At 41.2% G+C, this 70,840-nt stretch overlaps 6 protein-coding genes across 9 annotated transcripts; 4 read left to right on the top strand and 2 right to left on the bottom strand.

The window, feature by feature from the left end:
* Window positions 1–2,499: 2,499 nt before the first annotated feature.
* Window positions 2,500–6,752, top strand: LOC120032735 (prokineticin receptor 1-like). Its single transcript, XM_038978924.1, has 2 exons — window positions 2,500–2,954; window positions 6,062–6,752. Exons 1-2 carry the CDS (start codon window positions 2,500–2,502, stop codon window positions 6,750–6,752), a joined length of 1,146 nt encoding a protein of 381 aa, XP_038834852.1.
* A 5,169-nt stretch (window positions 6,753–11,921) lies between these two features.
* Window positions 11,922–25,806, bottom strand: LOC120032639 (aprataxin and PNK-like factor). 3 transcript variants are annotated; one of them, XM_038978818.1, is made up of 9 exons: window positions 25,749–25,806; window positions 25,391–25,483; window positions 23,564–23,635; window positions 20,735–20,939; window positions 20,259–20,415; window positions 15,306–15,602; window positions 14,428–14,559; window positions 13,941–13,990; window positions 11,922–12,765 (listed from the first exon to the last, which is right to left on the bottom strand). In XM_038978818.1, exons 6-9 carry the CDS (start codon window positions 15,518–15,520, stop codon window positions 12,581–12,583), a joined length of 582 nt encoding a protein of 193 aa, XP_038834746.1. In that variant the 5' UTR covers window positions 15,521–15,602; window positions 20,259–20,415; window positions 20,735–20,939; window positions 23,564–23,635; window positions 25,391–25,483; window positions 25,749–25,806; the 3' UTR covers window positions 11,922–12,580. The 3 variants fall into 3 exon arrangements, with proteins under 3 accessions (XP_038834746.1, XP_038834745.1, XP_038834747.1); XM_038978817.1 differs by having other exon boundaries at window positions 25,646–25,791; XM_038978819.1 differs by lacking the exon at window positions 23,564–23,635 and having other exon boundaries at window positions 25,646–25,791.
* Window positions 25,807–26,036: 230 nt separating this feature from the next.
* LOC120032839 (F-box only protein 48-like) lies at window positions 26,037–27,606 on the top strand. 2 transcript variants are annotated; one of them, XM_038979047.1, is made up of 3 exons: window positions 26,037–26,111; window positions 26,579–26,918; window positions 27,133–27,606. In XM_038979047.1, exons 2-3 carry the CDS (start codon window positions 26,619–26,621, stop codon window positions 27,292–27,294), a joined length of 462 nt encoding a protein of 153 aa, XP_038834975.1. In that variant the 5' UTR covers window positions 26,037–26,111; window positions 26,579–26,618; the 3' UTR covers window positions 27,295–27,606. The 2 variants fall into 2 exon arrangements, with proteins under 2 accessions (XP_038834975.1, XP_038834976.1); XM_038979048.1 differs by having other exon boundaries at window positions 26,038–26,111; window positions 26,584–26,918.
* Window positions 27,607–30,487: 2,881 nt separating this feature from the next.
* On the top strand, window positions 30,488–31,840 carry LOC120032517 (CB1 cannabinoid receptor-interacting protein 1-like). The gene is made up of 3 exons (XM_038978649.1): window positions 30,488–30,669; window positions 31,211–31,355; window positions 31,676–31,840. The coding sequence occupies exons 1-3, from the start codon at window positions 30,488–30,490 to the stop codon at window positions 31,838–31,840; spliced, it is 492 nt and encodes a 163-aa protein (XP_038834577.1).
* A 1,371-nt stretch (window positions 31,841–33,211) lies between these two features.
* Window positions 33,212–48,272, top strand: LOC120032996 (calcineurin subunit B type 1). The gene is made up of 6 exons (XM_038979280.1): window positions 33,212–33,429; window positions 39,929–39,968; window positions 44,616–44,792; window positions 45,181–45,240; window positions 45,521–45,705; window positions 45,990–48,272. The coding sequence occupies exons 1-6, from the start codon at window positions 33,427–33,429 to the stop codon at window positions 46,035–46,037; spliced, it is 513 nt and encodes a 170-aa protein (XP_038835208.1). The 5' UTR covers window positions 33,212–33,426; the 3' UTR covers window positions 46,038–48,272.
* A 6,231-nt stretch (window positions 48,273–54,503) lies between these two features.
* Window positions 54,504–58,317, bottom strand: LOC120032652 (ewing's tumor-associated antigen 1-like). Its single transcript, XM_038978843.1, has 4 exons — window positions 58,020–58,317; window positions 57,304–57,628; window positions 56,976–57,085; window positions 54,504–56,872 (listed from the first exon to the last, which is right to left on the bottom strand). Exons 3-4 carry the CDS (start codon window positions 57,008–57,010, stop codon window positions 55,147–55,149), a joined length of 1,761 nt encoding a protein of 586 aa, XP_038834771.1. The 5' UTR covers window positions 57,011–57,085; window positions 57,304–57,628; window positions 58,020–58,317; the 3' UTR covers window positions 54,504–55,146.
* Window positions 58,318–70,840: the final 12,523 nt, after the last annotated feature.

Raw genomic sequence — 70,840 nt, 5'->3', positions numbered from 1 at the left:
TAGCAAATACGTGTGTCTCAGGGTTCGATTTTTAAGATAAAATGTTCATTTCGTTTTTTTTTTATTGTACAGCCATTAAGTACAGACTAAAATAAACTCAACCTTTATTTTTCAGCTTTCAAAATGTTTCTAAAATGTCATTTTCTAAAGCATTTCATGTCTGGATTTCAACTGTTTTGCACTGTTTTTGTCCTGTCTCACACACATACTTTTGACATTCTTCGATGTATTACACGTGCAAAAGTCTTGACAATGACAAAATATTTAATGCACCAGTTAAAAAGAAAAAGTATAATAAATGGAAACTATATACATATTAGATGTGCATAAGCCATTTGATACTTTTTTTTATACAGAACACAGTCCTTTCTAAGTATTGTGTTATTACCACCAAGACAAGCAAATTACATGATAATAACCTTTTTTCAAAAGTTTGTGTACTTGGTTACCATGGATATGAATAGTGACAGTGGAGCACATGGACGTCATGGAGGGGAATTCCAATTTTGATGCCAGGAAATTATTGAAAAATAAAGGTAAATATGACTTGAGATAATATTTTTATTGTATGTCATTACCAAATTGGCTATAATTACATCAAATTATGTTAGATTTTAGAAATTATATTTTAATTATGTGTATTTGGGGTACATTGTATGCTAGCTGTTCAACTGGAGTTAGCATGCTAGAATCCCTGCTATTTATGACCAAATACTGTGAAAATGTCATTCCCACCGCACCTCATTACCAGCACATAAAGAACTGTAATGGTAAGGACAGAATGTGGTGGTAATGACAAAATGTATTAGCTCATAGTTTTACTTACCATAAGACCTGAAAAGACACAAATTACATATATGATCATGGTTAAGTTGAAATTGAACACTTATTTGCTAAATAAGACCATTGCATGTTGTATTATGTTAGGATGATTGAGTGATTTTGTTGTCTAATTATGTGACTTACTATGGTTATTACTGATTTAAATTATTTGTTTAAATTTGTTCTATAAGATGCCCCCTAAATCAACCAAAGAGAGGACAAGGACACACTATATATACACAAGTATGTGGACATCCCTTGAAATTAGTGGATCGAATTAGTGGATTCGGCTATTTCTGCCACACCCGTTTATTGAAAGGTGTATAAAATCGGGCATAGAGCCATGCAATCTCTATAAACGAACATTGGCAGTAGAATGAACCAAACTGAAGAACTCAGTGACTTTCAACGTGGCACCGTCATAGGATGCCACCTTTCCAACAAGTCAGTTGGTCAAATTTCTGCCCTGCTAGACCTGCCCCGGTCAACTGTAAGTGTTGTTATTGTGAAGTGAAAAAGTCTAAGGGTGCAACTCAATAATTGGACGGTGTTGCTAATGTTTTGTACACTCAGTGCACGGTGGTTGGAGAGTGGAGTGCGCGTTGGTGCGCGCACTGACTGAATAGCATGTCATTGCCACTAGAGGGGGAAAGGAGGGTTACAATCTACAACAACGGAGATGATACCCAACCGCCGATTCCAATTTGAGCCCATTCTCCTTGCAGGAATGGAAAGAGCGCATCCGCGCGGCCTCGATGTTATTTTTACATAGAATACGCGGTGCTTTAATATGAAAAGGAAAGTCACTTCTCGCTGAAGTTTTGGTAAGTGTGATAGAATATTTCTCTGGTCTCAACTATTTTAGCACGTTCACAGTTTTGTTGACTCTCAAAGTTTGAACATATCAATTGAACGGATCAAATAGGCTACTTTATTTAAATAACAAAACGTATTTGAATTAATTTAGTCTGCAAATATGTTTTTCGTATTCAGATCGATTATGATTAAATAAATATGGAAAAGCAACTGGTAACCTAATTTGGATACCTTGGATTTGGGATCACTCTAAAACATTTTGATTCCGTCTGACACGAGGAACACAGCATAGGCCTACCTCGTGCTTTAAAACTCAAGCAAATTAAGGAACAAACGATTGTGTGGTCTTTAAAATGTCAGTGCATCCACATTTGGTTACCTCAACATCTGAGAAATGTTATGTTGCACATCATCGTGTTCTCCCTCCCAACGGATTTATTACATCACTGATGTTAAAATACGGTGCCACTTAAAACGTTGTGCCACTATGTCATTGTAAGATCCCTATGCTAAACCTTCTACACACATTCAAAGGGGGGCAGTGAATGGGAAGCGGTATTAAAATCCAGGCATCATTTTCTTACTACTTTTTTACTGCAAAGTTAGAAAAAGTCATTATGTGTAAATTATGGATGTAGTTATAATTTTAGCATATAGGGCATATCTCCTGGGAAACATACATTACCCTAAAGGTTTAGTTGGTGTTTATGATTGAATTGTTATAATTTTACTGGCATTTTTCCCTTGTGTAGGCAGGCTAGAATGCAAACCAATTGAATTTCACATTTGTTTTTATTAAACCAAAATAACATCGTTGTGATTTGCCTTGCAGTTAACCTTGGTTGAATATGTTAATCCAACATGGGTGAATGTCACAATAACAGCAGCTTCTCCATGACGCAAGACCTGCCGGAGAATTGTCCTGACTCTTTCAATGCCAGCTACGAACTGGACTATGGAGTTCCACGGGAGGAGATACCCGATACAACGCAGGGCTGTGCGTTTTTTGTGGCCACCATTGTCATAGCCATGGTCCTGGTCTGTATCATATTAATCTGTGGCATTGGCAACTGTCTGTTCATTGCCTCTCTGGCGCGCTACAAAAAACTCCGTAACCTCACCAATCTCCTCATTGCTAACTTGGCCGTGTCGGATATTCTGGTGGCTGTAGTGTGCTGTCCGTTTCTGTTGGATTACTATGTGGTGAAGCAGCTGTCATGGGACCATGGGCTTGTCCTGTGCGCCTCAATCAACTATTTACGCACGGTGTCCCTGTATGTGTCCACCAACGCGCTGCTGGCAATCGCAGTGGACAGGTGGGTGAGGCGTTTGTAGGTTCATCCCTCGCAGTCACAGAACATAGCAAACAGTTTATCCATATTCACACAACAGAAAATTAATCCCACTATTACCATTCTGTCAACTAAATCTTCATCTGATATATTTTTTGGGGTCAATTTCAAGTCCATATCTCCTCGTGAACTTTTTATATTTCTCATAAAACCTATAATGTACAGCTATAAACATCTCAGGTGACACATATGTACCTACTTTCCTAGCAACATGTAATAATACAGTATATATGCACTTTGAGCATAAGGAAATATATAAATGCAATCAATTATTATTATTAATAACAACATATCCTATATTGTACTTATGGGCACTTTCCAAGCAATGCAGAGAGATGGAAAACAGAGAAATACTAGAAAAGTAAAACATGTAATAATAAATACACAATGAGTAACGATAACCTGGCTATATGGGTACCAGTACCGAGTCGATGTGCAGGGGTACGAGGTAATTGAGGTAGATAAAGTGCATTCGGGAAGTATTCAGACCCCTTGACTTTTTCCACATTTTGTTACGTTACAGCCTTATTCTAAAATGTATTAAAAAAATGTTTTCCCTCATCAATCTACACACAATACCCCATAATGAAAAAGCGAAAATAGTTTTTTTTACATTTTTGCAAAGGTATAAAACATTTATGAAATATCACATTTACATGAGTATTCAGAACCTTTACTCAGTACCTTGTTGAAGCACATGTGGCAGGGATTACAGCCTCGAGTCTTCTTGGGTATAACTCTACAAGCTTGGCAAACCTGTATTTGGGGAGTTTCTCACATTATTTTCTGCAGATCCTCTCAAGCTCTGTCAAGTTGGATGGGGAGCGTCGCTGCATAGCTATTTTCAGGTCTCCAGAGATGTTTGATCGTGTTCAAGACCAGGCTCTGGCTGGGCCACTCAAGGACAATCAAAGACTTGTCTCGAAGCCACTCCTGCATTATCTTGGCTGTGTGCTTAGGGTCATTGTCCTGTTGGAAGGTGAACCTTCGCCCCAGTCTGAGGTCCTGAGTGCTCTGGAGTAGGTTTCCATCAAGGATCTCTCTGTACTTTGCTCCGTTCCTCTTTCCCTCGATCATGACTAGTCTCCCAGTCCCTGCCGCTGAAAAACATCCCCACAGCATGATGCTGCCACCCCTGTGCTTCACCGTAAGGATGGTGCCAGGTTTCCTCCAGATGTGAAGCTTGGCATTCAGGCCAAAGAGTTCATTCTTGGTTTCATCAGACCAGAGAATCTTTTTCTCATGGTCTGAGAGTCTTTAGGCCTGATTGGTGGATTGCTGCAGAGATGGTTGTCCTTCTGGAAGGTTCTCCTATCTCCACAGAGGAACTCTGGAGCTCTGTCAGAGTGACCATCGGGTTCTTGGTCACCTCCCTGACCAAGGCCCTTCTCCCCGATTGCTCAGTTTGACTGGGCAGCCAGCTCTAGAAAGAGTCTTGGTGGTTCCAAACTTCTTCCATTTAAGAATGATGGAGGCCACTGTGTTCTTGAGGACCTTCAATGCTGCAGACATTTTTTGGTACCCTTCCCTAGATCTGTGCCTCGACACAATCCTGTCTCGGACATCATGGCTTGGTTTTTGCTCTGACATGCACTGTCAACTGTGGGACCTTACTGTATATGGACGTGTGTGCCTTTCCAAATCATGACATGTGCGTGCCTTTCCAAATTTGAATTTACCACAGGTGGACTCCAATCAAGTTGTAGAAACATCTCAAGGATGATCAATGGAAACAGGATGCACCTGAGCTCAATTTCAAGTCTCATAGCAAAGGGTCTGAATACTTATGTAAATAGGTTAGTTCTGTTTTTATCTTTAATAAATTAGCAAACATTTCTAAAAACTTGTTTTCGCTTTGTCATTATGGGGTATTGTGTGTAGATTGATGAGGGAAACAATTGATTTAATCCATTTTAGAATAACAAAATGTGGAAAAGGGGAAGGGGTCTGAATCCTTTCCTCATGCACTGTATGTACATATAACTAGGAATAAAGTGACAGATAATAAACGGTAGAATCAGCGTATGTGATGAGTCAAAAAGGTTAGTGCAAAAAAAGGTCAATGCAGATAACCAAATAGCTAGCAGGCCTAACTATTTAACTATTTAGCAGTCTTCTGGCTTGGGGGAAGAAGCTGTTCTGGGTCCTGTTACTGCTCACGATACATGCCAGCAAACATAGACTGAAAACCTTTGAACATGAGTGTGACAGTTAATCTGCTTTCATCACATCAATTTACCTATTTTCATTTCACTCTAAACAAGACCAAAAGCCAGTTGAAACAAAGTTTTCAAAGTGCCATCATTCTGTTAATTTCCCTCCAAAATAATGAAGTCAAATTAATCATGACCAAAAAAAGGTTCCACAAACTTAACCTAGATAAGAAAATCACCTTACTGTCATCACAGAATGCACATTTAATGCATGAATAGGAATATACATCGTTATCCAGAGTAACTAAGATATGATATAGCAAAGTATTTGTTTTATAACAATGACAGATAGCCATGTTCTGTGGTAACATAACATTCCCAGTGAAGTAAGAGCAATTGAGCAACACCAATGGGTTGCCCACCGAAAATCCATCACCTTCTTTAAGTTAGTCCTATCACACTGCCCTTTTAGGATCATATGGGAGGAAGTTACTTGGACAAGGCTACGTGCTCCCATAAATCATTGCTGACATGCCCAACTATGTAAAAATAGCTATTTATGAAGATGGATAATCTCCCATCATCTCAAAATGCTAAAGCACTTCCAAATTCCCCATTATTGCTATGTGCAGAGTTTGCTAGGAAGCCAAGAGACGGTAAGCTCCATAATATAACTTCAGGTTCTAGATATTAATAATTTACCCTAGTTTACAGTCCAAACAATTAAATTCTTCTACATTGTGACAGATTTTCCAAGATCGTCCGAGAACATCCAAGATCATTCAATATCCTCAGAGAGATCACTTGGTCTTTCCAACTCCCTGGCATATAAAGCTTGACATAAAACACCTTGACACTCATAACTCAAACCATCCAACTGGTTTCTTTGCATTGCCTGTCTTTTCCTTGTGTTCCTAGGTACATGGCCATCGTCCACCCTATGAAGCCTCGCATGAAGTACCAGACGGCCTACAGCCTGATCCTGGGCGTCTGGATCGTACCCATCGTCATCTCCGTCCCCTCTGCCTACTTTGCGTCCGAGACCACATACCCGCGCATCTCCAGTCAGAGCCACAAGACCTTCTGCGCCCAGATCTGGCCTGTGGACCACCAGCTCTACTACCGCTCCTACTTCCTCTTCATCTTCGCCCTGCAGTTCGCCGGGCCCGTGGCCATCATGGCCGTGTGCTACGCCAGGATCTTGCGGGAGCTGTGGTTCAAGAGCGTGCCCGGCTTCCAGACAGAGCAGATCCGGAAGCGGCTGCACAAACGGCGGAGGATGGTGGTGGTGCTGATTTTGGTGCTGGCTGCCTACGTGCTCTGCTGGGCACCGTACTACGGCTTCACACTGGTACGGGACTTCCACCCCATCCTGATCTCCAGGGACAGGAACTCCCTGGTGGCCTTTTACATTATCGAGTGCGTCGCCATGAGCAACGGGGTCATCAACACGCTGTGTTTCGTGAGCGTCCGCAACAACGCCAAGTGCATGCGGACAGTGACCAGGCTGCGCTGGAAGTCTGTCAAATGTGCAGCGGGAAAGACGGTGGATGAGCACACCTCGTCTTTGCGCGTGACAGAGGATGTTGACTGCACACGGCTGAGATAGAGACGATCATCTCAGGATTGGGCCTCTATCGAAAGGTAGAACCAGCAGTAGACTAAGTGGATTCTGGGAGGTTGCACACTTTTCCTGTTTTTTAAGATCCAAAAGAGTGAGATATAAGATTGAGTCAAGGGAACGGTTTGGCGTTGGACAAGAGGTCCAGACTGCTTGACACAGAGTAGTGCTGCATGATAATGGCAAAAAAAATCGGATAAAACAGTGATTTTTCTGACCAAATATTGCGATTTGACTTGCGATATACAGTAGATCAAAACACTTGGTGAATTATATAAATCAAATAAAATGATTTATATTAAGAAGCAAAGTGGAAAGCAGCATTGTTCTTATGCTTTGACTGCATTTGACCTAACAGAACAGCATGCAACCTTAGAGTGAATCTAACAGCGAGGAGGAAGAACTGCACTGTTCGAGTAACAGGGGTTAGGGCTTTGTATGTGGGAAGAATTTTGATGTGAATTGTATTAATTGTGCAGCCCCAACACAGAGTGACAATGCCCTGCCAAGTTCATACGGGCACAACGCCTCACATTGTCACTGCTACCATACCACGGAAGCCATTTTGAAAAAACTTGAACGTTTAATGGAATTAGAACTTCTTCACAATGTGGAATTACTCACGAGGAGGGTATTCGACTTTGAAGGGATTTTGCCTGTATTTATTCAAGAGGCTTGATTTGATGTAATCCTGGAGGTTACTAAACAAACAGGTTATTTCAAGTCTATGTCTTACAATAAATAACTGATCCGTTTGTAGTGTTTTATAATATACATTTGTATTTGAAATATACATCGTTTTTAAATAATAAGAAGAGTGCTCTCTATTCTTCTTTTAAAATAAATATAATCCAACCGAAACTAGCAGATTTATCGAATCAAAGAATCTAAGATAAATCTACTGTGACGTGGGACGAGCTAGACAATTAAGAGTTAGGATAGATCAAGATGGATCAATTAATTTAGAGATGCTTTCTTGTATGTGTAACAGTATAACTTTAGTACGTCCCCTCGCCCCGACACGGGCGCGAACCAGGGACCCTCTGCACACATCAACAACTGACACCCACGAAGCGTCGTTACCCATCGCTCCACAAAAGCCGCGGCTCTTGCAGAGCAAGGGGCAACACTACATCTAGGTTTCAGAGCAAGTGACGTAACTGATTGAAACGCTACTAGCGCGTACCCACTAACTAGCTAGCCATTTCACATCCGTTACACTCACCCCCCTTTCAACCTCCTCCTTTTCCGCAGCAACCAGTGATCCGGGTCAACAGCATCAATGTAACAGTATAACTTTAAACCGTCCCCTCGCCCCGACACGGGCGCGAACCAGGGACCCTCTGCACACATCAACAACGGTCGCCCACGAAGCATCGTTACCCATCGCTCCACAAAGGCCACGGCTCTTGCAGAGCAAGGGGCAACACTACATCTAGGTTTCAGAGCAAGTGACGTAACTGATTGAAACGCTACTAGCGCGTACCCGCTAACTAGCTAGCCATTTCACATCCGTTACATATGACACTTTTTTTTACCATACATACTCTCAAAACACAAGACTGAATAACATTCCATTCACAAATCCAGACACATTACTTTACTTTGACATTTTCTAACATGCCATTCCCCACCAGCACCTCCACGACAGTGCTCTTAGTGCAGGTAATCATGAGACCAAGTGGAGAATACAGTGTAGTGGAGCACCATTACCAAATAACATAATCCCATAATTAAAGTACCAAGCCAGCTACCAAATTGGCACAATACCAATTAAGCATTTCACTGTAAAGTCTACACTCGTTGTATTCGGCGCATGTGACAAACACAATTTGATATGACATTGGCTACCGGAGGGGTCACACTGTAAAGCCTAGCATGTGATAGGAGTGAGATTGGGGGGAAATAACCACTCCAAGTTGGTGCTGGTCCCAGATCAGCTTCAAAAGCATGGGAGGATATTTTGGTGACATCGTCGCTGCTTCTCTCGCTATCAATGAAGTTCACCTCAGTTTCAATCTGTAATGTCAAATAAATGGCTGAAAGAAATTCCCTAATGATAATCTGTTCAAGTAGAGGGAGAAATAAAAAGTTGATTTGAAATCTTGAAACCAGCAGGTTCATATTGGCGTTGAAATTCCTCAGGCTACTTTTCAGTTCTCACTGCTACCTTTTGGGATATCAAGGGTGACGATAACTATAAACCATTAGGTTTAATCAAAACTATATTTTAGGAGTAAATAAATTATGGAAAGCATGTCACTTTTGTTGCCTACCAGTTTTTCTTACTCTTTTACAAATTTGCTGTTAACGTTTCCATATGATAGCGCCATACATGGGGGCTCTTACATTTGTAATAGCATCATTTTTTGTTTGTTGCCTTGCTTGTTATGCTACGAGACCAACAGGAGGCTCTTCTCCAGTTAGCTTGTACTTGTTATGAGACATGCGCTTGGCATTTGCAGTAATTCAAGTCAGAACCCTTACCACTTCTAGGCTCGAATTAGTCATAGAAATCCAACAACCTGCCTCCGCATTATGTATGTTTTTCCAGCAGGTTCCAGAAAATGTGAAAGGAGAACATGCCATGAAGGATACTTTCAGTATTTTCACCGTATGAACATTTAAGAATATATTTTTACAATGTATGGAGCTGCGTTTACCTGTTTTTGCGATGCTGTCCACAAAAGAGGGTGAATTGTGAGGGAGATGTTAAACCCGCTACCCGGATGAAAAACACGAGGCCGTCAGGCTGTGTTTTTGTTTATGAACGCATGTGGATTGGATCACAAAATGAGTGGTCAAACTGGACGACAAAATAAATAATTTGCTCACAAAAAAACCAACATGTATAATTAAACACTATTACACTCTGGGTTCTCATGATCCCAGAGGTGATCATGTAATTGGAACCATGAATAAGGAAGTGAATGTGTCCGGTTCAGAATGCTTTACAGTGACCAAGTGAGGGATCATCATTCAGCATACAACAAAGATGTTCAAACTCATGTACAACTGCATTCTCATCTTGTGTATTATTTACAAATCTTTCTACATTGAGACAGACAATGAATATTGTTCTATAAAAGCATATTTACTGTAGAAAAACATGACACTGGCATCGAGCATACAAATCATGACAAACTACTGTAAATTAAACACATTTCTACTGGTATTATACAGTATTTATAATGCCTTCAGAGAGTATTCACATCACTGGACTTCTTCCACATTTTGTTGTGTTACAGCCTGAATTTAAAATGGATTAAAGAACTACATTTTGTTGTGTTACAGCCTGAATTTAAAATGGATTAAAGAACTACATTTTGTTGTGTTACAGCCTGAATTTAAAATGGATTAAAGAACTACATTTTGTTGTGTTACAGCCTGAATTTAAAATGGATTAAAGAACTACATTTTGTTGTGTTACAGCCTGAATTTAAAATGGATTAAAGAACTACATTTTGTTGTGTTACAGCCTGAATTTAAAATGGAATAAAGAACTACATTTTGTTGTGTTACAGCCTGAATTTAAAATGGTTTAAAGAACTACATTTTGTTGTGTTACAGCCTGAATTTAAAATGGATTAAAGAACTACATTTTGTTGTGTTACAGCCTGAATTTAAAATGGATTAAAGAACTACATTTTGTTGTGTTACAGCCTGAATTTAAAATGGATTAAAGAACTACATTTTGTTGTGTTACAGCCTGAATTTAAAATGGTTTAAAGAACTACATTTTGTTGTGTTACAGCCTGAATTTAAAATGGATTAAAGAACTACATTTTGTTGTGTTACAGCCTGAATTTAAAATGGATTAAAGAACTACATTTTGTTGTGTTACAGCCTGAATTTAAAATGGAATAAAGAACTACATTTTGTTGTGTTACAGCCTGAATTTAAAATGGTTTAAAGAACTACATTTTGTTGTGTTACAGCCTGAATTTAAAATGGATTAAAGAACTACATTTTGTTGTGTTACAGCCTGAATTTAAAATGGATTAAAGAACTACATTTTGTTGTGTTACAGCCTGAATTTAAAATGGATTAAAGAACTACATTTTGTTGTGTTACAGCCTGAATTTAAAATGGTTTAAAGAACTACATGTTGTTGTGTTACAGCCTGAATTTAAAATGGATTAAAGAACTACATTTTGTTGTGTTACAGCCTGAATTTAAAATGGATTAAAGAACTACATTTTGTTGTGTTACAGCCTGAATTTAAAATGGATTAAAAGAACTACATTTTGTTGTGTTACAGCCTGAATTTAAAATGGATTAAAAGAACTACATTTTGTGTCACTGATCTACACACAATACCCCAGAATGTCAAAGTGGGTTTTTAAGAATGTTTTACAAATGAAAACAAAAATGGCTGGAATGGCTTCAGTCAATAAGTATTCAACCCCTTTGTGATGACAAGCGTAAATATGTCCAGGAGGAAATATTTGCTTAACAAATCACATAAAGTTGCATGGACTCACTGTCTGCAATAATAGTGGTATAGTGGTTAACATGATTTTTGAATGACTAGCCCGTCTCACATACAGTGGGGAGAACAAGTATTTGATACACTGCTGATTTTGCAGGTTTTCCTACTTACAAAGCATGTAGAGGTCTGTAATTCTTATCATAGGTACACTTCAACTGTGAGAGACGGAATCTAAAACAAAAATCCAGAAAATCACATTGTATGATTTTTAAGTAATTAATTTGCATTTTATTGCATGACATAAGTATTTGATACATCAGAAAAGCAGAACTTAATATTTGGTACAGAAACCTTTCTTTGCAATTACAGAGATCATACGTTTCCTGTAGTTCTTGACCAGGTTTGCACACACTGCAGCAGGGATTTTGGCCCACTCCTCCATACAGACCTTCTCCAGATCCTTCAGGTTTCGGGGCTGTCGCTGGGCAATACGGACTTTCAGCTCCCTCCAAAGATTTTCTATTGGGTTCAGGTCTGGAGACTGGCTAGGCCACTCCAGGACCTTGAGATGCTTCTTACGGAGCCACTCCTTAGTTGCCCTGGCTGTGTGTTTCGGGTCGTTGTCATGCTGGAAGACCCAGCCACGACCCATCTTCAATTCTCTTACTGAGGGAAGGAGGTTGAGGAAAACCTGGTTCAGTCTGCTTTCCAACAGACAATGACCAACAACCAACTTGACAGAGCTTGAATCATTTTTTTAAGAATAATGGGCAAATATTGCACAATACTGGTGTGCAAAGCTCTTAGAGACTTACCCTTAATAAATACTACATTTAGCATTTTTCTTTGAAATTACAAAACATTTTGTGTAGATAGTTGACCAAAAAATGACAATTTAATTGCACTTTATAACTACAAAATGTGAAAAAATCAAGGGGTGTGAAAACTTTCTGAAGGCACCGATCAATGATTTTTAAAGGATAAAAAAAAAAAAATGTAACTGCTTGTCCATACTAATCAAACAAACCAATAATCAAGAATACCTACACCTCAAAAATGCTAGTGATGAATTACTATCCAAGAAAGTATTACACATAAATTAAAATACTTTAAAAAAGGTAAAGTCAGCAATATGACATCATCATACACAAACAATTTAAATCAGTCACGAATTCTATTATTGATTCTTCCCAACTGATGGGGTAAATTGCTGACTATTTTCCCAGCACAGGGAGACTAATATTATTTGAGATTCTAGACCTGCTGGATTCCAAGTGTGTTTAAAGAGGAAAAAGGGTATACCCAAATGCGCTTCAACCCTGCTTAAATAGCATGCTTAGTTTAAAACAGGCAAGGGGAGATTAGTCAAGTTTAGGCCAATAGTTCATTTCAGATTTGTGAAGGCCTTGGCTTCTTTCTTGAGCCTTTTGAGGTCCTCCTTGCCACTGTCGTCTGAGTCAGGTGGCTCATAGTCAGAGTCTTCACTTATGTCCTCGCTCTCATCATTGAGGAAGCTGTCATCGTCCCCAAACTCATCATCATTGTTGTTGTATGATACCGGCTTTTTCGCTGCAGAAGGGATTGTATAGAATTATTAATGGCCATTTATAGTATTATTAACGTGCTGTATAATTCCATTGATGCTAGCACAAGACATTGGTTGTGTCTTTATCAATATTATATGGTACGTTCCACAAAAACAGCACAGCATTTTATTACATTCACTCATAACAGGATTCAAATAGGTATCATTCAATTCAGCATTGAAAAAAGGGGCAAGTTTAAGTTTGTTCCACCTGAGTGAGTCCGACCACAAGTCTTCTTCTAATGCCTTTTAAGGGGAAAGTAATCCAAAAGTAACTGAAAGTAATGCGCCAGGTAACTAGTAATTAATGGATTGCATTTAGAAAGTAGCCTACCCAACCTGTGACCTACGCTCCGGGATGAAGTTTCCCTTAGTAATGACCTAGAATAGGGGTGGGAGGTATATATAAATTATAATTAAACGGATTTTGACAAACAAATTAAAAAAGAAAAATCTGTGCGGCCCTCCAATGAATTTCTAAATCCTGATGTGGCCCTCGAGACAAAAAGCTTGCCCACACGTGATCTACGATCAGCATCCCCTTCCCCAATCCTTACCTTAACCATTAGTGGGGAAAATGCTAAACTGACACAAGATCAGTGTCTAGGGGCAACGTCATCCTACTCCAGGTTTCTGGTAATGGCAGCTATGTTCAATATCATAACTATGAGTCTGTAAGCTGAGAGGCAATACAAATTGAGTTACACACCTCCCTTACAGAAAGTCAATGTTTCCGAATGAGTTTATAGATCCTGCTGACGTCACATCAGAGAAACGGAGGGCAATTGGTTTCATCGTTTTTGCTTCTTTAAACTCTGGAGGGGAATGTGGATTATACGTTTGTACAGTGTATTCACTAGTGCTACAGTGGATGGATATGGATACATATCGCTGTCTGACTAAATCTGGAAAAATAAAAACAAACTGAATTCAATAGCCCAGATAAGATGGTTGGGCATCTGCACAATAAATGTATTTATAGCATTGCTTCAGATCAAAGGTTTCTCTTATATCTCTGCTCTGCATACCAGTTGGATTCATTGGATGTACGGCTGATTATTTTCTGCATTGAAGAGGGACCAAAAATGGAACCTAAGAAACATTTCAGGGGTGGTGAGAGGTTAGCATGTCTTTCTCCCTCAGGTATAAATGAACATACCTCGAGTCTTCTTGGTGTGTTTGTATTCCTTCCAGTGAAGAGGGTTTTTCCTGGAAAGAAAACATGGGAAATTGTTTGATTTACTACCAAGAACTACTGGTATTGTCAAATGCCAATGAGGCTAAAATGTCAGCCTCTCCTGTTGCTCAAGCACTTTGGTCGCTGATGTCAACTGCTCAAGGTTAAAATGGAGGCCGACAAATTGAGTCCACTCAGACAATCTCCTGTCATTCGAGTCCTGATTACTGCCTTAATTATTTTATTTAACCTTCCTGTATCCAGAAAGTTCCATGGAGGTCATAGTACCTCTTACAGGGGAGAACTGGCTTTAATAAATAGGTTATATTCTTTTTTCCTGTTGAAATTGTAGGAGCTACTAGGCTACTTTTTTCTGATGTTTGCCATCACTGACAATAAATGGTCTTGAGACACGATGACCAGTTTCTTATATCCCGTAATGGTGACTACATGGTGGTGTGCATCCTACCTGTAGCAGTCTGTGCCGTACGGACACTCAGGTCGGTCCGCGTCCTCCTCTTCCTTCTCGTCTTTCGCGGAATCGTCCTCGTAGTCGCTGTCCCCGGGGTGACTGCATTCTTGGAAGTGGACTGGGTTTTTCCTTTGATAGAAATAACAATTTTGAGAAGAAAATCATTGAAAGGTCACTATTAAAACATTGACACTCACTGAAAGTTATGGTCAATCCCGTTTTGATTGGTATTCTTTGAAGAGCATTTAGCTTTTGAGCTAGCACATTCTCTTTGCTCATTTCATTTGCCTCAAAGAGAATCTAAATTTGAACCTGCTCTCTGCCATTTAGTTTTGGACACTGAGTCCCTATCTAGGCGAATCCTTGTGTACGTCCCAAATGGCACACTACTCCCTATATATACACATGCAATGCACTACTTTTGACCAGAGCCATAATCGGCCCTGGTCAAAAAGAGTGCACTATAAACGGAATAGGGTGCCATTTGGAACACACCTCTCGTCTTGGAGAATACTGTCGTGTAACCCAGGCTTCACGTAGCTGTTCGTTAACTATCAGCGGTTTGAAAACAAGCAAAACCTTAAATAAGAGAAACTATCTGGGGGGAAAAACATATGGTACATGTTCAGTTCTTTGATATCAGGAAGAGCTGCCATGGAACCAATTTGAATAGAATACGTTTGTTTTGTAACATGCATATAAAGTGCACTTATCTCATCTTTAGTACCCGGAGCAACATAAAATAAAAATATCCATATAATATAGCAAGTTTTTGAATTAAATTATTTGTTGGAACATTTTGCCGGCCTAAATTCATGTTCTCAGAAGTGCATTTCTAACAGTTGTTGTTCAGACAATGTTATGTAGGGATGTACCTGTAACAGTCCTTTTCAAAGGGGCAGGTCGTCCTGAGCCAAGCTTTGGACTGGGCGGGGCCTGAAACTTCACTTGACCCCTGAGGCCCCTTGCCGACCTTCTGACTGTTCTGAGGCTGTCTCCCTCTGTCCTCGGACTCGCTGACCTCCGCTCTGCTCGTAGAAGTGCTGCTGTCTTTCACTGTGGAAGCTTCTTCTCCTCTTCTCTTCATCATCCTCCTCCTCCACGTCAGAGTGGTCCGACTCCTCGCTCTCCTCTACTTTACTAGGCTTCACCGGCTGCCTGGCTTTAAATGCCTGAGGAGTGATATACCATACACTGTAACATTAACCAACAACACACAACAAACACAATACTGCACATTACAGACAACACTACACAACAGTGGAGGCTCCTCAGAAGAGGGAGGACCATCCTCCTCAGTAAATTTCAGAAAACTTTAAAAAATGTTTAACTATTTCCATTTATCATTTTTTGACAAAAATATACGAAATACATTTGAAGTTTACATACACCTTAGCCAAATACATTTAAACTCAGTTTTTCACAATTCCTGACATTTAATCCTAGTAAAAAATGCCCTGTCAGTTAGTATCACCACTTTATTTTAAGAATGTCAGAATAATAGTAGAGAGAATTATTTATTTCAGCTTTTATTTCTTTCATCACATTCCCAGTGGGTCAGAAGTTTACATACACTCAATAAGTATTTGGTAGCATTGCCTTTAAATTGTATAACTTGGGTCAAACGTTTCAAGTAGCCTTCCACAAGCTTCCCACAATAAGTTGGGCGAAATTTGGCCCATTCCTCCTGACATTGCTGGTGTAACTGAGTGAGGTTTGTAGGCCTCCTTGCTCGCACACGCTTCTTCAGTTCTGCCCACAAATTTTCTATAGGATTGAGGTCAGGGCTTTGTGATGGCCACTCCAATACCTTGACTTTGTTGTCCTTAAGCCATTTTGCCACAACTTTGGAAGTATGCTTGGGGTCATTGTCCATTTGGAAGACCCATTTGCCAAGCTTTAACTTCTTGACTGATGTCTTGAGATGTTGCTTCAATATATCCACATAATTTTCCTTTCTCATGATGCCATCTATTTTGTGAGGTGCACCAGTCCCCACAACATGATGCTGCCACCCCCGTGCTTCACGGTTGGGATGGTGTTCTTCGGCTTGCAAGCCTCCCCCTTTTTCCTCCAAACATAACGATGGTCATTATGGCCAAACACTATTTTTGTTTCATCAGACCAGAGGATATTTCTCAAAAAAGTACGATCTTTGTCCGCATGTGCAGTTGCAAACCGTAGTCTGACTTTTTAATGGCAGGTTTTGAAGCAGTGGTTTCTTCCTTGCTGAGCGGCCTTTCAGGTTATGTCGATATGGTACTCGATTTACTGTGCATATATATCTTTTGTACCTGTTTCCTCCAGCATCTTCACAAGGTCCTTTGCTGTTGTTCTGGGATTGATTTGCACTTTTCGCACCAAAGTACGTTCATCTCTAGGAGACAGAACGTGTCTCCTTCCTGAGTGGTGTGATGGCTGTGTGGTCCCATGGTGTTTATACTTGGGTACAATTTCCAAACGCCTGAACGTACCATGTTCATCTGTACAAACAATAGTACGCAAGGATGAACCAGACTTGTGGAGGTCTACAATTTATTTTCTGAGGTCTTGGCTGATTTCTTTTGATTTTCCCATGATGTCAAGCAAAGAGGCAATGAGTTGACACTTTTTTGGTTACTACATGATTCCATGTGTTATTTCATAGTGTTGATGTCTTCACTATTATTCTACAATGTAGAAAATAGTAAAAATAAAGAAAATCCCTTGAATGAGTAGGTGTATCCAAACGTGCGCGCACACACATCGTCCTCATCACTCTTCCTCCTCACCCTCTTCCTGGGCATTGGCTCCGGCTCGCTGTGTTCAGATTCCTCCTCCCCTGACAAGGGCGCTGCGTCCCTGGCCCGTTTGGCAGTGCCCTGGTTGGTGCTTATGGTTGGGGTTGCGGTTCCTCTGCCTCGATTTCCAGCTCCTAAAACTAATAGGATTCTGGGTTAACGGGTTGAAGACTGTCAAAGATTATCTATTATATTGACAAGATAGTCGAGTGACTGCTATAACAATGGAAATATATCTTCTTACAGATGAAAGGCAGGCAAGAGGCAGCCAGATCAAGTGGGAACATTCTAGCCAATGAGAGGGCAGATATGCGTGTAATCAACAGGCACAACTAAGTTGTTTTTCTCAAAGTTGCCGGAATGCCAAGTGCATCCACTTATAGCAGTATATTTGTAACAGCCTAAACATTACGAAACTTCTATTCGATCAAATAAGCCTCATGTAATTTGACATCTCTCATAGACATCCAAAACAAAAATGGGTTTATCTCACACAGACAGACTTTTGCCTGAGTAAATCCTCTCGCTTCGCCTCTACCTCTCTGGTCATGTAAAGCAGGGATGGGCAACTCCAGTCCTAGGGGGGCTGATTTGTGACACTTTTGCTCAAGTTCTCCTAGCTGATTCCAATAATCATGGTCTCCAGTTTAGAATACATTTAGCTTATTGAGGTGTTTTAGCTCGGGCTGGTGAAAACGTGTGACGCCATTCAGGCTGCCGAGGACTGGAGTTGCCCATCCTTGATAAAGGGACGCCAGGTGCAGATCACAATGACAACAGCAGAGATGGGAAGCTCTGATCCTCAGGGTCCAGTTTAGTTTTTCAAAAGTTGCCTATTGGATAGCATTAAATCCATAGGAGGAGAATTAATAGACGGGACGAATCACTGACTTGAATGGGGACTCCCATTCTATTTTTCTGCATTTAATCCTATCAGATAGGCATAATCTTGATAAATAACTTTTTTTAAACTGGGCCCAGGGGCTGCAGTGTGCACTGGTTTCAGTTTCTCCCTGGAGTTTAATTATTCCCTTAATGCCATTAACTCCCAGACCTGGGCCCGTATTCGCAAAGCGTCTCAGGAGTGCTGATCTAGGACAAGGTCCCCCCTGTCCATGTAATCCTTTTCATTATGATTGAAAAGGGAAAACTGATCCTAGATCAAGTTCAAGATAGGAAATTAGGTATCTGAAAAAGGGTATGTGCTGTTGACCATGATTGATGTAACCGAAAATATAGATTGATGGTCCCTGTCAAAAGGCTTGCACAGAGGCATTGGCTATCAATAATCAGAGCAGGCCAATGTCTGCACCATTTACAAATCTAAAGCCTAATGTATAACCTTTTTGACATTGTTGACTATAACGTCAGCACTATGTAGCCTAAATTAGCATTTGGAAACAATGTCTTCATCCCAAATGGCATCCTATTTCCTACAGAGTGCACTACCTTTGACCAGTCTTATCGGCTCTGGTCAAAAGTAGTGGACTCTATAGGGAATAGGGTGCCATTTGGGATGCACCCATGGTAAATGGGTCACTAGACTCCAGTGTGAGTCAGTATGAGGAAGTTGAAACTTTCAGGGGAACTTTAAGGAAACTAGGGCAACGATATGAGGAAATAACAAAGTTACAAAATTACACATGACAGCGACTGTTGAGGTAATGTAGGCCTAGCTCTCAAGATCCCTTACCGACTCGAGATTAGAAATTCCAAAGTTGTCCATTTGTCAACTAGTGAGTAGTGATTGCCAATAGAAAAGGCTATGGCGGGCCTCCCGGGTGGCGCAGTGGTCTAGGGCACTGCATCGCAGCGCTAGCTGCGCCACCAGAGTCTCTGGGTTCGCGCCCAGGCTCTGTCGCAGCCGGCCGCGACCGGGAGGTCCGTGGGGCGACGCACAATTGGCCTAGCGTCGTCCGGGTTAGGGAGGGTTTGGCCGGTAGGGATATCCTTGTCTCATCGCGCTCCAGCGACTCCTGTGGCGGGCCGGGCGCACTGCGCGCTAACCGAGGCGGCCAGGTGCACGGTGTTTCCTCCGACACATTGGTGCGGCTGGCTTCCGGGTTGGAGGCGCGCTGTGTTAAGAAGCAGTGCGGCTTGGTTGGGTTGTGCTTCGGAGGACGCATGGCTTTCGACCTTCGTCTCTCCCGAGCCCGTACGTGAGTTGTAGCGATGAGACAAGATAGTAATTACTAGCGATTGGATACCACGAAAATTGGGGAGAAAAGGGGGTCAAATTTATTTAAAAAATAAATAAATAAAAGAAAAGGCTATGGCTTGGCCTCTGCTGCTGTCGTACAAGACCTTGTAAGCGATGTGTGTGCAGATACAGCATCCTTTCGTAAATGTTCTCTCCCACACACACACCTCCCAACTCCATGTAGTTAAAGGGTGGCTATATGTATAGTAACAAGCAATTGGCCTCAAGTTTCATTGAATATAAGTAAGAGTTTAAAACCAATGCAGTGCATCCTGTTAAGGGGTTACAACGGGTTATATTATCACTCACTTAAGTAGGATTCCTAACACGGAGCCTTATAAAGCTCGCAGGGTAAATATCAACAATACTCGTCACTTAATGCATTCGATTTTCTTTTTTTGCAAGCCAACATATTGTTCTGAAATGATTTGAGCACAGACACGCTATTTCTCATGCTTTTCCAGCTTTGTTTCCACATATGACATAGAACTACAGTTCAATACCGCTCAGCTTACTGCTTCTGGCGCAGTTCAGTCAGTGCGCGAATCGAGAGGGAGAATAAACATATCCATCTTCTATAAAAATGGTGGATGCCTCGGACTAGTTAGACCTTTTCAGAACTAGCAACAGCAGTTGACACCTAGGTTATCCCATCTCTCTCATGCACTAACCTTGTGTCAACAGTCAAATGTCAAAATCCACTCCAACCTTAGCATCCTTCATTTGATGAGGAATCTTTTCTTAACTTTTGTAATGATAACAATTATAACGTTAATTGCCGTCATATGCATGACAATGAATTGTTACCCAAAATTCCATTATGTCACAGCCCTAAATAGGAGTGATACCTTTGGTGGTGGTGGTGGTGGTGGTGGTGGTGGTGGTGGTGGTGGGGTTCTTGGGAACTGCAATGGGTACCGTCATCCAAGCAGGTAACACTCTTTTCTTTGGTTCGAGTTTCTGCTCGTTCTTGTCATTTTCTGCTTCAGCTACCCCAGCTTCCGTCTGTGAGTACACAACCACAACGCAAACTGGGTTTATTGGTACCACCACATTCACAGAAAACATATATAAATACACATTCATTGGAGTCACGAATGGGATTCCCTGGGAAATTGATGTCCAAAGTGGGATCCCAAAGCGAATTGCTGTTACAAGTGGGATTCCAATGGTAAATGGTGCTAGGTAAGGGATTACAAGGGTAAATGGTGTCAGAAGTGGAATATGAAGCGTAATTGGTGTCAGCAGTGGGATCCCAGGAAAATTGCCAACAGTAGGTTACATCTCAAGATAAAACTTTTGCTAACACGACAGATTTCCTGACCTGGTTTGAGGTAGGTGCGTTGGGTAGCTGTTCATCTGGCTCCTTCTGGTCCACACTACCTCCCAGTCTAGATTCTTGTACATGGGAGCTTGGTGTCCACCCCTTGCCCTGTCGAGTGGGGTAAGCAGGTTTGTCGCTTGGTTCAGGAGAGGCAGTAGGAAACTTAATAACAGCCTCGTCTTCATCTTGAAGAGCTTGACTGTTTCTGCAAGGGAGAGACAACTTATTGCAAACACGAGCTACATGAGTCATGCATGTTCCTTCTTTAGTGTAGGCAGTAGACAGGAGCTAAATTGACTTGAGTGTCTGGTTTGGATCCTTTTGATGTAAGCTTCAAACAAAAACGTAACAGGAAGAAAAAACCTGAAGGGTAAAAATTCAGAGACAAAAGACCAATTCAAAAATACAACATAAGTTAATGTTGCTTAGATATTGGTTTTACATAAAAAGAGATAAAAGACAGTGGTATTTGTTCCTATTCAGTACACTCAGTCTAGCCTGTTTTGGGGAGATGAAAGGCACAACATTTAGATGAATGCAAATGAATGTTGTAATTTGCAAATCAATTAGTTAAGCTATCGTCTGATGACAGTGCCAGAGAACAATCCTTTTCTTTCCAAATCTGTCTAAGGGTGGTCAGGATTGATTGATTGAATTTAGGCGTACAGAGGCCCATTATCAGAAACCATCACTCCTGTGTTCCAATGGCACATTGTGTTAGCTAATCCAAGTTTATAATTTTAAGACTAATTGATCATTAGAAAATCTTTTTGCAATTATGTTAGCACAGCTGAAAACTGTTGTTCTGATTAAAGAAGCAATAAAACTGGCCTTCTTGAGATTAGTTGGGTATCTGGAGCATCAGCATTTGTGGGTTCGATTACAGGCTCAAAATGGCCAGAAACAAAGAACTTTCTTCTGAAACTCATCAGTCTATTCTTGTTCTGAAAAATGATGGCTATTCCATGCGAGAAATTGCCAAGAAACTGAAGATCTCGTACAATGCTGTGTACTACTCCCTTCACAGAAAAGCGCAAACTGTCTCTAACCAGAATAGAAAGAGGAGTGGGAGGCCCCGGTGCACAACTGAGCAAGAGGACAAGTACATTGGAGTGTCTAGTTTGAGAAACAGACGCCTCAAGTCCTCAACTGGCAGCTTCATTAAATAGTACCGGCAAAACACCAGTCTCAACATCAACAGTGAAAAGGCGACTCCTGGATGCTGGCCGTCTGTTTGCTGATAATGGGACTCTGTACGCCTATGTAGATATTCCATAAAAATATCTGCCGTTTCCAGCTACAATAGTCATTTACAACATTAACAATATCTACACTGTATTTCTGATCAATTTGATGTTATTTTAAAATGGACAAAAAAAATTGCTTTTCTTTCAAAAACAAGAACATTTAGTGTAAATGGATGAGAGAGCTTAGTACTGCCTAAGCAGTTGTTGATGTAAATTGAGAAGAGCGTGGGGCCTAGAATCGAGCCTTGGTGTACACCCTTGGTGACAGGCAGTGGCTGAGACAGCAGATGTTCTGACTTTATACACTGCACTCTTTGAGAGAGAGGTAGTTAGCAAACCAGACCAAAGACACCTCAGAGACACCAATACTCCTTAGCCGGCACACAAGAATGGAATTGTCTCTACCGTATCATAAGCTTTGGCCAAGTCAATAAAAAAAAGCCGCAAAATAAACAGGGCAATATAGAAATATGCCTATAACAGTTAGGATCAGCTTGATCTCCCCCTTCAAATAAAGGACGAACCGTTAATCAAGGTGATTTTTCCACAAATAGACAGGTATTTTCCTTTCCACGGTAGCAAGAGCTTATCTATTTTTGCTAAAAAATAAAAAATTGTAATGAATTTTTTTCTTTCAGGATATGAACCCCGAGTATGTCCACTTCACCGTCAGACTATTTTATTGGTAAACTACAGAATAAAAATTGCATTCTTTCAGTTATGACTCCGGTGTTGGTGGCCAAGAGGTGCAGTTGGATATACTTGTTATTTCCACACAACAGCTAGTTGTAAACAATTAGTGGTATTTTCAAGAAAGTGTCTTTCTCCCACCACTCTTCATTTTAAAGGGCTAGCGTGCTAACTCTAGTTAGCAATTGCTCCAGAAACTGACTCAGGGTAAGTTCATCTGAAGTAGAAAAGAAAACTTAATTGCCAAAATGTAACTATCCCTTTAATGTTGTGTAAGTGCTGCCCTTGAGTGGTAATTCCCTAACTCTCAGTAAGATGATTACATGAAATAGAAGGTTTCAACTACTTTAATTCAAATGTTCTCATGTTTTTTTTCTTAACCTAATTCATCTGCAGTAATGTTGCGGTCCAAAGGCCTTACTACATCCTTAGGCTGTGACCTTTGACAAAATGGAGAGAATCTCTGTCCTCTTACAATCAGCCTGAGGAGGGGTTTTGGACAAAACCGTTATTGAAAATGAATACACTTCACAACTAAAAAAAAACGATTGAATGTATAAGTGTTGTGCCCTTCTCCCTTACTCGGTAGACTCTTAAATAAAAGTATTTCTAATAAAGGTAAGGTGTGGTAAGACCACACAAGACCGTCTCCCTGGGGTACAAATCTACAGGTTCTTAAATGGTTCAAGAACCCTTGCAACACATAAAAAGAAAACATTACAGAGGGACCTTCTTGAACATACTATTGATGTCTGATTTCAAAGGATTGTCGTTTTGGCACAATAACCCGCCTTGGCACTTAGCTGTCTTAATAGGGTCAGCATGCACTTGAGCCCTAGATGAGAGAAAATAGTCTACTCTGAAAAAAATAATAAATTCTACTTAAGCCTACAGGTTTGATGCGCAGCTGGCCATTCAGGTTCTCAAGAAGGCCGTGGTGTCTGGAGACTCTTTTGTCACTGACCTGAAACACACAGAGAATGAACTCTCAGATCAGGGCCCGTGTGCAAAATGTCTAAAGTGTATCAGAGTAGGAGTGCTGAGAAGGACCAGTTTTGCCTTTTAGATACTAATGAATAAGATTATATGGACAGGGAGGTCCTGGTACTAGATCAGCACTCGTTCTCTGAGACACTTGATACATACAGCCCCAGACCTGAGAGAGAATGGGCATTCAGCAGGTAGGTAGTCCGGACAGTACAAATCAATAACAAAAATTAAGACGGGCAATTCCATACTAAAGGGTCCTGAATCCTGAGCATAATATGTTTTGGGCTGCTGAAATAGTGCTCGGAGTGCATGTTGATAATATGTGACTCACATTCAAAAGATGATCCTAAGTACTGATCTTAAATTGAAATTCACGTCAAAGCATTGTCATGAACAAATTCAATACATATTGTGCTGTATGACTGACCTGATTGCAGTCTGAACATCTGCCACCGCAAACTGAAATGCACTTCAGTAAAACACTAAGAGCCAGTCGGTCTAAGGCACTGCATCTCAGTGCTAGAGGCGTCACTACAGACACTCTGGTTCTAATCCAGGCTGTATCACAAATCGGCCGTGATTGAGAGTGCCATAGGGCGGGGCACAATTGTCTCAGCGTCGTCCAGGTTTGGCCTGTGTAGGCCGTCATTTTAAATAAGAATTTGTTCTTAACTGACTTGAATATATATATATTTTTTATCAAATGGGAAATCAGAACCGGAAGAAAAACCATGTCACAAACAGAGCACTAGGAAATTCTGATGAAAATATAGTAGCGGACCCCAGCCGTGACACGGGTGTACACGGAAGTAAATCTATAAATCCTCACCTCGGTTATGTGATCCATTAAGCTCACATAATATGATCCATAAAGCTCACATAACCGTGGTTACATACAGTTGAAGTCGGAAGTTTACATACACCTTAGCCAAATGTTACTTGTGTCATGCAAAGTCGATGTCCTAACCGACTTGCCAAAACTATCGTTTGTTTACAAGAAATTTGTAGAGTGGTTGAAAAACGAGTTAATGACTCCAACCTAAGTGTATGTAAAACTTCCGACTTCAACTGTACATAACCTTCGTTTTGTGCCATTGAGTGATGTGGTGTGCCAATGCCATTGTGTGTAATATCCCATTTACTGTCATATTGGGTGATACCACAATTTGGTGAGCACTGCATTGCATGCAATTCTACCTAAATCAAATAAATCTACTTTTATTCGTCACATGAACCGAATACAAATTTAGACGGTACCGTGAAATGCTTACTCACGAGCCCTTTCCCAACAACGCAGTTAAAAGGTAAGAAAATTAACAAATAGATTAAAAAAAGATAGTAACACAATAAAATAACGAGGCTATATACAAGGAGTACCGCTACCGAGTTAGTGTACTGGAGTACGAGGTACTACATAAAATGGAAAGGTCATAATTCATTTCAGGGATATAATTGCAGATTCAACCAATATAGCGTTTAGTTAGAGCAATTGACACCAACCCTAGTCCTGGAGAGGTACAGACCAGAGGATGCATGCTTTTGTTCCAGTCTAACACTAGAACACTTGATTCAACTAACCAAGATGCATACTAGCAAATAAGTTGAATCAGGTGTGTCGATGGTTGTCTGGATCAAAATCATATCCTGTAGTAGCTCTCTATGGCCAGGGTTGAGGACTACAGACGTAGCTAACTCTACCAGTCAAAACTTTCCAACTAAAGTTACTCACGCCGAGGAATGGACCCCTTCCCAGCAGTGTCTCCCCCACGGGCAGGTGTATAGGACTGCCACCGTCTACAGGCACGAGATCGAACCCCTCCATCTGTGGGTGGTGGATACATTTGAATGAATGACCAATTGCTTCTCGTTAGTTGAGAATAAATGTTTTCTTCCAAATTGTTGTTAGCATAACTTCATTAAACTGACAGCTGTCTGCCTTATTCTTGGACTCTCCCTCGGAGGTAAAGGGAGCTTTCTAACTTACTGCATTTGGTCCTTGGACAGTTATTATGATCAACCATAGAAATGTACACTTCTTAAGTGCTAAATTATTTCCATAAATGCTTTTTACTTGCACTCGAACTAACCTACGGTACTGAGGCTGAGAAACGGGTAAACTTTGATCAGTGATTTCTTCAGTAGCTAACTTCCGGGCTGTTGTAGTGCATGCGCGCGTCCTTTTTGTGTGGAAGCGACGTTCGATAAAAACAGGATTGCGCTATTTAATTTATCAAAAACATCAACAAATTAGCCATGCATATGTTGATTTCAGTACTGAGTAGTTCTTTAAATTGAACTATGCATGGTAAAGGTGTATACACATTTTGCATTCATTACTGCCCATGTTTAGGATGCACGCATGCGCTGTCCCATATCAGTCATCGTAGCTTTGAACTGAAAGAGAGACATTTAAACCGTGAGCTGTCTAGGAAGTCGACATAGTATTTAGGGTAGGTAAACGATTAATTATTTCATACATTTTTATCTGAACAGGTAGCTATCTAATAACACAATGATGAATATAACATTCATATCTAGTCTGACTCTGATCAAGCTTGGACAATTGTCGTAATATTTTTTGTTGTCGTATTCGACACAACGAAATAACTTACCACGCTACACACGTCGAGTAAATTACAATCGAATCGGAACTGGCCAGCTGGCTACCGTACACCCAGAGTCATAACGTTATACAGTATATAGAGACTCTGGTCAATGTTTTCTAGCTAAATGGCTAACAAAACCATGGCTAGACCTATATATGGCCCTGTACAGAAACAACCCCGAGCCATTGACACTAGACCTGCATTAATTGGACAGGTAGCTAGGTATAGGTATTAAGCCTTTATAAGCATTGTTTTTGCTGCAGCTTGCCCTCTCTGCTACACCACTTGCTCATTGTCATACTTTTTCACAGCACAGGGCCACTGTTAAATCAAGGTGTGGAACACTGAACTATGCAGTATGTCTCCAAAAGGAACTCCATTGCCTATTTTGTCTGTGAAAGAAGTCCCACCTTGACCTCCGCCAAAGAGACATGCCCACACAACTTTGCTGAAATATTGCCCACGGAAATGAGCTTGAAGATTTTCAGCGAACTGGACATTGACAGCTTATGTAGTGCATTGTTGACCTGCAAACTGTGGCACCACATCATTGAACACAGTGACCACCTCTGGAGGAATCACTGCCTGACTGTGCAAGCTTTCTGTCAACTGGAGATTGATGGGGACAGACAGTATGGACTGTCGTGGAAGGTGGATCTGTTGGTTTTTAAACAGCTTCACCTCAATTATGCTAGACTACTGGAATGACTGTCTATAACATCATTGCCAGATTGCAAGTATAGACGTATCATAGACATCACATACGACATCCCTTACGAAACATTAATACAATAATGCTCTTTGGATGTGTGTCATTTATCTCAATAACAAATGCCTTTGTCATTCTTGAATTGTTTCTTATTAGGTCACCCTGGTGCGGAGCTACAGGAGAGGTTTTCTGAAGAGGGAATGGTTAAGGGGACGATACAGCAACATTCGTTCTGCCGATGAACTACTGGACAGGAACATGTGCTCATTGGATGTGGAGACTTGGGGCGAGATTCTGGAAGCAGAGCTGGAGAGATAGATGCAATGCTATAAAGAGATATGAGTGAACTCTTTAGATTTTATTTTTATACTTATGTCTTAAGCACTTGATTTGTTTTATACCTTTATACCATTTTTAAATATGATTATGGTTAAATCACAGACTTGTATATAATTTTTGTTATACATTAATATATGGTAGGCTACACTCTAGTAAAATATGGATACTCTTTAATGGATTCCTACATCAGTGATACAATTGTGCCTTCACTACACTGAATAAAGTGGGGTCATTAAGATAATTTGCGTTCACGTCTTTGTTTACAGTATAGCATTAAAGTGCAGTACTTTTGCTATTTGTCAGTATTTATGAGCTATTTAAACACCTTTGGTTGACTTCTAATTTGAGTTATATTGTATACAAAATACTCATAATGCACTGTATCAGATATATGGAGCTGGAACCCAATATTTCAATTCATTTTGACATGACTGTTCACTTTATGTACATCCATGCAAATTCATGTATTACTCACTCACTGTAGACCACGGATCACCATACATTCATTGAGAGACATGATTTTGATGCACAAACAAATCTGGTGTGGTGCATAACATCTTTAATAGTCTAATTAAATGATTGTAGTTAGTACCGTAATTATAAAGACAAAGTCAATTGCCATATTTAAACTCTGCCACTGTATCAAAAGCCATATCCACAAATTAAACAGCAAAGAAACTTCAGGCTACACTTTTGAAGGTTCTATAACAAAGTTCCACTATTTCCGCAGCCTGGACAGGGTCAACTCGAATCAATTGACAGACTTTATAAGGTCTCTAACAAGATCCAATGTCAGCACTTCAGACAGGGATAGCCAACAATATTCGGACATTGCACATTACGGTAGTTCACCCTGCATTGTTAATTGTTGTTTTATAGTTTAATACAGTGTGTGGGCCTACATCCTGTCGGTATGTCCATGCAAGCCTATAGCAACCAGGAACACCATAGGAAACCCTGAAAACAAAATACACTGAGTGTACAAAGCTCTTTCCATGAGATAGACTGACCACGTGAATCCAGGTGAAAGCTATGATCTCTTATTGATGTCACCTGTTAAATACACTTCAATCAGTGCGGATGAAGGTTAGGAGACAGGTTGAATCGTTATTATTAAGCCTTGAGACAATTGAGACATGGATTGTGTATGTGTGCCATTTAGAGGGTGAATGGGCAAGACAAAGATTTACAGTCAGAAAGTGTTCATACCCCTTGACTTGTTCCACATTTTGTTGTGTTACAGCCTGAATTCAAAATGGATTACATTTTTTTCCTTACCCATCTATACACAATACCCCATAATGACAAAGTGAAAACATGTTTTTAGAAATGTATTAGTATTTATTTATTTATTTGGAAATACATTTACATAAGTATTCACACCCCAATACATGTTATAATCACCTTTGGCAGCGATTACAGCTGTGAGTCTTTCTGGGTAAGTCATAAGAGCTATGCACACCAGGATTGTACAATATTTGTTCAAATGTTTTGTATTGTTCAAGGTCTGTCAAGTTGGTTGTTCATCATTGCTCGACAGCCAAGTTCAAGTCTTGCCATAGATTTTCAAGGAGATTTAAGTCAAAATTGTAACTAGGCCACTCAGGAACATTCAATGTCATCTTTGTAACTCCAGGGTATATTTGTCTCCGAGTGTCTGTTGGAAAGCAGACTAAACCAGGTTTTCCTCTATGATTTTGCCTGTGCTAGCTCTATTCAATTTATTTTCATCCTAAAAAACGTCCTTAGTCCTTGTCGATGACAAGCATACCCATAACATGATGCAGCCACCACCATGCTTGGAAATATGAAGGGTAACACTCAGTGATGTGTTGTATTGGATTTGCCCCAAACATAACCCTTTGTATTCAGGACATAAAGTTAATTTCTTTGCCACATGTTTTGCAGTTTTACTTTAGTGCCTTATTGCATACACAATGCATGTTTTGTAATATGTTTATTCTGTACAGGCTTCCTTCTTTTCACTCTTTCATTTACAGTGCATTCTGAAAGTATTCAGACCCCTTGACTTTTTCCACATTGTTACATTACAGCCTTATTCTCAAATGGATTAAATTCATTGTTTTCCTCATCAATCTACACACAATACCCCATAATGACAAAGTGAGAAAAAAAATTGGGAAATGTTTGCAAATTTATAAAACATAAAAAAACATAACTTATTTAAATTAATATTCAGAACCTTTGCTATGAAACTCGAAATTGAGCTCAGGTGCATCCTGTTTCCTCCATTGAACATCCTTGAGATGTTTCTACAACTTGATTGGAGTCCACCTGCCCTGAATGATGGGTGGCCACTGTATTATTGCAACTTATTATGTGACTTGTGTGACATTTTTACTCCTGAACTTATTTAGGCTTGCCATAACAAAGGGGTTGAATACTTATTGGCTCAAGACATTTCAGCTTTTCATTTGTAATGAATTTGTAAAAATGTGTAAAAACATTATTCCACTTTGACATTATGGGGTATTGTGTGTAGGCCAGTGACACAACATCTCAATGTAATCTATTTTAAATTCAGGCTGTAACAACACATTTTAGAAAAATTCAAGCGGTGTGAATACTTTCTTTCTTTGAACAGGGTATGGAGGTAGGTGCAATGTGCACGGGTTTGAGTGTGTCAAGAACTGCAACGCTGCTGGGTTTTTCACGCTCAACAGTTTTCCGTGTGTATCAAGAATGGCCCACCACCCAAATGACATCCAGCCAACTTGACAACTGTGGGACGCATTGGTGTCACCATGGGCCAGCATCCCTGTGGAACGCTTTCGACGCTTTGTAGTCCATAACCCGACGAATTGAGGCTGTTCTGCGGGCAAAAGAGGGTGCAACTCAATATTAGTAAGGCGTGTCTAATGGTTTGTACACTCAGTGTATAATTACGTGCATTCAGATCAGATCTTTATTTGTAGGACTATCTATGGCAGAAGGCTATGGATCATTTTAATCGGTATATTGATTATCCTCAGTGAGGAACTGTGTCGGGGGAATGCAGCCATCATTGTTAGTGATTTTACCCTTTTTGCCAGTTGTACACGTCACAGCATCCTCTCTGGTGCGGTTGGAAATGCACCAATGCTGCATCATTCCGCTTTCTCTTTAATAATTATAGGTTGCCCCCGAGACAATAATAGGCTATATTTCAATCATGGTCGACGATGTTCCACCGATTATAAATATTTCTATCGCTCTAAAAATTCAACCGAATGATGGACCGGTGTTTTTCAAGGTGGATGGGACCAGATTCGGCCAGAGCAGGACAATAAAATTGCTTACAGGGTCGAAGTATAAGGTTGAAGTGGTTATGAAGCCGGGCAATGCTGATGCCGCGTAAGTACAAAAGACTATATCAAGAAAAGCACTGGACATTTGCATTAGTAATATTGAATTCGTGTACAATACACTCAAATTCACCTGTCAGTCTTACTATAGCCCATTACAGTGCGTCTGTGGATGCAGCCTGATGAAGGCGCTATATCCTGCCTCCCCTGAGTGTTTGATCAAATGTTATTTTTCTGACGTATAGGCCTATGTATCTGCATGTTACTGTATCTCGAAATGGGTTGACTGCAAATGATGTCTGTATACCCCCTATATCTTACAGGCTATTTTACAATGCATAGGCTACAGCCTACTATGGATAGGCTATAGTAGCCTACCTTTCCCCTACCCGATATTCTGCATTAATAAATAATGTCTTGACGCGGCGTGTGAATGCATTTTTAATCACACCAAAGAGGGCGATGACAGAAAGCGTCCTTTGCGTGTTGATTCACGTCTCAACAATTCACTGCCATGGTAGACTACAGGCCCATTGGGTGGGGTTGGGAATGATGCCCACTAACTAAAGGGTTTGTTTCATGATTCCCAGCACCATGAACATCGGAGGTATCACTCTCCCTCTAGAGCAGCAGTCCAAAGATGAGGAGTCAGTGGTGTACCATGGACACTATGACTCAGAGGGAGTGCCTCACACCAAGAGTGGGGACAGGCAACCTGTCCAAGTCAGCATAGAGGTAATCCAGTAGAATACCTCATCCTAATTGTATAACTAAGCTGTAACTAACTGAGTTATTGATAATTAAGTGGTGTCTTCTCGGCAATATAAATGTACATTTTCTCATATTTAGACCCAACTCAAAATAGTGATATTATCAGCACTAATAACTCATCAATTCTCTTATCAAAACTATTTTCAGACATTTTAAAATGCACTTGTTGTAAGAAATGCGCTATTGACAGTAAATACAGTTCGATTGATTTAAAGTCATCTTCAGCATCGTATGATTGAGTCCCTTCAACGAATGTCTTTCTTTTCTCTGTGTTTTTGTGTCAGTTTGGAAAGGCGGGCCAATTCGAGACGATATGGCAAGTGAAGTACTATAACTACTACAAGCGAGACCAATGCCAGTTTGGGAACAAATTCACCAATATCGAGTACGAATGCAAGCCCAATGAGACGCGCAGCCTGATGTGGATCAACAAAGAGGCGTATAATTGAGGAACACAAATTAAACTCCTCCTTCCAATGCCCAGTAACGGAAGAAAAACAAGCAGAGGCGATGCGATGCACACAATAACTCTTTTACCATCAACTTAAGAGGAAAAAGCCTTACTGTAGGCATGCGTTTCAAGTCACTGAGCACCATAATTGTCTGTTTTAGAGAGAGGGGGGCAGTTATCTACCGGTCTGATCTCGGGGGTTGTTCTTGATTGGTTTCAATCAAGACACGTAGTCAGGTTGTTATCAGCTATATCATTGGGAATCACAGCTATACAACATCCGCTGTGTTGACTCTCAGCTCTGGCCCTCCTGGACCAGGATTGAAGACAGTTGCGGGTGGAAATGTATCTAACCTGATTTATTACGTGTGCGGTGTGTGCGATGTGAGTTATATGAATACATTTACATATTTGTGTCATCCTATGTGTTCTAGTGTTGTTTAAGCCTTTGGAACAGCTGTCTACTTCTGAACAGCACAATTGTGATTAGCCTATAAAAGGGGTGAGACAGTTTTTTTGTTAAAACTTCTATATTATTTTATGGAGATATTCTTATAATTTATTAAGTGCTTCTATTCTTGTAATGTTGTGGATCACTATCATTGTTTTGTCTCAGTTTTGTCTGTAAATGCATGGCTGAATAATCCTGTGCCTAAAGGTTTTGTTCTTCAGATGCAAAATGATATCAGATTGCCTAAAATGTTCAGTTCTGTTATATATGTAATTGAAAAGTGTGGAAGTAAATAAACCCATACCAGTTACTAGCGTACTTGATTAACATAATTGTACAATAAATTGGAATAAGGAGTTTGTTGTTGCTGCTGTTTAAATTGTCCTATTGAAGACACTCATTACACTGAAAGTGTTTATGATTCATGTCTCATTTCAGAAGCCTGCTTACAGACTACAGTTGTGCCATTGCTTCCTTGTCCTCATTAGCAGTGTAAGCCCCCTTATTCACATGCCCACTTGCACATCCTATTCCAATCGGTTAGACAAATTAGGCCTCGTCTTTTACATCTAGTACAGTATGGCTATTCATGCCTGTGAAAGATAAATCTGCAATAGTCAATCTTACAACCATGCATCTTTATGGGCAAGCCTGTAGGTGTGGCATTCATATTCACTGGTCGATTTTTCCACATACTTAAACATTACTGCATAGGTCTACATTTAGAAACTGGATGAGGAAATAGGCCTACGCCGAAAAGCATTAAACGCATCACTTAAACACTGTATTGATGGATAGGCTACAATTTTATGTAAATGTCACAATACATGGTTGGCATACATACATTAAAAGAAATAGACAGGGTACCCGGATGTACTGTATAGCCGCACCTCCCCCTATTCGCCTTTCAACCTCGCTCGCTCTCTACACCAACACAACCTCCTCTGCGGATCCACTGTAGCTACTGCAGTGAATCCGTCATCCGTAAAGAGAAAAGGCGAGAGCAAGTCAAGCTGGTCTATATTTATTACAACCAGAAATATTTCCCTGGAACAGTCTTAAAATTGATTGTGCAACGTCGTCCTTTCAAAGTGTTTCCCTTGCGCACCAGGTGAAGAAACCCAACCGACAGAATGGTAAGGAAAACTATAGCTAGCTATTCTAGTGTTGAACCAAATGTGTATAAAATCTTACACCATATGCATGCATGCATAGCACTCAAGGCTATCCAAGATCTCGTTGCACTACGTTCTTATTTTCCCGACCAAATGAGCTTGAAAGCGTTTATCGCGTTACCTTTTTGCACGCACAATTTCATGTTTACAGATATGACAATATGGCCAACGTTATGTGTTGGTGGTTTATCGCATTCTGGTGTGTTCTGAAAAGCTATATTGAGACTTCTCAAAATGTGTGACAAGTATCTAAACCAACAACCTAGCCAGTTAGCTAAGCTATAGGCACATGAATAATGGCGCGAGCTTGTGGGGGAAAAGTGAAACATCGTATCGTTTCCGAACCCGCAAGCAGGCAACACTAACAATATCGATAGGCTGTCACGCCTTAGTTTGTGCATAAATTAGATGCGCTTGTCAACTTGTGTCGGCATTATTCGGCTTTATAACGCAGGTCCAACAAGGCTGGACTAGCACTAGTTAAAACATACTACATAGTCACAGCAAATGGGCACTTTTCCTGTTTGTAACTTGAGAGAGCTGCACGGTATGTTAACGTGGTTCCCAATCAATACAACTAGCTAACTACTCGTGTTAAAATGAACAGGACTGTTCTAGTTAGTCAGCCACATTATAAATGTTAAACTACATTTCCAGGAAGAAACAATTGCTTCCCAAAGAGCCACCTTTTATTACATTTTCTATATTACCTCTTGTTACATTATTTGTATTTTCTTTTTACCAGTCCCAGTACAGGGATCTGAATAAATGGCTTTAAAATGACATGCATTGCAGAAAGCCAGAGTTTCATACCACCTCAGTCATATCAATTTGCATCAGAGTTCCATTTAAAAAAGATTGATATCTTGTAGTTCACTGACCTATTTCCTGTTCCTCCCAATTTCCAACGGTCATAGGCCTACATTAATTGTACATGCATAGCCCATGTTTGGGGGGTTAGTAGGCCACTTGATTGTTAAACATGCATACTGGACCTATATGCATTTCTGAAGCGCCCGCATTTAGCTCAGACCAAGTGTGCATAGTGGTTTCAGGAAAAGGAACACAAATGCATCAACCTTAAATACGCTATAGGATCTGAATAATTGCTTCAAACAAAAATATAAACGCAACATGTAAAGTGTTGTTCACATGTTTCATGAGCTGAAATAAAAGATCCCTGAAATTTACCATATGCACAAAAAGCTTATTTCTCTCAAACTTTGTGCACAAATGGGTTTATATCCCTGTTAGTGAGCATTTCTTCTTTGCCAAGATAATCCATCCACCAGACAGGTGTGGCATATCATGAAGCTGATTAAACAGCATGATCTTTACACAGGTGCACCTTGTGCTGGGGACTATAAAAGGCCACTCTAAATTGTTCTGTTTTGTCACACAACACAATGCCACAGATGTCTCAAATTTTGAGGGAGTGTGCATTTGGCATGCTGACTGCGGGATTTCCAAATAATTTTATCTTAATTTCTCTACCATAAGCCACCTCCAATGTAATTTTAGAGAATTTGACAGTACTTCCAACCGACCTCACAACCACCAACCATGTGTAACCTCGCCTGCCCAGGACCTCCCCATCCGGATTCTTCACCTGAGTGATCGTCTGTGACGAGCTACCCAGACAGCTGATGAATCTGTGGGTTTGCACAACCAAAGAATTTCTGCACAAACTGTCATGTCTGTATGGGCAGGCATAAGCTACGGACTACAAACACAATTGCATTTTATCAATGGCAATTTGAATGCACAGAGATACCGTGATGAGATCCTGAGGCCCATTGTCGTGCCATTCATCTGCTGCCATCACCTCATGTTTCAGCATGATAAGGCACGGCCCCGTGTCGCAAGGATCTGTGCACAATTCCTGGAAGCTGAAAATGTCCCAGTTTTTCCATGGCCTGCATACTCACCAGACATGTCACCCATTGAGCATGTTAGGGATGCTCTGGATTGACATATGACAGCATGTTCCAGTTCTTGCCAATATCCAGCAACTTCGCACAGCCATTGAAGAGTGGGACAACATTCCACAGGCCACAATCAACAGCTTGATCAACTCTATGCGAAGTAGATGCGTCGCGTTCCATGAGGCAAATGGTGGTCACACCAGATACCGACTGGCTATCTAATCCACGCCCCTACCTTTTTTTTTAAGGTCTGTGACCAACAGATGCATATCTGTATTCCCAGTTATGTGAAATCCATAAATTAGGAACTAATGCATTTATTTCAATTGACTGATTTCGTTATATGAACTAACTCAGTAAAATCTTTGAATTGTTGCATGTTGCGTTTTATATTTTTGTTCAGTGTACTATATACTCCTCCTATAGGCTGTCGCTGCAGGCAGCCAGGACTTGGGATGACGCTGATTTGGTTTTAATGGATTCTATCGGGAGATGGATTGTACACTCTAGCTGTCTTTTTGAAACCACATTCCAATTGTAAGCAGGCCCTCAGTGAGAACTGTTGGAAGTCAAGTGTATTAGGCTATCACTGCAATATATCACATTTTCATCAAATGTATTAAGTTCTCAGCGCTTGACAGATAATGCTGTCATGGTGCTCAAAAGCAAAATGTGTAGCTTACTACCAGCCTTGGCATATACTGTGACAGTGTTTCAATACAATGCGTGTCGGGAGACTGGCTTGCTTCTTCTTAACCCTTAGTACAGATGTTTTAGATCAACAAAGGAGATGGATTTGGAAGAAAATACTCTTCAAGTTCCAAACCCAGTTCTAGTAATGCAAGTACTAACTGGTAACAATGTTGAATAGGCCTAGACAAAAAAAAATTTGTTGAATGAATCGTTAGTGACAAATTAGTTGCCTGAAGGAAAGGATGTTGAAAAGAAAGTAACAAAGATCATTGTTCATTTTATATGTTTGGACTGGCAATTGTGGTACAAATTACGCAGCTGAGTTAGGCCTAAATCCAACCCATCTGCCCTCCCACCATTTTGCAATGTTATAATTACAAAACTAGCTTTACTTCTACAACTCCCACCACACAGACATGACCTTACACCAAGTAAATGGTGTAACCCTAAACCCCTCAATCCACTTGAATGTAATGCTCTGTGTGACCTGAAGTCAGAGGCACAGGACTGTTGCAGCATCAACACTACTGTGTCAGTGATTTGAAAACACCGAGCATGGACATCTATGGGATTCTTGGAGTTGAGGTTAGCCTATATCAAATTAAGATAGTGTGAAATAAAATGTTGATGTTTGCCAAACCAAAAGTAACATACACCAGTCATAGTGACAAAAGTCACATTGCCTGGACGTTGGAGCCTAATCCCTAAAATACTGTTCATGAAACAAATGGAATGATACTTTTATTGACATTTCCTTCACTATTTTATGACTTCAAATGATGGGGATATGGAGCCTATATGCACAACGTAATTTTTTGGGTATTGTATCCAAAGCTTAGCTAGATGGAAAGACATGGCCATGTCTTTCTGGTCGTCAATGATCAGTCTTGGGTTGTGACCGGCTTTGTGGTCAGCAGCAAGTCGAAACAGGTCTCCTACTTTCGCTGTTTTGTATTCATCACAGAGAAAAGGAATTTCAGCTTGCAATCCCGATTCGGATTCTGCAACAGAGTCCTCATCAGCACATTCTGGATGATGTGTGGATTTACACAGGTAGCCTGGCTAGCCATTTTAACATTTGCTTTCTATCCAAAGCAACTTACTGTTCATACAGTGCATTCTGAAAGTATTCAGACTTCTTGGCTTTTTCCATATTTTGCTGCATTACAGCCTTATTCTAAAATTGATTAAATTGTTAGTTTTTTCCTCATCAATCTACACACAATACCCCATAATGACAAAGCAAAAACAGGTATGTAGAAATTTCTGCAAATGGATTAAAGATTTAAAAAACTATCACATTTACATAAGTATTCAGAACCTTTACTCAGTACTTTGTTGAAGCACCTTTGGCAACGATTACAGCCTCGGCTTCTTGGGTATGACGCTACAAGCTTGGCACACCTTTATTTGGGGGATTTCTCCCATTCCCATTCATTCTTCTCTGTAGATCCTCTCAAGCTCTGTCATGTTGGATGGGGAGCTTCGCTGCACAGCTATTTTCATGTCTCTCCAGAGATGTTTGATTGGGTTCAAGTCCGGGATCTGACTGGGCCACTCAAGGACATTCAGAGACTTGTCCTGAAGCCACTCCTGCATTGTCTTGGCTGTGTGCTTAGGGTCGTTGAAGGTGAACCTTCGCCCCAGTCTGAGGTCCTGAGTGCTCTGGAGTAAGTTTTCATCAAGGATCTCTCTGTACATTGCTCCTTTCATCTTTCCCTCGATCCTGACTAGTCTTCTAGTCTCTGCCGCTGAAAAACATCCCTACAGCATGATGCTGTCACCACCATGCTTCACCGTAGGGATGGTGCCAGGTTTCCTCCAGACGTGATACTTGGCATTCAGGCCAAAGAGTTCAATCTTGGTTTCATCAGACCAGAGAATCTTGTTTCTCATGGTCTGAGAGTCCTTTAGGTGCTTTTGGCAAACTCCAAGTAAGCTGTCATGTGCCTTTTTTACTGAGGAGTGGCTTCCGTCTGGCCACTACCATAATGGCCTGATTGGTGGAGTGCTGCAGGAAGGTTCTCCCATCTCCACAGAGGAACTCTGGAGCTCTGTCAGAGTGACCATCAGGTTTTTGGTCACCTCCATGACCAAGTCCCTTCTCCCCCGATTGCTCACTTTGGCTGGGCGGCCAGCTCTAGGAAGAGTCTTGGTAGATTCAAACTTCTTCAATTAAGAATGATGGAGGCCACCGTGTTCTTGGGGATCTTCAATGCTGCATACATTTCTTTGGTACCCTTCCCCAGATCTGTGCCTTGACACAATTTTGTCTAGAGAGTTCTACGGACAATTCCTTCGCCCGCATGGCTTGGTTTTTGCTCAGACATTCACTGTCAACGGTGGGACCTTATATAGGCAGGTGTGTGTGCGCGCCTTTCCAAATCATGTCCAATCAATTGAATTTACCCCAGGTGGACTCCAATCAAGTTGTAGAAACATCTAAAGGATGATCAATGGAAAGAGGATGCATCAATTTCGAGTCTCATAGCAAAGGGTCTGAATACTTACGTAAATAAGATATTTCAGTTTTTTATTTTTAATACATTTGCAAATATGTCTAAACCTGTTTTCGCTTTGTCATTATGGGGTTGTGTGTGTGTGACCTCCCGGGTGGCGCAGTGGTCAAGGGCACTGCATCGCAGTGCTAGCTGCGCCACCAGAGTCTCTGGGTTCGCGCCCAGGCTGGGCTGGGTTCGCGCCCAGGCTCTGTCGCAGCCGGCCGCAACCGGGAGGTCCGTGGGGCGACGCACAATTGGCATAGCGTCGTCCGGGTTAGGGAGGGTTTGGCCGGTAGGGATATCCTTGTCTCAGTATGTAAAATGTAATAAAATGTATGCACTCTACTGTAAGTCGCTCTGGATAAGAGCGTCTGCTAAATGACTAAAATGTAAATGTGTGTGTGTGTGTGGATGAGGATAAAAATGTATTTAATCCATTTTAGAATAAGGCTGTAACGTAACAAAATGTGGAAAAAGTCAAGGGACCTGAAAACTTTACTAATGCACTGTATATGTGACCCGAGCAGGAACTGAACCCACGACCCTGGCGTTGCTAATGCCTCTTACCAACTGAGCCACAGAAGTGCTCTATGATATTCAGGAGATAAATGTTTTAACTTGGATTTAAATGGATAGTTATTTAGAGGCATTTAGGATAGTCCGTGCCCCTTTTTTGGCTAGCCGTTCAGTCATGGCCCAAGTCTTTATCTAATAAGGCCTTATCGGCCTTTTTCAATTCCTTTATGTCCCACTGAGATGCGGTAAGGCAAAGGCAGTGGATTGCCCTAATTTCCAGCTCTGACAGAATCCAGTTCATTCTGTTGTTCTCATGCATAATGGAGAATGCCACTTCTTAGGGATAAACAAAATGCCTAGAGTGGGATGGACCGACAATGGGTTTCAAATCTACCTGCCGTTTTAGGGGCAGGTGGCAGGATATTGTGCCACTCTGTAGTGTTCATTGTGTTTCCCTATTAACGTACCAAGCTCACATCAACATATTGGCCCATCATCACTTTCATGTGTCAGTGTTGAGATAGTAGTATACCCCTGATGTAAGAATCGGTATGGCGTTTGTTCTATGTGGCGCACACAATCGGGTCTTTACATAAGATTGTCACCACTCAACTTGTTACAATGTAATCAATGGTAAATGGCAATATTTCAGACCCTTGGTGCAAATGCCATCTTATTATAGCAAACCAATTCCTATATTTTGAAGAAGCAAATCCAGATTTTAATGGTGAAATGTTATATGCTATGGTTTCCTGTCTTCATTTCTGAATAGACATTAGGTTGGGTCGTCATTCTCACAATTTTTTCCCCCCTCTTTCTTTCTAGGGAAACGAAGCAAGTTATCCCTTGGAGATGTGTACACACTGTAAGTATTTGAGGTGATCACTGGCAACTTCTCCAATACTGCTGCTGCGATTCAAACAATATCCGCTGTGGGCTGTCCTGCATGTAATATTCAGATATATGACTGGAATTTAATCTTAATTTATGCATGTAAATACATAATGTATGCATGTAAATACATAATGTATGCATGTAAATACATTGACCGAGAACAATTTTGAGGTAAAAAATTTAGGCTACGGGATTGCATTGTCTCTGGTTTAAAGAGTGACCGCCCAGTCAACTCAAAGGCCAGAATCTACCATAGGCTTTGCGGTTCACAAAAGTCCGGGACACTTAAGAGGTAAACAACTGGTCCGGTCGGGGGGAATTGAGCAGACCAATATATGCATCACCACACGCGACACTGCATTCTTCAGCCCTTCACAGTGTGACCCAGTCTCAGACGCTGCTGGGAGGCGTGAGCACTTTGCTGCCACAGCTAAAAATGTCTCCCCCCTCATAAAGGTCAGTTTCAGGGCTGGTGGGAGAGCCTTATTTATTTTTAGTCTGAGTAATAGTCCATTTTTAATTGGTTTGTCACCCTGCTGCGCCATCCCTCCACCCTCATCAATCCACCCACCCCTCAAGAGAAAATGGGGCTAATTAGAGTTTCAGGACTGAACTTTCAGGCTCTACTTTTTCGGGAACTCCCTCCTGTGGAGGATTGTGGCGTGCAGAGCCGGAGCTCAGACGTCAATGTTGGCCGGTGTCGAGTGTGTTCTGGGGGGGATGGGAAAACAGCGCAGGGGGCCCACCTCTGCACCTCCCTAACGAGCTGTTACGTTAGGTGTCACAGGGGTGGCCGTCGGGCCGTGATTTACGACGGCACTTGTTAATTTACTTGCCTTGAAACCCATAAAAATCTCCCTCTCTCTCTTTCTCCCCGCCCAGTCTTGTACAGAATGTGTTTGGCTGGAAAGGCAAATGCCAAATGCTAGGTTTTCAATCATTTTGAGAGAGACCAGACTAACGTAGGACTTTGTCAAGGGTGCAAGTAGACAGTTCTACTTTCTGGTGTTGATTTAGGGGTCCCACTTCCATAAAGACTTGCTACTTTGATGCTTATGGACCAGCTGACACAACCACCACCATCAAAACAGAGTCACGCCTGGGTTGCGCACCTGCAGGACAATCAAAAACAAGAGCCTTCAACAGGTCTCAAACCTCAGCCAGCCGATGGACTTCCCCGCAGTGGGATATTTTGGGGAGTCTCTACCCACCCCCTCACTCCTGGGAGCAGGGTGTGGGGCAGCTGTTCACCGTGTCAAGAAGGCGCACAACCTTAAATCAGCTGTGCGCTCCGAGCTGGCAGGGTCCGAACACTGGTCGCTCAGCCAGATCCCTGTCCTGGTCCACTAGTCAGGGCGTTCGTTAGTAGACCCCTAGAATGCTAGTCAGTTCTATCTTTTACCCCGAATGGTAAAGGTTGGATATGGGGAAGGGGGAAGCTGATCCTAGCGGAGGGGCAACTTCTACTCGGAGGGTTAGGTGACTCCCTGTGCAAGGCTGAAGCTGTGGCTAAACAGACAAAACTACTGGCCCTGCAAAGACTGTTTTCGCTTCAAGAGAACATGGTGACTCCCTGCTTAACACCTTGTGTTTTTCTGTAGTTGTACCCACTAGTACCCACCCCCCCCCCTTCCTCCCCCCACTTAGACTGAAGTCTCAACACAGTGTGCATATCTCTAAGTGGCAATCTTTAGCATCTGCTGAGAGCTTTGGGGCGTGTCGTAAGGAGCACCAGTCAATCATGGTGATGCAGCAGAACGTGACATGCATGCGAACCCACACACAAATATGCATGCACACAGACGGCCATGTATTGGCTACCGTGTTCTTTGGAGCAATTCGTGATCTGTTCCTCAAACTAGACGAGTATCTGCATCTATAGACAGGTTGTATTTACTTGTTTCTTGTACACAGACACATTCTCACAGGCACATTCCAATCAAAAAACTTCACAAACGCATGATGTATAATTTTTTTTTTTTTAAACAACAAGATAATAAACCATCCAAATTGAGCTACAAACCAGCACATCAAGACAAATTAACTTCCGTATATTGTATAGAGACAGAGCTGAGAGAATTTATTCGGCTGTTTGGGAGAGCTGCAGTGCTTTGATGCGCCCCAGTGGGGGACGCTTTTTCAGTGAGATCAGCGGTGTGACTCGCCCACATGTAAGTGGGGGGTTGTGTTTCTGCAGCAGTGAAATAAGTGCGATGGCAACGCTTCCTCATTATCTGCCTCTTGTCAGATGCGTGTTTGGTTTATAGGTGTGATATTGGTTAGCTCATTGGCTAGCTTGCGTAGCCATTATATCTCTCTGGGGGGGGGGGGGGGGGGGGGGGGGGCATGATTTGTTTACAGGTCTCTAGAGCAAAGCAGTGTCTAGAATTACTATTTAGACTCAAATGGGGCTAAATCTTGACACGTGCCCGAATGCTAGTAACACTAACATAACACATTGTTGATAACCCAATTGTGGTGGTAACACTGTTCCTAAAATATCATAACCGGGGCTTGATTCATGAAGACTCGAAGACAGTCTCGGAACTCTCAAGCTTCAGCATTAGCCTACTTGCCGTTGTGTATGCGTGGTCATTGGTTGTGAGGGAGATGAGGCCCAGTGAGGCGAATTATGAAACCTATGTGAATGTAACGTGTTGTCTCCTCCTGCAGCTCAGTTTGTGTTGAAAGCACCCTCTAGCTCAGCTGGCTGTCTGACTGCAGCTCTCAAAATACCCTCCCCCCCGTTTTGTATGTTTGCTAGTTGGGTTTCCTTGTTGCTAGGGGTTTCCCAAGGGGAGGGCAGCACCAGCCATTTAGCTGTGTGTGGAGTGAGGGGTGTTTCTCTCTGCCTTGTGGCTATAAATACTTTCCCCCTCCATCTATTTGATCTACACTCGTGGACTGGATACACGGACAGAATGGTACCCAGCACTGTCTGGCATATACTGTTGTGCAAGTGTAATTGAATTAATGCTGTGCTGTTGGGGCCTGTGCCTCTGCAGCTACATTTTTGTGGCCCCCGATAAAGAGGTTGTGTCAGGGGAGGAGCTATTGAGGTATTTAAAAAAATATATATATATATATATATTTTCTCAGTTCGTCTAGCAACTTATATACAAGAGTTAAGTCCATCATTAACGCTGAAATTATTAATGGGCTGGGCTGGCTATATCCAAATTATTTTCAATGGCATCCTTCCTTGTCTCCATGTCAGACGACTACTGAATGGCTTTTGGGGGCTGGAAAAAAGTGCGTAAGGCATCACTTTCCGGCTTATATTGATTTGTCTTCAATTCATTTCCCATGTAATGAATAAGGGTCTAAATGTAGAGATATGAAATTACCAATGCGTAAGCTCCTGTTGCCAGGTAGTCTCACGTAGCCATCCAAAATGTTCTGTTGGCTAAAACGCCTAGAATGGGTCGCTTAATTAAGCGGCTACATTTTGATTGGATGTTAGATTTCAAGAACCCTCCCCCACATGCCCGTAGAAAGGCACTGCGTGTTTATGTTTCCCAATTTGGTAGGACACATGTTGCAGAGAGTTGCTCACAAATAGATGTAAAAGGGCATCCGTTTTCACTGTAGTGCCGTATTGGCAGCACCCCATAATGTATAGCCGCCATAGTAATATTGGAGTTCTTGTGACACCCCACTCACTTGTTTTGGGGTACATCTAGTGGTGGGTCTCGGTTATGGCAGCAGTTGGTTCCTACTTGTTAAGCCTGTCATCATGGTACAACACTGCTGACTAAAACACAACTGCCACGTCGAGGTGCCCAGAGGAACGCCTCAGCAAACCCAAGCCATATCGGGTCAGAGAGAAACTCCGGATTGCCTGTAACTGTCAAATAAAGCTGATGCAAAAATACTTTTGAGTCTGTAGATATGAATTGTGCCACTAAGACTGATTAAAAATAGCTTGTTATTTACAGTGAGACTCTGTAGGTGATTTAATACTAGTGCGAGGTTGATCATATTAACAAACTACTGGAATATTCTTTATCATATCTGTAGAATTATACGTATTTGATAGTCCTTGGTTGGAAGCCTTATAAATGATATGGTGTTTAAAGGATTGTGCACAGCAGCAGGGGAAAGGTTCATTTTGTGAAATCCCGCCCACATTACGGCTCACACTTAGTCTCACTTAAGTCCACTTCATGCTGTTGTGTCCACGTTACGATTAATGGATATCAGTCCGGTGATTAGTGTGTAAAGGAGGCGTCACATGACACAGTGAAAGAGCTTAGAGTTGGGAACCGAGAGGTATGCTGCTACTGTAGCTCAATGTTGGCCACCAGTATCAAACTCCACTAGGTGGGCGGTAGCTTGGGACGGCTATGCTATGGCCAGCGCTCGCAAGAAGTCGGGGAAGAATCAATCGGGGATGGGTGAATCGATTCTAAAGGCAGCAAAGGACCATAACACCAGATGTAAGTGACCAGGTCGGCCCGTTTTCTTTTCCCCATGTGCTGAAAGTGTGCTTCCGAAACCCGGTGGTGGTGGTAGCTACCCTAGAAATTGGAGTATGCTGTGGAAGTTTTGTTCCCCCTATATGTGTATAGGTCGGTTTTAACGCCACCCTTTCTCGCTCTCTCCTTTTCTATTTCAGTTGATGCTGATGAGATTAAGAGGCTAGGAAAGAGATTTAAGAAACTCGACCTAGATAACTCTGGCTCCTTGAGCGTGGAAGAGTTTATGTCCTTACCGGAACTCCAACAGAATCCCCTTGTACAGCGAGTAATCGATATATTTGACACAGATGGCAATGGGGAAGTCGACTTCAAAGGTAAGACTGATATATGGGGTTATTCACCTTTTTCAAATTATAACTTCAAAAGAGCCTTTGTTGTCTGTTTAGTCTGGTGTCTTTGTGTAGGCTATCCTTGTGGATAATGACCAGTGCTGTTTCACCTTGAAATTAAATCATCAACCAAATGTTTAAATGTATAATGTTTTTTTCTAAGAAGTGTTAGCCTGCAATATGATGTTATGCTGAGCAACTTAAATCAGGAAATGCCTTAACAGTTTTGGGCCGTTGGGCATTTTCCTCGAAAGCACCCTCTAGCTCTTATACAACTGAGTGAATGAAATAAAGATCCAATGTGTATTCATGTCCTTGTTACTGTCCTTTTTAATTGTTGGTTGATTCAAAATGGCTTCACATTCTTCTACAGAATTCATTGAGGGTGTCTCCCAGTTCAGTGTCAAAGGTGATAAAGAGATGAAATTGCGCTGTAAGTATCGTGCCGACTAATCTCAACTGCTTTCACTGTGAAGTTTCCCCCATTTTTTAAAAACGATGACCCACCTTTGTTGATACACCGATGCTGAGCTCATAAAGCAAATGTTTGTGATTTAGATTTTCTGTATGAAAAATGATCCACCTTCTTGGATGTTCAGACGTTCTTCCGTTAAAATCGCTCGAAATATGCATATTGGCAGATCATTCCAATGACGCTGCAATGAAAACCTCATCAAATAGAGGTCTGACACAATCTTCCCCTTGTCCTATAGTTGCCTTCAGGATCTATGACATGGACAAGGATGGCTACATATCCAATGGAGAACTCTTCCAGGTCCTCAAGATGATGGTGGGAAACAACTTAAAGGACACCCAGCTTCAGCAGATTGTTGACAAAACCATCATCAACGCAGACAAAGACGGCGATGGGAGAATATCCTTTGAGGAGTTTTGTGCGGTGAGTCAAAGAAACAAAGTTTTACTCTGTGATAGGGTTGTACAGTTCCTAAAAACTTTCCATAAAATGTTCACAAGTTTGAGAAATCCCATTTGGAGGATTTCCGGAACCAGTAGGGAATGATCTGGAACGAAATCCTCCAACAAGGATTTCTGCAAAAAAAACTCAGAACTTATCTGAAATGTTGCAATCATATTCCTATGATCGCGGTGCATCATTTCTGTTCAAATTCAAAGGTTTCTGTTGCGTCCGTGACAGTTTCTTGCCCCTCTGTCTTCCATTAGGTGGTGGGAGGATTAGACATACACAAAAAGATGGTTGTGGACGTGTGACTGACCTCACGGGCCCCCTCAAAAATCCCTTTTCGCTTTCTTCTCCATTTCTGAGGATCTGCTCAAGGCGTCATCCAGCAACGCTCTCTGTGTATTTTTCAATGGAAGTATTTTTCTCTGTGAAGCCACCTTTTTTTTTCAACCCGAGCCTTCTGAAAGCCAACCATTTGTAAGTGTTATTGAACATGAATTCTCTCCATAACCCGGTGTAACACTTTAAGAGCCTGAAGGACAGCTTTTTATCGTTGAGCGAGTATTTCAGTTTGGTGGAGGAAGGTTAGTGTGTTTCTCTTTCATTTTGAGGCAGTTGGGATTTATTAAATATTTATTTTGGTCTTGGCTTTTTGGGGGGGGGGGTGTAGTTAGCTGTGATGTAACTTGATGTACTTGATTTCGTACAACACGAAAATAGAGCATGAAGTGCCAATCAGAACATATAATAAACCGGTTGAATATAATGGTATCTATCTTTTTCTATCAACATTCGGTAGAATTGCTTATTTCAATGTGCATACAGCACGATTCAAACAATCCAATTACATTTTCAGGGCAAATGCTTTCCCTGCTTCTTTCACTCAGTATTTTGAGCAGCTAAGTTTTTAAGATCGTGTAAGACAGCTTTCTTAATAAGGGGGATTGTGTACTATACATGTTTATATTGTCAGGGACATCTATCATCTTGCTTTGAAGATGCAGTGGAGTAGAGAAAATAATATTTACATTTCTGCACATACAAGTTTACTTCAAGGGCAAGTCTTTTTTGAGTCACTGGTTGGTTATGCGAATAATTTTCACCTTAGTCTCTTATTCCAACAAAAAGCACGTCTTCATTCTGGATGGTATGACATCACAGGCCATTAGAATATTCTCGTTAATGTGTTTTGTATTTATTGCTTTGTCAGCCATGTGAAGTTACAGATATGGATTGGTTACAGACTATCAAATAGAAGTAGAGATGAGTGCTTTTTGTTTAAATGCTGGTGATACGGTAAATCTAGCTTTTTTGGGGTTGCATTTAACAACTTAACTGCAGGCAGAGCTGAGGTAACTTACAGTAAGTAGGCTATAGTTAGGACATTGAGGGATGTTAAGTTGGTTAGGCTTATGAGAGGCGGTGATTTCAACGTACACATTTTGCCTTCTTGACAATGTAATTTGCATCTATTTCATGAACATCTTTTAATTCGGTTTCTCAAACATTGTATGGACTTGCCGTGAGTTGACGTAATAGTGCAAGGTCACAGGTGGGCTGTCCCTCTTCCTCCCTACCTCCTGAACATCATTTTTTTTCTCTTGAGTTTTGTTGAGAAGATTGCAACCAACAAGGGCATTTTATTATAAAGCTACCAATGTTCTTTACACAGAGAGAGGGGACAAGACAGAACAGGTTTAATTTGTATCTATACATTTTATTGGAATTTAAACGTATTTTAAGTTTGTGGCTCTGCTTTTTTGCCCAACTGAATGCACCAACGGGCGGGTGTTCCAAGCGCGTGATCCTGTGCCGCATGCGCCCGCCTCGCACCGCTGTTTTCTTCAATGGCGTGCTGCACGACGACGGCTCTTATCTGATCTTAAAAGGCCCCGAAGTCTTGTGATGTGCTTGCATGACATGAAGGGTTCTTTTTTTCTTCTTTTGTGTGCATGTAGATCCATTTTTTTGAAAATCTGTATGTTTACATATGAATCTTAATGTTAATATATTATAACAAATGAAAATGACATATATGGATGTTGGCAACAAAAAAAAAATTGGTAAATGTTGAATAAATATGGAAATGACTAAAAGTAACTCCACTACATGTAACTGTTATTCTAAACAACTATAATCTTTTGGATATCTCTGTCACTTCTATTCCAGCAAAGCTTCACTTATGCCCCAGAGTAGACTACCAGCTCTGTTTCAGGGGGTAACCATTCGAGATGTTTTATTTTATTTTTTGTACATTTCATTTTTTTAACAGATATTTGTTAGAAACATGGTAGTATTAGTGGTCCCTTCTTTGTTTGTTTTTTAGGTTTGTGCTAAATGTGTCCACTATTGGAGGAAAGGGATCCGTATAGGGTGTGTTTTATTACGGGGTGGTAAAGGGTGGAGGCAAAAAAAAAAAAATGTTTTCAGTCTTAGGTTTGACTTTTCTTCTTATCCGTCTCTGCATGCTGCATCTGCTGTGGGAACCATTTGAAACTTCATACATGAAAAAGAGAAATAAACCATTTGAAAGTTGTTACAGAGGCTGTGAATTGTGTGACAACACATGTACTGTGTGCATTATGTATCCATGCGTTGTGACCGTTGCAAGGTGGCGCTTAAATTAGAATGAATGCAGTTGGGATGGCACACTGCAGAATATGTGTGAATGCGCTTTGATAGAATGCCAGCCGGTTTGTTAAAGACCAGCAACAAAGGGATATTTGTCCTATGAAAGTAGGGGAAATATGTTTTTATATTGATGATTAGTATCCCCACATGTATGACACTGTTTTCATTAATAGGACAACCATAATTCTATTGTACTGAAAAATGCACTCAACCAAGCAGGAGCATAATGCACAGATGGTCATGGGTATGTTATTGTTATACTCTAAACTGACCGCTAGATGGCAGCATAAGATAACAAAAAAGAATTGCTATTGAGTGTGGGCGAATCTCAAATATTTTCCTTGTGTCCTCCTTGTCTCCTCAAAATGGTTAATTCCCTCAGGCCTTATTTTTAGGAGGCGAAATGACCGTGTGTCTTCAGAGTAGTGCAGAGGGTAGTGCGTATGGCCCAGTACATCACCGGGGCCACGCTTCTTGCCATCCAGGACCTCTATACCAGGCGGTGTCAGAGGAAGGCCCTAAAAATTGTGAAAGACTCCAGCCACCCTAGTCAGACTGTTCTCTCTACTACCGCACGGAAAGCGGTACTGGAGCGCCAAGTTTAGGTCCAAGAAGCTTCTAAACAGCTTCTAACCCCAAGCCATATGACTCCTGAACATCTAATCAAATGGCTACCCAGACTATTTGCATTGCTCCCCCCTCTTTTACGCTGCTACTCTCTGTTATCGATACATAGTCACTTTTTAATAACTACCTACATGTACATATTACCTCGACTAACCGGTGCCCCTGCACATTGGCTCTGTACTGGTACCCCATGTATATAGCCTCGCTATTGTTATTTTACTGTTGCTCTTTAATTATTTCTTACTTTTTAGTTATTTTTCTGAACCAACAATGCAGTTAAGTGCTAGTAAGTAAGCATTTCACTGTAAGGTCTACACCTGTTGTATTCGGCGCATGGGACAAATAAAATTTGATTTGATTATTAGTTGCCGAACGGCTATCACGAGCTTGCCCCGGACTTAATATCTTGACACACTTTATGAATAAGATCAGAATGAATTAGACTTACTAATGAAAGATTAAAGCAGCGTCATCTTGAGTGCTGCATCTTCGATTCCCATTGCCTTCTGTTGCATGCAAGCACTGCACCCTACAGTTTAGTTGTTTTTTTTACGGGGAAAAGAGGCAGAAAATGTCTCGGAAGCTGGGTTTGATTTCAAGCTCAAGGCCACTGGAAAACCATCAATTGTAATCAGATACCCTTTATTTTACACCCCAAAAAATACCCATGGATGTGTGCGCTCACACATACATCACCAGTGAACTAGATTCCCCCTCCCTCAGATAACGTGTCACTGTTTCCTGAACGGGCCTAATTGAGCTCATGCAGAATGTGGCCAGTTGTGCCCGTCACTGCCAATTAAAATTCCCATTTGTATTCCTCCGCCGAGCCACACATGGACCTCCGAAAGACTGCCATTCTCATGGAACCTGCTCATCTGTTTGTGATTTGGACTTTCAGCGAGTCTCCAGATTTATTTTTACACAACCCAACATGAAAGACACCAAGAGCCAACTTCAAAAATGCCATTTTGGCCCCTCCAAATAATCTTGCCAAATGGCTGAACCCTACACAAATACAATTACGACCAATGGGTAATTTCAGACGTGTTATTTGAGGGGGCGAATTTCCCTTGATTTCAACAGGTCTAGAGTTTTTTTTTTTTTTTGGACAAGTGTGAAGTCGATTCCATTGCATGGTTCTTTAGATGGAGGTTACAATGAAAATTGACCTGAGTATGAAAATGCATCAACTGCATTTATGGTACCTAACACAGTTTATTGAACGTTTAAACATTTTGCATCTAAAAGCTTTCATTGAACATTAGACAAAGACCATAGTTGTTCTTAGTAATTCTCAGCAGTACTGATGGCCTTGGATAGATAACCCGTGGAAGAAGCGCCAACTGTTACACCTTTATTCTTATGAAAGGAAACCGTACTCGATTAGAACCTCTGGTTGATCTTGAGGACCTTTATACTGTAAGGAAAACCTCTGGGAGGCTTAGTAGCTCAGGTTACTGAAAATGCCACAATGTGAAAAGGGACAGCACAAGTTGGAATGAACTCCAGACATCCTACAGTTACACTAGCATGGGGGGAAAATCAGCTTCATTTGTACAGGTGTCAGAATCAATTTCTCTGAGGTGTGAACGACTAAACCAGAACTTCCAGACCAGAACCCATAGCTCAACCTGAAGCAAATGGCCGAGCAACAGAGAAAGTTACTGTCGGTTGGCTTTGGAGTGAGAATATAGAAAGAGATTGGTGAGAGTTGCTTGACAGGATTGGGGTCAATTAAAATTGAAATGTGGTGAAGTACACATTGTTGATCGTAATGGAACGACACATCTCTCAAGCTTTGACATTGAATTTGGGGAAAAAAATATTAGCCTTTGAGAAAAGTAGTTTTTTTATCAATGTGTCATTCTTGAATCGTGTGATGGAATTCCCCCCCAAAAAGAGAATGTATAGCTTTCCAAAAACCCAACTCCATTGGTGATAGATTCCCTGTTAATGAAAACCACTCTGACCGATCTCCCAGCTGAGCTTCATGTGGTTCTGATTACTCTGGGCTACTTAGTTCCACTAAATGTCATGCAACCCAATAGTTAATTTAATGATTATGTCGGTTTTCCAGCTCTTTTAATGAGGTTCGCTCGTAAGTTGCCTGTGCCCTATGTGTGTTCAAAAGTAATTTTCATCAAATGACCTGTATATTTGTTTGCTGTACAATAAAAGCAATAAGTTGGGAAATAAGAATTACTGATTGAGCCTTCAAGATTCTTCACCTCGCATGGGAACCATGGTCGTTAATATCCAAAATACTTATTTTTGATTAGCTGACTACGCTCAACTCCAAGGTGAAGAAAGTTTCTGATGAACTCCACCACTGGAGTTGAGCAGAGACCAGGCTTTGTGGAATACAGCTCAGACTATATCGATTTGCACTAGGTCAATACTTAAAAAAAAAAAAATCAATTATGAAACGCTTCCCTTGTACCTATGTTTGTCCTTTGTAGTTGTGTGCCTTTTTGTTTGCTGAAATCCATTCTTTTTAAATAAACGTTAATCAAATACATCCACCGACTGTTTGCTAGTTTATTTTTCTCGAGGATGGCAACAGTGTGAATGTGCATGTGCCAATTCAATCTCCGATAACGCAGGTCTGTCTCCAAGTACTCATAAAATCACACGTTCTACAGACGGTGTAAAGTTGCCATCATCGAGAAACAGAAACGAGCAAAGTCGGTGCTTGTATTTGATTACCGTTTAATAAAAAAGTATGGATTTCAAACATAGGTACAAGGTAAGCATTTCATAATTTACTTTTTATTTAATTTTTTTACTATTGACCTTGGCCGAATCAATATATTCTGAGATGAATTCCACAAAGTCTGGTCTCTGCTCAACTCCATTGGTGGAGTTAATCAGAAACCCTGCACCATGGAGTTGAGTTTAGTCAGCAAATGTTGTACCAAAAGTCTATAGTTCCTTGACTATGCAGCGTTAAAGAGACCAAATACATGAATTACCATCTATCAAGAATAAACTTGGTCTCGGCATCCATCCTAATATTAACCCAGTGAGATAATAACACTATCAGCACCCCATGTCAATGAGATTTGATACTGCTCAAAGGACTTGCAAGCTTTCAGGTTTCCCTGACTGATCAGTTGTTTCAGGCAAAGCAACAAAGAGTTATGTTACGAGGATGTGACTTGACAGAGATTACAGGATATCAAGACAGAGGACCCTAAAGTGAATATTCCCTCTCCGTCCTCATGCCCGACCGTTGTCTGAGAGGGATATGGCCTCTGGCGGGATGCCCGGTACAATGTGTGTAGGTCTGCCCCAAATGGTACCCTATTCCTTATATATTGCACTACTTTTGACCAGAGCCCTATGGGCCTTGGTCAAAAGCAGTGCACTTTATAGGGAATAGGGTGCTATTTGGGATGAAGGAAGCCTAGAAGTATCAATGTCCTCACTGATTGGGATGAGACTAATTAATGGAACACTGTGAATTGGGGCAAAGAAGGGGTCATTGGGAGTTCATTGCAATTCTCAGATAATGTAATTTCACCTGAAACATTATTGGCAGTAAACACTTTCGGCCATCTTGTTCTAGGTGTCAGGTGGGCCATAAAACCACAAACTGTTCCCCTTAGGTGTCGTGTAGGGGGTGATATCAACGCAACAAAGAATTGCAATAGTGAACTGTGAAATATTGTTATTTACATTTGGCAAGGGAGGGTCTAGTCAAATCCCTTTACAAATAATTGTTTTAAATTAAACAGCGTTGTGAGACAATAGCATTGTGATTAAGTCCGGTAGGTAGAAGATTGGCATCTTGGTGCCACTGATTTGCAGCAACAATGCTGTGCACCCAGACTACCGGTACAGTTACACACCTGTCTGATGATAACGCGACTCTCCTTACATGTGCCCCAGCCAGAGTGGGTAGCAAGCCTATCTCTCCATCAGACAGCTGCCAGCCTACTAATGAAGAGACCTGACGAGTCCGTCCGGATGGGTTGACTGCATAGGCTGGGCTGCTGAACACGGTGCCTCGGAGCACTCCTCGGAGGAAACTGAAACGCACTGAGTGGTGTGTGTGCTGGGTTGAATGGTTTGCCAATCTTCATAAACTTAAAGATGCAGTTCCGGATCTTAAGCACTTACAAATTTAGAACACATTCGAATTGCAACAAAAAATAATTAATTTTGGGGACCCATTTCAAAATGACTGTGTGAAATTATACAAAATCCCTGGAGCAACACTTTAACAGTAAGACTCCCTCAAGGTATTGAGTGGTGTGTGTGTGTCTGCGCTGGATTGAAGGGTTCACCATAGACATTACAGTAAGATTCCTTTATTGTCTCTAATGTCTATGGTTTGTCCCATCAAGACGGTGAGCAGAGCTTGCAGGCAGACCAACACAGCTCCTCGAATAACCGAGTGTAAAGGATCTATGTAATAAAGTGATACATGGTGTGGATGTGATTGAAGTGGGGCCAAATCCAAACGAGCGGACTGTTCAGTCAGGGCCAGATCCTGAGGCTCCCACGGTGCAAACTGATATTCGACTATGGCTGAAGGATTCATAAGATCCCAAGTTACAGGACCCTGAAAGGGTTCAGGTCTCTACTCACACGCTCTACCAGACTGCATGTGTGGTGTAGTCGAAGGCAAAGCCACTTCAAAACCTTTCTAAAGCCCTGTTTATACCTGTTTCTAACACGCATAATGTGTTCTTATCTTGTCCACATTCTGATTGTCCCCACATTTTTAGACAGGTGTAGACAATTAAAAGACGCATTGTGATCTAATTTTGATCAGATCTTCCTGACCAACTCCGGAGGTAGTCGGGGACCCATTGTATCTGGATATCAATCAAGTGTATACAGATCTGGATGATCAAACTATTGAAATCACCATTATACAGGTCTCTAAATTAATTGGCAGGTAGCACCACTGGCTTATGGCATCAATTATCTTAAAAGGAATAAATGAACATTATTTTGAAAGAATATCTGTCAAAAAATGTGCATACAGGGAGGGACCAGGATATCTGGTCACAATGTGGACAGACAAGATACACATTTTGCTGCCATGTGTAGACGCAACGGCTATGTGGGCACAATCAGAATGTGGATAGGATGAAGAGAAAGGATAGATGTTAGCACCAGGTATAAACAAGGCTTCAACAATGTATGCATCCTAAATGGAATGCATCCTAAATGGTACCCTACTCCCTATTTAGTTCCCAATGGGCCCTGGTCAAAAGTAGTGCACTACACAGGGAATAGGGTGCTGTTTGGGATGTACCCCATTTCTGTTGAAAGCACTACTCATTACTATGTGTGCCGGTCCTAAAGGAGCTCTTCGTACTGTGTTGACTGTTGCATCAAACTGGTTATTTTGTGCTTCGTGACAGTAGCTCTGTTGTATTCCACAAAAATCAATGATGGTATGCTAAAGAAAGAGTGACCCTACATGACACAGAAACAAAAGGGCACTAGATGTCACTGCTGTACACAAGATAGTATTGTCTGGAAAGGGTGGGTGGGAATCCTTTCACAACTTTAATATCTGTGTGCCACATCTTTTGAGGCAGTTTCATTATTGTGCAAATGACAAACATATAAACAATGTAAAAAAAATATGTAAAAGACAGATAAACATAATGTAGAAACATATGATAGTTTTTCTGACAGCACAAGGCGACTCGTGTTTTTATCAGAAAACCGCTCATGTTGTAATGCTATGGTAATTTACAAAACTGATATAATGAAAAAGTGACAGGACAGGCTTAGCCTATTCTGCAAACACAATTGGTAACATACTCCCTGAAAATAGGTTATCGTTTTTTTTTTTTAAGTTCCTTTGTTAACAGTTAATAGATTAACGTAAATAAGAACATTTATATTAAAACTTAAAATCTTATTCAGGAATGGATTGAGTGATGTAAATTATGAGTTGGAACACAGACAAAGGCACAGCAGCTCTAGCCTCGTACAACCATCCTGGACTAGCGAGCTTACATTCTGTTTTGCTACGAGATCAGGATGGTAGTACGAGGCTACAACAACTCTATAGTAAGTCTACTTTCAAGAGCTCTGTATGGTCAGTCTAGCACAAGTCAGCGTTTAGAGTAAGCCAACACTGTCCAACTAGGATTCGGCATCTTCTTGTATGTGTGCACTGTACCAGCCTCAGGTTGGAGCCCTTAGGTTGTGGGCCGTCTGCACCCGTTGCCGTCTCCTCTCCATGGCCCGCTGTTTCTTCAGTTCAATCTCTACCACAGAACATTTCCCAGCTGCTTCACTCCCAGTGCCTTTTTGACTAGCTGTGCTCCCAGCTACACGAGTGCTTTTGACCCGAGTACTTTCGTATGACCCTTCTCCTGCTGCAGGGTTCTGTGGCCTATACGTGGAGTTAGCTCTAGCATTTCCAGCTGAGGCAATGTAACTCGGTCTTTCAGAACCAGAGACCACAGTAACAGGTACTTTGTTGTTATTGAGAGAGTGGGGGAAAGTGGTACCGTTCCAGGGGGCCGATTGTGAATAAGCTGAAATGTTGGGATATTTGGATTGTGTGGTCTCAGTCGTTTGATTTACATTGTATCTGCTGCTATTCAAAGGTGCAGAGACAGGGACAAACGTCTGTCTTTCTGTCTGATTACTGGGCAAGAATTGGGCGCGTGTGATAACAGGGTCCTCCATGCTCTGTACCTGGCTCTCCAGGTTATCACATGCCTGGCACAATAGGTCATCGTCTTTGTCATCCCAGATGGAGTCAGAAGCAAAGAGAGAGTCCAAGTCGTCCTCTGGGATGACGCTGTGGCTAGCTGGGGCCTTGATGATACCTGTTCCCTTCATATTGTTGTTCTCTGTGGGCATGTGGTAAGAGCTATTCTCAACCTGAAGGGGCCACTTTGAATAAGAGTTGGTGAAGTTTGATGTGCTTGAGCTGGTTGAGATTGATGTACTTTGAAAAAGAGGCACCAGCGGCCAAGTCTTTATTCCATTAGACGGGTGCTGCGTTCGCTGGCTAAATTGGTAACTGGACTCCATTGACGGAGCTTTGTTGATTGGAAAGAGACTTGGTTGCTTTTGCTGTACGTTCCTATGTGGTGCTGGTTTGACAGTGTCGGGGACATTCCCTACTTTTGGTAATGCCTCTGAGAGGATACTTTTTGAGTGCACATTAGGACTTGCTTCAAGCGTGAATGTTTTTCGGTTTTTCACAGTTTCATTCTGTCCTTTAGACACAGCTGGTTTTATGTCTCTACTTCCTTGAAGAGCATTTTTGGAAATGGCCAAGGGGTTGTCGTTTTCGTGTTTTGTTTCATTCGACCCTTTTTGGGTCGAACAATGATTAGGAGCGGCAAAGAGGTCTGGGTTTTGGGTCATCTCAAATACCAGCGAGTCATCCAGCAAATCGTCATTTTCCCAGTCGTCGTCAAAGTTATTATTGGCTGAGCTTCTTTTGACAGGATGCGATGAGACGGTCGAAGTGTGGCCATGTATGGAATCTGGATATTTTCCAGGAATGACTTTGGAGGACACAGTGGGAGCAGTCTTCACCTCCAAGGACCGAGGCAATGAATTCTGACTTAAGTTACCACTTATGTGTTGAGTTGGTCCATCAAATAAAAAATCCAAATCATCTTCCATCTCATGGTCAGGAGGTATCTGGTCTTTGGAGTTTCTCATGCTGTTTGTTTTAAGGGCGGACTGTGTGCTTTCAGGTGAGACATTACTCAGTAAGGGCGGAGGCTGGTTCTCGTTGCCACCTAAATCCAATATGTCCTCCGAGTCTGTCCTCCAAAGCGCCAAACTCTGCTTGTGCATATCATTGACTCGTTCTTCGTCTTGCCGAAACATGTTGAAATCAAACTGTTTCGCCAACTTTAAAAGGTCGTCCACTCCATTTGTCCTGTTGGGAATTTTTTTTTTAATAAATATTTGCAAGTGACAAGCTCTGTTCTAATAATTGTACAATGTAGGAGAGAGGGGGAGTATGTTATCTTGGGGATTACCTTGGGGATTTCTTCTTGGCCCTGGGCTGCTGCATCTCTGGTGTGCAGGGAATAGCACTGTCTCCAATCCACTGGAGCAAGGATGACTCTGGAACTACAGGTCTCCCATGCTTAAATAAGATCAATTATAATAATATTACTACAGTAAATATTTCAGAATAACATAGTATCTGTGAGTATTGGAGCCCAATGAAAAAGAGTGGATATATGATGAAGTATGATAAAAATCACATCACTGGGTCTAGTAATGAACATTGTTCTAGTTTGAACATTTTAATACATGTATTTGATGGCACACTTGTGGCTAGCTAGCCAGAGTGTTACCAACCTTGGGAGCTATTCTGTTGACGATTTCGGCAATGTCCACAACTCCAACATTTGCAGAGTACTTCTTGCCTCTTTTGCTAACTAAGAAGGAGCATTTAAAAAATTAAGACAGATGAGGTTAGGTAAACATTCAAAATTGATTATCACTGCTTAGCCTGGCAACATGTATAGTTATATTCACATGTAAATATAATTGCCTGTCCTATGGGGTGAAGGGGAAGTTGCATCCCAAACGATATCCAGTTCTGATTCATTCATTGGCGACTCTCCTTTGTTGAATACATTGTTGTATCTTGATCTTGTCACACGAGTTGGCTTCTTGAAATCTGATGTTAGATATGTGAATGATTATGTCATTGTAATTGGCTCACGTGGTAACAGTTATCTAACTACCTAAACAAAAGAAAAAAGTAGCTAACTACATGACATTAACTCCTAGCTAGTCAGCGGACTAAACTTCCTTCAACATAGAGTGGAGTTTAGTCCACTAACGTTACTAGCTAGTTTGCTTTAGGCACCATCTAACTAGAAAATAACTAACGTTATATAACTAGCTAGCAACGTTTGTAGATCAACACTGCACATTAGTTAGCTAGGCACGGTGAACAGCTAATAAGCTATTTTCATTGCTTACGTTACGGGCTACAGGAAGAGCTAGTTAGCTGAATCAGTGACTGATTTTTTCAACACATCATTCATGGCTTGCAAGCTACCGACCTTGACATGTTTTTGGAGAATCAATGAGAGATGGAGTTGCCTGCGTTTGTTTGAGGCTTCTTCTCAGTCTGTTTGTTTTCGGTTTCCCTCCACCTTGCTTGCTCTCGTCTGAACCAGCTGGCATTCCCGACGCGGACGTATCACAACATTTTCGCCATTCTGTCATATTGTTCGCAGGGATAGTAACTGGCATTTATAATGAAACTTTATATAAAGATATGTAGGTACCAGAATGTCTTTAGATACATCGTGTAATAGCGAAAAAACATCAGAGATTCAAACATTCCGCCATGTTGTTCCCATGATTCAGTTCCACTTCCGTTTCAGAAAGTATTTTTTTCGAGGGTATCCAATTTGCGTTGTTGCTGCGCATCACATACAAGCATGCTTAGAGATACAACGACAACATACAACTAAAATAGCTCCTGTTCCGAATTGTAATGTTAGCTTTGTTATGAATTATTTTGTAAAATTTTGTTAAATAAAGTATACATTAAATTGTTATTTATTTATAATTATTATTATGTATCTATATATTCAATAGTCCATGTTTATTATGTGGTCTAGATCTTAATATGGCACAGCTTTCTCTGAAACCACAGTGCCGGGTTATCATCAAGCCCATTATCCCACCTGCCCCCTTAACTAACTAGGCCTACTGTTATTATGATAGATTTTATAATGTAACTTGAATGTAATGTAAATGGATAATGTCTATTTTTTTTTTTTTGCATTTCACCCAAGGGGAGGGGGGGAGCAATGACTTTCAGAATGGACATTCCTTTTTGTTCTTGAAAAAATAATAACTTATGAGAAATTGTATTGTATGAATTGTATTCCCATTTTTGTCCTGGCACCTCATCAGGCTCTTTCTCTGAAAAGACTGGAGGCAATGTCTGCTGCTGCTGCAGCACGGTGAAAAGTCACAGTAACACCCTCTGTCACACCAAATGTGAACACTCCACCCAAATGATAGTGAGATGAAAGAGCAGGGGCCATTGGCCCGTCACTTCCAATTTAGGTATGAAGCATCAAACCCGCAGCCAGGAGATGCCTTGGTGGCCTCTTTTGTTGGAAAATTCTAAACCAAAATGTCATTTGCCTTGGAGGGAATACCATGACTGTACAGAGCCCCACACCTCAACACATTGTCCTTACTTCATTTGTTTATCTAGCCATAGGTGGTTATATGGCACCTAATGTCGAAGCACCTAATTGGTGAGTTCATTAGGGGAATGTCATTGGTGTGAATGGAGCATATTGCAGACCACAGTAACAGCTGTGGTAGTTTGGTGGAATTTCAGAGAGAACCCCAGCACCGTCTGCTCCTCTGGTGCCTGAGTGCTTTGTCACTAGCGGTGTGGGGGTTCATCAGAAACCACTGGGCCTTAAATTCAAAGGGCAAGATATAAGCATACAGATAAATGTCATTCCTTGCAGGCAACAATGGGTGATATTCTGGACACATAGAATATGCCAAATATTTGCTGGCTCCTCTAGGCTAATTTTGTGTGCTTACACATTGTTGAGCCTCCAATGAGGGTGGAGTTAGTTATGTATCCCTTGGTGATACCGGACTGTGACGAAAACCCCTAGCATTCATCAACATCCCTTCACTTTGAAATGCCATACCACAGCAACTGGCTCCTGTCCAAGGACAGATATGCACGATATTTCATGGAGGGTGCCTCGGAATAGAATACCCTGCTGTGCTAAAGAAAACTTTGTGTTTCTATGCACTGAAAAAGAATCCATCGCCATGCTGTCAGAGAGAAAAAGGTACCTACCTGTTTTTTGCATTAGAGTGGCTAGGCTAAATACATGTTTCCCCCAAAAAACATTTAAAATATGAGCCATGACCATGGCCCAGGCTCTAATAAAAGAGCACAGAGCATCCAGGTTAGCAGATCTCTTTAGAGCCGTCTCAGATGATGTTCTGTAATCTCTCCCCAATCATTGTTTACATAGGCCTACACTCTCAGGAAAAAAGGTTCCAAAAGGGTTCTTTGCAGAGGGATAGGGTTCTACCAAGAACCATTTTGATCAGAAGAACCAAATCTTTAACATCCTAAGAACTGTTTTTGCAAGGAAGGGTTCTTTGATGATTCTTTGGAAGGCAAGAAGGGTTCTACATAGAACCATATATTATATTTCCCAGCATGCTCTATCGCAGGGAGATTTTCCAAATTGTTTGTTTTACTGTAGTATCTGTGTTTTTGCATGTACATTGATTGGTTGATACATTTTTTGCTACACAAAGATAAATAACATAGAGTTTTCTAAACTAATCCAATCTGTTGGATTTATTGCACACGTTACTGAGATGGTTGTTCCAGTTCAGATAATTGAGGTAGTCTCTGTATTTAATATTTCCTACCCTGGCAGTCGTTCTGAATGCAGGTTGCGAGTGATTAACAATTCCACTTGTTGGATATCCTAACTCTGGCTGGATTCCAAATGGAATTACACATCACTTTGCAAGCCAGCATAATGTGACTTGAAGGCCTGGTGTGGCCTGTAAACCAGGAGATTCCTAACACCACTGTGTTAGGGTATCACTAGCCCCCTCAAAGAAAGGCCTTATAATATATGTAATGTATTGTCATAAATAATCACATTTTAAAGGATAATAAGGCTGGTGGAACCGTTCATAGAGGGTTCTAGGAAGTACCCTCCAAAGATAAAAGGGTTCTTGGTGGAACCCTTCATAGAGGGTTCTAGGCTGAACCCTTCATAGAGGGTTCTAGGTAGTACCATATGGGTTATTTGAATAACCCTACATAGAGGACAAGGCCCCACTCTGAGCAAAGCCCCAACCACCATATTGTTTGTTTAAAAAAAAATCTACAGACCATGAGTGGTCTTCTTATACTACATGTAATGAGGACATGAATAAGGGGTCTTTATGGTATAGCTGACCCTGCTCATTCCTTATTATATACTGAACAAAAATATAAATGCAACAATCAATGATTTTACTGAGTTACAGTTATAAAGAAAATCAGTCAATTGAAATACATTCAATAGGCCCTAATCTATGGATTTCACATGACTGGGCAGGGGCGCAGCCATGGGTGGGCCTTAGAGGTCATAGGCTCATCCACTTGGGAGCCAAGCCGACCCACTGAGGAACCAGGCCCAGTCAATCAGAATGAGTTTTTCCCCACAAAAGGGCTTCATTACAGACAGAAATATTCCTCAGTTACATCAGCTGTCCAGGGACTGGTCTCAGACGATCCCGCAGGTGAAGAAGCAGGATGTGGAGGCCATGAGCTAGCGTGGTTACACATGGACTGCGGTTATGAGGCTGGTTGAATGTACTGCCAAATTCTCTAAAACGGTGTTGGAGGAGGCTTACGGTAGAGAAATGAACATTACATTCTCAGGCAACAGCTCAGGTGGACATTCCTGCAGTCAGCATGCCAATTGCATGCTCCCTCAAAACTTCAGACATCTGTGGCATTGTGTTGTGTGACAAAACTGCAACTTTTAGAGTGGCCTTATTGTCCCCAGCACAAGGTGCACCTGTGTAATAATCATGCTGTTTATTCAGCTTCTTGATATGCCACACCTGTTAGGTGGATGGATTATCTTTGCAAAGGAGAAATGCTCACTAACAGGGATGTAAACAAATTTGTGCACAGAATTTGAGAGAAATAAGATTTTTGTGCAAATGGAACATTTCTGGAATCTTTTATTTCAGCTCAGAAAACATGGGACCAACACTTTACATGTTGCGTTTATATTTTTGTTCAGTGTAATTTAGGATTTTAGACAAATCTGACGGAGTTCACAAATATCCGGACACGTCTTTTAGGAATCACAGTTTTGAGAGAAATATTCTTTAAAGTCACAGAGGGCTATTGCAAGAAACTATATAAGATAATTTGTCAGTTAATATAATTTTTTTGGGAGAGTTTCCAGGCATAGAGCCGACATGGAAGTGAATAATAATAGCATTTAGAAAATTCCCAAACAAATCTTTCCCTTAAATTTTTTTCCTAAATGTAAAATTTAAGCTCAAATAATGCAATAAAATCTAATTTGTTCAACTGTAAAAGTAAAGTTTCCCTACCGGACAAGGATTGTCCCGAGTTTCAAGAATCTGAGCTAACTTCTTGAAATTCTACACATTTTGCCATCAGGCTGAGAGAAAAATATGCAGTTTTAAAGCTAATTTCCTGAAATTCTACACATTTTGCCATCAGGCTGAGAGAAAAATATGCAGTTTTAAAGCTAATTTCCTGTCATTTAAAATGTCTTTCATGGCTTATGACGTGTTCACATGCTATCTGGGGGACCTGAACTCTGTGGGGACTCCAACCCCCCCAAAAATATATTTTTATTTTTGGTTGGGGGCCCCCAAAGCTTGTGGGGATGTAACGATTGTCTCATAAAGTATATCAACGTAACAGTCTCTGTGGACAAGATTTATTCCGGGGAGCTGCAACAGGTTTACTTTAGTTTTTCCTGGTATTTTTAACCGAGCCACAAAGAAACTGTCAATGGGTTTCGGCCACATTTATTTGAAGAATAAAATGAGAAAAATTAGGCAATTTAACAGCTATGAGAAATGGGGTGCTTTGTAGAAAAAAAATACTGTTTAGTAAAGGCAGCTTTTGCGGTTTGCTGCCTTTGAGAGTCTCAGAATTCCCCCAAACTGGAAAATGTCTGCTTCCATGGAAACATTTGTCCCTAAATTGTGTCATCCAGAAAGAAAGAAAAAATATTTTCTAAGTGATCAGAAATAAAGATTTCTTAATTCAAAACAGTGGAGTCATTGCTTAACTACTGAAAGAAAATGATATTTCTGGAAAGAATGTCGCCTGAGAAAAGCATGAAGCACTTTTTCATAGAAAAACATTTAACTCAATGAAACATGGGTGTTGGCACTTGACTCAGAAAAGAAGCCAGATGAAGCTATAAAAAACAAAACAGAGCAGACACAATGTCACAACCGCATTGAATGTCTTCCTTTGACTATAGGAATCACTTTTAATAGTGGGAGATGTGCAGCTAAGCCCTTGGCCACGCTTGACACGGAACTTCATCAATAAACACATTTGTTAAGTCTCCCCGAGCGTTGGCGTACCGTTTACGCACGCTGCACTCGAAATATAATGTTTCGAGAGCCCCCTTTAGATTTCCACTTCAACACACACTTTAATGTGTGCAATTGACTCTCGACTACAGTTTCATTACCGAACCATAAATTATATAATAAGTGGCTCAGTCAGATCCAACTGAAAGAGCTCCAAAAAGTTACCCCTAAAAGTGCCCACTTATTCGCTTCATTGTAAAATATGCGTGCATTTATTGCCACTGACTGGTCTGTTCTATTGTAATGTCATGCAATGTAATGCATGTCATATGGATTTCAGTTCCTAGTATTGTGAGAAATATGAATGGGAGACACAGAGCACAACTCAACAAAGTTGTGTGTCCTGAGGGAAAAGGGCAGCATTTGTCAGTCATGTCAAGAGGTGCCAGTGAGATCTCCAACCATCCTTAAACTATGCTTAAAGCAAAGGACATTGCATGCACAGGAATTGCCTTATTGCGTTTAAAATAAAATGTATACCTTTATTTAACTAGGCAAGTCAGTTAGGAAAAAAATCTTATTTTCAATGACAGCCTAGGAACAGTGGGTTAACTGCCTGTTCAGGTGCAGAACGACACACTTGTACCTTGTCAGCTCAGGGATTTGAACTTGCAAACTTTCAGTTACTAGTCCAACACTCTAACCACAAGGCTACCCTGCTGCCCCTGTTTGAGTTTGGCTAAAACAGTACTCCTCCACTGCAAGCAGAAAGTGTCCAAACTTGACTCTTAACAGAGCACATAGGTCCTACATGTGATGGATAATTGAGAACCTGGTTATTTTAGGCGTTGTTTAATTTCCTAACATGTACATCCTAGGATACATTACAGTATAGCAGCAGAACCCATTTCAATCAAATTAGCTTGTTAGGACTTCATTAAAAACAACAAACGCTGCAATAGCAAGGGTCTGCACTAAAGCATGTTCATGAAGCACCATTATTATTGAACGTCCAGACCACCTGTGATGTGATGTTCTGACACCTACAGTGCCTGTATCCATAAAGCATTTCAGAAGAGAAGTGCTGATCGAGCACCAGTTTTGCCTTTTAGATCATAATGTATGACGTTACTGGGGAAACCTGAGTGTTGAACAGCACTCCTACTCTGAGTTGCTTTATGAATACAGACTCAGATCTACTCTGAGAGGTTCCACTGAGCACTGTGTCTGTACAGCAGCATAACTTGTTTCCCAAACTAATTTCATATCTGGTTCCCGGGACACTTCTTTCGGAGGCAAGGTAAAGCCTGCTTGGCTGTTCCAGGACAAGGGCTGTTTCAATTTATGGAGAATCTTTACTGGACTATCGGGAAACAGCCTGCAATCACTTGCACTGCAATGAAAAGCTGAGATGATCCCGTCTTTGGCAATAGTTGCTTTTATTTTGACTGTACAGCTTCGAGATATTACATTTCCCACACATGTCATATTGGTCTTCATAAGACTGTTTCATCCATCTGTGCAACTTTTATGGACACTATTTCTCCACTTGCTGGCGCCCCTGAGAGATGAACGTAAAGTGCGCTACCATCAGAGAGATGTAAAAAGCCAATGGAAATGAACTTCCTTTACAGAAAGGATGACTTTTAGAACAGGGGTGTTGTCCTGCTATAGCCTACAAACATTTTGCAGCATAATGCTATTGCAACAGGTTTAGGTTTCTAATAGTACATGTTGTGCCGTCTCATCCACCAGCCCGGCTCTCTATCTGGAATAGCAATTAGCCTGGGGACGAGGTTACATGTGATGCCATATCCAATCAATTACAAGCAATACGATAAACTTAACATGGGATGGTGCATCAAAGCTGCAAAGATCTACCTTGATATGCATAAAACTTTTGCTCAAACCATACATACTACATGCCTTTCGCCCTGTTTGACACAGTCAAAGGCTCCACAAGCTTTCCTCCTTTCAATATCACCTCTATATCGCAATCAGAGATTGCAGAACCCACCACGGTGCTTCTATTTCCTGCAGCGGGTGCGGCGGCGGCAGGCAGTGACCCACTTCGACAGGGGTCATTATGACTGTTTATGTCTCTTCCATCCCGGGGCCAGCCCAGCTCCTGTGTCGCCATGCTTCGCCTGCGCCCACTCGCGTGATGGATGACAAAGTGAGGCAGTCTTATTGGAAAAAGGCTTGATTTACAGCAAGGCTGGCTGCCACCGGGCTAATGGCTTAATTTCTCTCTCTACTCCGCTCGGCGGCACGTGATGTCATCAGCCCCAAGGTCGTTTGTTCGTTGAGCCCCGATATGGCTCTTTGTTGTGGTGTCCAGAGGAGTAAGGGGGGAGGGGGTGATGTGCCTTTGATCAGTGGTACTTGCGAGACCATGTGTGTGTGTGTGTGTGTGTGTGTGTGTGTGTGTGTGTGTGTGTGTGTGTGTGTGTGTGTGTGTGTGTGTGTGTGTGTGTGTGTGTGTGTGTGTGTGTGTGTGTGTGTGTGTGTGTGTGCACTCTATGAGCTTTTAGCTTAATTACCTTGATTCTGGTGATTATTTATGTATGCAGTGCTTTATTATATACACTCTATATTGCGCTTGTGTTACAGTCACCCCCCACCATTGCCCCCTTCTGTTTGCCTTCACTCATTCACCCATGTTGAGTGGCTATTTGAACTCACTGGCGGCATGTCGGCCTACTACTCCCAGTCCCACCTACTTTAAATTAGTACCATCAAACAAGTAGTATGAGTAGTATATTCTCCGCATATATGATATCAAACATCTCTTAACTCACATTACACTGCAGGCGACAAAAGATGAATACTCTTCTGGGATATTTGGTTTCTATTGACAAAGCTTGCTTTTGAGCTAACTACCTTACCTAATTGAGCCATCTCTAAAGGTAAATGGACAAGCATTGGGCCAAGGCACTCAGTGTCATTAGTAAGATTAATTTGAGTTTCCCCGCATGCCAGTTTTCCTCTTAGCTATTGATTATTTGTAATTTGGTGTCATTAGGTGTATCGGTAAACAGGAAAAATGAATGGAGTCTAGACAGACTGGGAGTGCAAACTAAGGAGGAATCATTAACTGGAAGGGATGGTGATTTAGAAGTGCCAATGAATGGCGGCCATTTTGAACTGCACATTTCATGTGAGCTCTTTAAACCTGTAATGCTTTTTTCCATAGGCATATACACAAAAATGTAGGTTACAGTAGCACACACTAGACAAGCATAACATCACCATCGTGTGCCATAACACTCTACTAAAGTATCATGGTAGCTTGTGAATGGTTTCTGAAACTTTTATATATTACATGCGTAATATACAAATTCTTCATAAAGACGGGTTGGCTGACAATCTAATCCAACCCTGTCCGTTTTGCCCCGTAGTTGCACAGGTGTCGGTTTTGTTGCTAAACAACCAGCCTGTCTATAAGCTTTATAACTTCTTCTTCATTTCAAACCACACTCTGTACCGCTGCCCTCTGTATGCCCTACAGGAATGGCAGCCATCTTTGATATGTTTGCCTTTGGTGTGTAAATCATTGTAATTGTTCCTTTAAATGCAGCGACTTCCTGCCTACTGGGTCAATGTCTCCCGTTGGGGTAACCCGACCTCCCGCCTTCCTCTCCCGGGGGTAACCATGATCCATGCCTCCCTGGATTCCTTGATCCTCTGTCCGTTATCCAATACCTTCCCCTTCCACTAGCGCAAGGCGGTACAACATTTAATCCCATCTTAAATCAAGAATGTAATTAAGAGTAATAAATTATCCAATTTTTATTTGAACGCACTTGGATTCTGCAGGCGGCCGGGAAACGTCCTAGACTTTCAGAGAGACAAAGACATTGGACACTTTTCAAGAGTGGGAATGAGCTCATGGCAAGTGTTATTCTAAAGCAGACTATTGATGGGCTGGGTCACGCACCCAGACCAAGACCTGGAGGAGTGGAAGGGGAAAACCTTGCTCTTTAGATTGATGCCTTGCTGGAATTTGGGTATGTTCAGACTAATGTTGGTTATGTGAGTCCAAATTAGGAGCTGCTTTGTTTATATAAACCCCTTACCTCTCTCTGGGCTCTTCGCCTATAGCCAGAGAGGGGTCATCCCATGGGCACTCACTACTCCCATCATTTTGAAGGCATATATATCTCCGTCTGTGTCTCTCGCATTCTTTCCCATTGAGCGAACGCACAATGCGGGGAGAAGGGCCTCAGAGCGTTGCTTCAAATCAAAAGTTCACCACACAAACACACACATGCATGAACAGTACGCACACACACACACTGACATGTGCATATATGAACACGCATACACACGTGCACAAACACACATACACACACCTCTCTCCCTCCCTCCACCCCAAAGCCTGTTGAGTACGACGGACCTGTCAGACAAGAGGCCGTTGAGGGACTTATGGAGGGAAAGTGCCTTATGGAGAGAATTCTGGAATGCACTAGCCTTTAGCGTAACCGGAAAAGCCGCCAAAAAGGAAAACACTGCAAACCTATTCATTATCCGTCCCGTGACACTTTTTTCCAACGTTGGGACTAGTAAAATATCTCCATACCTCCTGGGCCAGTGGTTACGTGTGCATTACCGATTGCGCTCCTGCGAAAGGGTGACAAAATCCCATCATACACCCCATCAACTCTCAGAGACTTATTATCTGTTAGAGAGGACTATAGGTTTACAATGTACACACTGTGGGCTTGTGTGCCAAATGGCACCCTATTCCCTATATAGTGCACTACATTTGACCAGAGCCCTATGGGCCCTGGTCAAAAGTAGTGCACTATATAGGGGAAAGGGTGCCATTTGGGAGGCATACTGCATGATGTTTTGACTGCCTGTATCGACACGCCTCCATACCACAGCATTAGCAGAGGATTAGAAAACCAACTGAAAAAAGTATGCTAAAGTAAGTGTAGCGTGAGTATGGTTAATCCAAGTCATTGGAAGACATGACGTTACATTGAAGCTATTCCATGGACACTATTCTAGAGTCCCTAAGGTGTGTCTGAAAAGGCATGCGATTATCTAGTGCACTATTTTCACCCTAGCCCTATGGGCCCTAGTCAAATGTAGTGCACTACATAGGGCTCTGATCAAAAGAAGTACAAAAAAGGGTCTGAATAACACCATAGTTGTATTTGTATTTGTATTTATTGTGGATCGCCATTAGCTGCTGCCTCAGCTACTCTTCCTGGGGTCCAGCAAAATTAAGGCAGTTTATACCATTTTAAAAACATTACAATACATTCACAGATTTCACAACACACCGTGTGTCCTCAGGCCCCTACTCCGCCCCTACTCCACCACTACCACATATCAACAGTACAAAATCCATGTGTACGTGTGTGTATAGTGCCTATGTTATCGTGTGTGTATGCATATGTCTGTGCCAATTTTTGTGTTGCTTCACAGTTCCCGCTGTTCCATAAGGTGTATTTTTATAATTTTTTTAAATGTATTTAATTTTTACTGCTTGCATCAGTTACTTGATATGGAATAGAGTTCCATGTAGTCATGGTTCTTTGTAGTACTGTACACCTCCCATAGTCTGTTCTGGACTTGGGGACTGTGAAGAGACCTCTTGTGGCATGTCTTGTGGGGTATGCATAGGTGTCCGAGCTGTGTGCCAGTAGTTCAAACAGACAGCTCGGGTGCATTCAACATATCAATACCTCTCAGAAATACAAGTAGTGATGAGCCAGGAGAGATTGACATGCATATTATTAATATTAGCTCTGTTCTGAACCAATTGCAATTTTCCTAAGTCCCTTTTTTGGCACCTGACCACACGGCTGAACAGTAGTCCAGGTGCGACAAAACTAGGGCCTTGTTGATAGTCCTGTTAAGAAGGCAGCGCAGCGCTTTATTATGGACAAACGTCTCCCCATCTTAGCTACTGTTGTATCAATATGTTTTCACCGTGACAGTTTACATTCCATGGTTACTCCAAGCAGTTTAGTCACCTCAACTTGCTCAATTTCCACATGATTTATTACAAGATTTAGTTGAGGTTTAGGGCTTAGTGAATGATTTGTCCCAAATACAATGGTTTTAGTTTGATAAATATTGAGGACTACTTATTCCTTGCCACCCACTCTGAAACTAACTGCAGCTGTTTGTTAAGTGTTGCGGTCATTTCAGTCGCTGTAGTAGCTGACATGGATAGTGTTGCGTCATCTGCATACATAGACACACTGGCTTTACTTAAAGCCAGTGGCATGTCATTAGTAAAGATTGAAAAAAGTAATGGGCCTATACAGCTGCCTTGGGGAATTCCTGATTCTACCTGGATTATTTTGGAGAGGCTTCCATTAAAGAACGCCCTCTGTGTTCTGTTAGACAGATAACTCTTTATCCACAATATAGCAGGGGGTGTAAAGCCCTCAATCTTTTTATCATCCATTTCTCTCAGCCAATCATCAGTCATTTGTGTAAGTGCTGTGCTTGTTGAATGTCCTTCCTTATAAGCATGCTTAAAGTTTGTTGTCAATTTGTTTACTGTAAAATCGCATTGTATCTGGTCAAACACAATTTTTTCCAAAAGTTTACTAAGGGTTGGTAACAGTCTGATTGGTCAGCTATTTGAGCCAGTAAAGGGGGCTTTACTAATCTTAGGTAGCGGAAGGACTTTTGCTACCTTCCAAGCCTGGTGGCACACACCTTCTATTAGGCTCAAATTGAAAATATGGCGAATAGGAGTGGCAATATCGTCCACTATTATCCTCAGTAATTCGTAAGAAATGGCCCTGTCACCGACAGCCTTTCATTAATCTCAACTTGTCATCCTTGCAGTAGTGTAAAGTACTTAAGTAAAAATACTTTAAAGTACTACTTAAGTCGTTTTTTGGGGATCTATACTTTACTTTACTATTTATATATTTTTTTAATATTTACTTTTTACTCCATACATTTTTCCTGACACCCAAAAGTACTCATTACATTTTGAATGCTTAGCAGGACAGGAAAAGGGTCCAATTCACACACTTATCAAGAGAACGTCCCTGGACATCCCTACTGCCTCTGATCTGACGGACTCAATAAACACACATGCTTCGTTTGTAAATGATGTCTGAATGTTGGAGTGTGCCCGTGGCTTTCCGTAAATAAATAAAAACCAATAATATGGCACCATCTGGTTTGCTTAATATAAAGAATTTGAAATCATTTGTACTTTTACTTTTGATACTTAAGTATATCTTAGCAATTATATTTACTTTGATACTTAAGTATATTTAAAACCAAATACTTTTAGACTTTTCCTCAAGTATTATTTTACTGGGTGACTTTCACTTTTACTTGAGTCATTTTCTATTAAGGTATCTTTACTTTTACTCAAGTATGACAACTGGGTACTTTTTCCATCACTGCATCCTTGTTTATTCAGGTTGGCGGGTTGGAAATCCAAGAGTATGACATCTTGAATCTGTAAGCATATACATGTTAAAGATGAAGACCTGAATCTTAAGCGCAACAAATTTGTGACATATTAACAAATTGGATTCGTAACATAATTGCAAAATGAATATGATATCATAAACATTGCAACATTTCTAAAAAGTGCACTGTGCAGAAATCGATCTGCCATTTCCTGGTTGCAAAAATTCTAATTTCAGTTTATGTGACAAAACAACAGTCATTGTGTAGAGAATCATTGTACCATCTAAATCACTGTGACAGATCTTTTCCGTAACGAAACTTAAAAAGCATAGAAATAGCGCACATATAACAGATCTACCGCTTCTTAGAATTGCTT

Source organism: Salvelinus namaycush, chromosome 39 (genome assembly GCF_016432855.1).
Source record: "Salvelinus namaycush isolate Seneca chromosome 39, SaNama_1.0, whole genome shotgun sequence".
NCBI classification, from domain to species: Eukaryota; Metazoa; Chordata; class Actinopteri; order Salmoniformes; family Salmonidae; genus Salvelinus; species Salvelinus namaycush.
Note: the sequence above shows the minus strand (reverse complement) of the source record. Positions and strands in the feature narration are given on the sequence as shown.

Coding starts and splice junctions, on each gene's coding strand:
- LOC120032735 (XM_038978924.1), top strand. CDS start 2,500: ATGGGTGAATGTCACAATAACAGCAGCTTCTCCATGACGCAAGACCTG. Junction 2,955..6,061: donor CTGGCAATCGCAGTGGACAG/GTGGGTGAGGCG, acceptor TTGTGTTCCTAG/GTACATGGCCATCGTCCACC.
- LOC120032639 (XM_038978818.1), bottom strand. CDS start 15,520: ATGATGAAGAGAAGAGGAGAAGAAGCTTCCACAGTGAAAGACAGCAGC. Junction 13,991..14,427: donor TACGGCACAGACTGCTACAG/GTAGGATGCACA, acceptor TTTTCTTTCCAG/GAAAAACCCTCTTCACTGGA. Junction 12,766..13,940: donor ACACACCAAGAAGACTCGAG/GTATGTTCATTT, acceptor TCCCTTCTGCAG/CGAAAAAGCCGGTATCATAC.
- LOC120032839 (XM_038979047.1), top strand. CDS start 26,619: ATGCAGTATGTCTCCAAAAGGAACTCCATTGCCTATTTTGTCTGTGAA. Junction 26,919..27,132: donor AGTATGGACTGTCGTGGAAG/GTGGATCTGTTG, acceptor GTTTCTTATTAG/GTCACCCTGGTGCGGAGCTA.
- LOC120032652 (XM_038978843.1), bottom strand. CDS start 57,010: ATGCAGCAGCCCAGGGCCAAGAAGAAATCCCCAAG. Junction 56,873..56,975: donor GCCAAGAAGAAATCCCCAAG/GTAATCCCCAAG, acceptor AATTCCCAACAG/GACAAATGGAGTGGACGACC.
- LOC120032517 (XM_038978649.1), top strand. CDS start 30,488: ATGGTCGACGATGTTCCACCGATTATAAATATTTCTATCGCTCTAAAA. Junction 30,670..31,210: donor CCGGGCAATGCTGATGCCGC/GTAAGTACAAAA, acceptor CATGATTCCCAG/CACCATGAACATCGGAGGTA. Junction 31,356..31,675: donor CTGTCCAAGTCAGCATAGAG/GTAATCCAGTAG, acceptor TTTTTGTGTCAG/TTTGGAAAGGCGGGCCAATT.
- LOC120032996 (XM_038979280.1), top strand. Junction 39,969..44,615: donor CTTGGAGATGTGTACACACT/GTAAGTATTTGA, acceptor TTTCTATTTCAG/TTGATGCTGATGAGATTAAG. Junction 45,241..45,520: donor TAAAGAGATGAAATTGCGCT/GTAAGTATCGTG, acceptor CTTGTCCTATAG/TTGCCTTCAGGATCTATGAC.